Here is a 68,199-nt window from a genome sequence, read left to right as displayed (position 1 = left end):
CCTGCATATACTGGGCTCTGTTCTGTGAGCACCACTTGCCACAATATGTCCAACAACATGTCTATCTAGTGTTATTTTTCTAGAAAAAGGGGTGCCAGAGCTCACTATGAATGCCTCCCATGTTCTCTTATAATGACCATGATGACTACCTGAGAGGTGCTGGAACTGAGTTCCAATGAGTTCTGACTGGAATAAAAAGTCCTGTATCTGTCTTAGCTATCTATAAGTGACTTGGGGCCAAGGATGGAGCAGTTGGGTTTCCATTGCCCACTGCATTGAGTAAACACATTTCTGCTTTTCCACTTCTTGGCTGAAATCTCAGGTGGTTTTTCTTTTCAATTGGATTACCAAGCTCAAACCCTAGAACAGCCACAAATGTTTATTTAGTTGTCTAGTCTGAAGACGCCTCTGTTGTTTATTGCCTCTTGTTGTCCCTCTGGCGCCATGCCAAAGCACTGCCCTTGGCAAGATCCTGTCCCACAATTTTTGCATTTTGGCAGAGTATCCTATCGGGACAGCAGGTCCAAACAGGAAGTAATTATTCTTGGCGACCTTTTGCACCAGCAGTTGGATCTCCTGTCGACTAAATATAGCCTCCCTCTGTTTTATACATAACTTCAGGGCTTGTTCATATTGAAGGCAGATTTTTCTCTTTAAGGCTGTCTGGCCCAATATTCCATGTCCTTCTTTGGATTAAGATCTTCCTACTATCTCTTTGTCTACACACACACCATACATTTAAAACACATTTAAAGTGTGCCTCTCTCCCTTCACCCACAATGAATCCTGGGAAACTGTGGTGTTTAAGGGCACTAGGAATTGTGGTCCCATGACAGGTAAACTTCAGTACCCAAGATTATTATTTTTTGTTTTTTTGAAGGGATGTGCTTTAAATGTATGGTGTGTATTCAGCCTTTGCTTGTCCTTTTAGAATCTCTTGCCTACACAGAAATAAATCTAAGACCACTCTAATCCATTTAGACCTTTAACTTTCCTGGTAACTGATATTATGGAAGCAATATGTGGCAGTGTTCCTTTTTGTTTGTTTGTTTTGGACAGGGATGTGTTTTTTTAATTGACATTTCCTAAGCCAGGAATTTCAGGCATTGCTACTGCTTTGGGGACTAGGGCTCCCAAATTTAGCATGGGCCAAGTTGCTAAATGTTTCCATTCTTGTGGGCAGCAGAAAGATATGTAAGAAAGCCATCTGAAAAGAAGGATGGGGCTCCTGTAATTATTTAGAAGAGGGAACATCAGCAGGTATAATCAGATGAAATTCCCTCTTAGGGCAGTTCCAGATGACTTGTTTATTGAGTATTCATCCTATTTGATTTCAGAGGGTTTGGGTGATGTTGGCTATTTAATGAGCATTCATTCTGATTAGTTGGCAAGGCTAGACAGAACTTAGGTCAAAGCAAGTGTTGTCCCACACTTTTCTACTGCATTCTTTCTATTGATTCCCTTATCAGAACAGCCTGATCTTTTGGGGATTCAGGTTTGTTGCCCAAGGCCTCCCAGTCAACTGCAGTTGTGCAACCTGAACTTGCTGGTGTGTGATTGAATCCTACCTGAAAACAGTGACAGTCTGGAAGTGCTGTTATTATTCAGCTATAAATGGCACAGAAAACCTGTCCTCTTTTGCTTCTGGCTATCTTAAAGACTTGGGGAGGAGTGAGAGAACAAGAAAGGAAATTTGAGAAAGAGAGAGGGGGGAGGGAAGGAAGGAAGGAAGGAAGGAAGGAAGGAAGGAAGGAAGGAAGGAATCAGGGGAGAGAGAGAGAGAGAGAGGGAGAGAGGGAGAGAGGGAGAGAGGGAGAGGTGGCTCTGGCCCTGCCTTCATCCAGCATACCTCCCACTCCAGTACCTACCCATAAGGAAACGAAGCAAAAGGTTCCACAGCTTGTTCTAATTTCTAGGGACAATTGCAGTTTAAGAAGCAAGCAGTTCCTCACAAGGTGAGAGGAGGATGTCAGGGCTGAGAACTGCTGCTCAATCTGACTGAGCAGCTGTAAACACAAACAGGTGGCAAAGACCATCATTTTTATTTGAAGATCTTCGCTGAATTTCTCTGGGACTAGTTTATTATTTATTTATTTATTTATTTGCAAATTGAAGAATACACATAAAAAAACCACATTGTTCTTAATACAAGAAAAAAGAGCCAAAAAAAGAAAAGCCATAACGAAAATAAAAAAGAAAAAAAAGAAAAAAGAAAAGAAAAATACATGAACAATCTTGTCTAGTACATACAGTTATTTAAGGAATACAAACCATCATCGATAATTTTATAAGCACTTACTTCCAGTAAGAACTCATTTTGTCTTCTTATCTTTTTTATCCTCAGTACTCTCACTTCCTTTTCTGTAACTGAATTCTGGTTTGTTGCCTTGATTTATTTGATGACTTCCTTCTAACCCTATGCGGTTCCTAATCTCTCATATCTTAATTTATCTGTATCAATTTTAAATCTGTGGAGAACCATCTTGTTTCGCAAAGCCCTACATCTTCAAAGGAAACTGACCCTACAAGTCTCACCAGCACTCTGGAAAGGGGGTGCACAACAACAGCAAGATCTCTTTCTCTGGAAAACATGTTCAAGGGAGAGCCATAGCTCAGTAGTAAGACACATGCTCAGAAGGCAGAAGTTCCCAGGTTCATTCCCTGAACTCTCTGGGTACAACTTGGTATGACTCCTGTTTAATATGAAGGAGAGCTGCTAGGCATTCATTGTAGCCAGTGCTTTTTTCTAGAAAAATAGGTTCTGGGACTCACCATGAAGTTGTTACAGTAAGTGCCAAAGCTTTTTAACAAAAAGAAAAAGGTTCCAGTGCTGTGTATTCTGGAGTACCCAAATATACTCGGAGTCCTGTAGTGATTTCATGCTCCTTATTGCAGCTTGTAAAACTGATTGAATTGCCTCCCAAACCTCAGGCTAATATATACATTATTTACACAATGAGTCCCATCTGATTGGCTGATTCTGCTTCCCTCCTGGAGCCTGATTGGTTTTTTCCTGCAGGCCAATCAGTTGTCACATTCTACGATCCTTACCAGCCTAGTGTTCTAGGATCCAAGCTTAGTACATAACAAGTACCCCCTGAAAAAAAGCACTGATTGTAGCATGGGGATAGGATGGAGAGGTAGATAAAAATTTGATGGTACTACTACCAGAATGCCCTGTCCCTGTTCTCAGCTTGGAATGTCAGCCTGTTTGGCATTTTCAATATGGCAGCATTTGTCCACCATGCTTGTTTAAACAACTGCTTTCAAATTCACTTCTGCTTTTTTTTTTTTGGCAACCTCTCCGATGCTTCAGCAAAGTATGCCCTGCCTCCTTTCTCCAGCAGATGCTTCATCCATTATAAAAATCCACCTATTCCTTGGGGAATTCCACATTCTTTCCAACCAGAGTCTCTTCCTCTATCACTAGCCATTCCCTTAAAGAATAAATCATAACCGTCTAGTTTTTACTTTTTCCTTGCATTCATACTTTCAGTGAAACTTCATGCTGACCTTGCTGTAAGCTGGCGTCAGTCTTGCTTCAACATGTCATGCCCATTTACTGAATTACTGTAAAGTTTCAAGTGGGTTGTGTGACCAAACAGTGGCATGATTGCAGGAGCAACTGACTACAGTCCACATTGTGAATGATCAGTTGATTTCCAGGCTAGGCTCCTGAGTTGACCTTCTGTGAACAAGAGTGCTCCTTCCATTTGTGGAAGTAATTCGGATCCAATGGAAAGTCCTCTGCCGCCTTCTAAGGCAGTCCTCCCACCACAACCCCCAGGGATATCTTCCACATTGTTTTGAAGGCTCCCCTACAACACTCCTGAGGAGGTTTTTTATGGGCACAACAGGCTTCTGGGGGAAGGAGGAAACTGAGTTTTCAGTGGGGATTTTCTACTAATGGGAATTTTGAATCCAAGCCACTAGCATTTTTTGACACCAGCAGTCACATCCCAGATAAGGAAGGCACACGTCTGATAGTTAACTATAGTCAAGAGAAACACAGCAGCTTCCATGGTGCTCCAGATACACACATGCACACTTAAAGCCTCTAGGCTGCTGTCCACAGGTATAGACCCTTTGAAACAGTTACAGCAGCTGGGAGACCCCACCCCTCTGTTGTCTTATATACACTTCCCACTTCAAGCCCCTCCTGGTTTAGCAGACAGTGGGGCAGGGCAAAGTGGGGAATCTATGAACTCCTCCCCTGGCTGAACTTTCCCTTCATTTTCCATCACGTCCTGCATGCCTTCCTATGCCTCAGACTGCTCTGACTTTTCCTATCCCTCTGGCTCTTGCCTTGCAGGTGTTGTCGCATCCCACAAATCACAGGTCCCATCTCCTGGGTCACTCTTCTGGTCCCCTGCCTCTGTCCCTAAAACTCAAGGACTGTGTCCAGTTCTGGGCACCACAATTTAAGAAGGATATTGATAAGCTGGAAGATGTGCAGAGGAGGGCAACTGTTATGTACTACACTTGGATCCTAGAACAATAGGCAAGTAGGATCCTAGAATGCAACAACTGACTAGCTTGCAGGAAAAGACCAATAAGGCTCCAGGAGGGAAGCAGAATCAGCCAATCAGACAGGACTCTTTGTGTAAATAATGTATATAAAAGCCTGAGGTTTGGGGGGCAATTCAATCACTGTTTTACAAGCTGCAATAAAGAGCATGAAATCACTACAGGACTTCAAGTATATTTCAGCAACCAAGATGATAAAGGAAGCCAAGCCTTATGAGAAGATGTTGAGGGAGTTGAGTATGTTTAGCCTTGAAAAGAGGAGACTGAGAGGAGATATGATAGCCATCTTCAAGTATCTTAAGGGCGGTCACGTGGAAGATGGAGAAAGATTGTTTTCTCCTGTCCTAGAGGGTGGGACCTGAGCCAATGGATTCAAGTTACAAAAAAGGAGATTCCAAATAAACATCAGGAAGAACTTTCTGATGATAAGAGCTGGCCAACAGCGGAATGAACACCCTTAGAAGGTGGTGGGCCGCCCTTCTTGGGAGGTTCTTAAGCAGAAGTTGGACAGTCGTCAGTCATGAATGCTTTAGCTGAGATTGCTGCATTGGAGGGGATTGGATTAGACGACTGTGGAGTTCCTTCCAGCTCTACAACTCTATGATTATATGATTCTAAGACCTTTTGTTGCTTTTGCTGCAACATAATAACATAGCCACCCCTCGGGAAGTTGTCAATATGTACATAACCATCTGCCCGCTCAAAGCTATGGTGCTGCAAAACAGGGATGGGTTCTCCAGAAAGTGCTCAGCTCCAACTCCCATCAACCCTGACCTCTGACCATGCTGTCTGGGGCTGATGGAGGTTGGGAACACAACAAATATCCAGTGCTCCTGCCAGTGAGTTTGCACCACACCAGCCTCTCTATCACCTCGCCCCTCTACCTCTCAGTAAGCAACAGCAGCCCACTTTCCAAGAAACCAGCTAAATTTGATTAATTTATGCTGTAGGTTTGTGTTGTTTAGTCGTTTAATCGTGTCTGACTCTTGTGACCCCATGGACGAGGCACTCCTGTCTTCCACTGCCTCCCACAGTTTGGTCAAACTCATGCTGGTAGCTTCGAGAACACTGTCCAACCATCTCGTCCTCTGTCGTCCCCTTCTTCTTGTGCCCTCAATCTTTCCCAACATCAGGGTCTTTCCCAGGGAGTCTTCTCTTCTCATGAGGTGGCCAAAGTAGGTTAGCTAAGTTGAAATAAAGGACAGGGGCTCCTGCACTATTAAGAGTTGTTAGGCTGTTGTAAAGCCTTTTTCCAAGAAATGACAGACTAGCTGATATTGTTGGTGTTTATTGTAATTTAAATTATGTTTATTACAGGTGATTAATTCATTTTATAAAAAGGGGAAAAAATAAAGTTGTCTAGGTGTGGTAGCTACCTTACAGCAGCCTAACTCCCAAGGACATTGTGGGGATGAAATGAAGAGGGGGAGAATCATGTATGCTGCCTTGAGCTCCTTGGAGGGAAAATATGGACTATAAGTGAAATAAATGAATAAAGAAAGAGTGGACAATGGGGAAAGATGGGGATCTTATAGCCTATCACTCAGGGGGCCTAGCTGTGCCAGCCTCTCAGTAGTTACTGCCATGTTTCTTTGGCCACCATTTCCTTATTGTGATTAGTTCCCAAATAACTCTTTTAAAAAAAATCCTTGTGCACATCTAGCTCAGTTTTCCAAATCTTCTGCATTCCCTCTCCATTAAGAATTCCTTTCTCTAAGCTTTCCTGTTCTGCTTCTTGTCACAATTCCTGGAATTCCCAGGCTGTTTTTATTGCCACCAGGACAGCAAACTTTCTCAACAGCCAGCCAGGCTGATATAATTAGTTTGTGGAAATTCCCTTTTATCCCAGAACCATATCCCCACCCTTCCTGCTGGCTTATTTTGTCTGTCATTTGGGTATATTCTTGTGCTGTTTTCTTTTTTGTTATTATAGTAACTTGAGTAAAGAAAATTCCTGTGATAATGTAACTATTTGAAAGTTGTCAGGCTTGTGCATAAGCATAATCAGGCTAGAATCCCAAAGCCACAAAACCATTGTAAATTGAAGGTTTTAAAAATCATCATCATCATCCTGATTTATAACTTTCCTTTATAACTTTCTTCTTCTTCTTCTTCTTTGGCGATCACTCATAGCCGAGTAAGATTGTGTTCCATAAACAGGGATTTTAACAATGAGTCCGTAAGTGACTGTGGAGGCCAATTCTGGACCCACACGTCCTTCCACAGTGGGGACATTGGTTCCCAGGTGGGAGTTGATCACGGTGTATTTATAACTTTAAAACACAACAGAGGACCATGGGCAATTCTGGTGGGGATGAACTGAGCAGCCTGATTCTGTCATGTTTCAGTTTTGATGGCAATCAGTCATAGGTCAATTCTATCTTGTTTTGTGCAGGGGTTTTTTTTTTTGCTGCATTTTAAATGACATGGATTTTGTGCACATTTTTGTAGGCATTTTTTCTATAAAGTACACTATTTTCAACAAAATATACATTCTGTTCTCATTTATAAAATGTGCAGTTTTATGCACACTTTCTGTATGCCAAAGTCAAAAGATAGCTCAGTCAGTAGAGTAAGAAACTCTTAACCTCAGGCTTGTGAGTTCGAGCCCCATGTTGGGTAAAAGATTCCTGCATTGCAAAAGGCTGGACTAGATGACTCTCATGTTACCTTTCCTCTTTACAATTGTATGATTCTATGATTTTAATCTCAAAGTTCTAAATCACAAAATCTAGAGCATCAGGTGACCTGGTTGTGTTTACATCCCCAAGCGAGTCTGAGAGCGACAGATTGGGACAGTCCGCTGCAGAAAGCAGACTGAATGAATTCCATCTCCATCCCTTGAATCTGGTATTTTTAAAAAAACCCCACAAGACTGAAGGATATCCACTCCTGCTGCTGCAATTCCACTTTGTACAGCAGCCTGTCATATCTATATATAGCAAGACTACCCACATTAGAAATTATTCTGAGTCATTATCACCCTCATTATCCTAGCTGCAACCAAAATACCCAGCCCACTTTCATACCAACAATAGATAATCTTGCCACAGTATATTTCCATGGCCTTCCAAATTGCACAGAATTTCCTGTTTGACTCAAACAATTCCAAACCACTTGTAAAACTCAAACAGTGCATCCAAGATGTCAGAGGAGGGAGAGAACGAGCCAGTGATCTCCATTAGAATCATAGAATTATAGAATTGGAAGGGATCATGAGGGTCTTTTGCCCAACGTGGGTTCAAACCCTCAACTATGACATCATGCTCTACTGACAGACCTCCAGGTGTCCCTATTTTCCAGGGACAGTCCCAGATTTGCAGAAGACATCCCACTTTCTGATTTGATCCTGGAATGTCCTGCATTTCCGTAGGAGATCCCTATTTTCATCGGAGAAATGTTGGAGGTATAGAGTTCTGTGACCCCTGAGATAAGGAGATAAGTAACTATACAACCTTTAGAAGACATCTGAAGGCAGCCCTGTAAAGGGAAGATTCAATGTTTAATGTTTTATTGTTTTTTCATGTAAGTTGGAAGCCGCACAGAGTGGCTGGGGCAACTCAGTCAGATGGAGAAGGTAATGAAAATGATGATGATGATGATGATGACGACGACGATGATGATGATGGAATACGACATCCCAATTTTCATCAGAAAAATGTTGCAGGGTATGTACTGACTGAGCTATCCAGTTTACTTCACTGGTGTTTCAGCAGAATACTCAATAGACCATGATTAGTTTTGTGCTGGTCAAGCATGAGATATACCATGCAAGGTGGTTTTCAGGCACCCCAAACTGAGCAGCAGCTTGGGCTCTGTCTCTCTCTGAGAGGAGCCAATCAGAACAGTACCAGTGGCAAAGTAACTGGTAACCTACCCAAGCCACAGAATCATGATCAAACTTTGAGCCCAAGCCCATCAGTTTGGGGGTTCTTAAACGAGAGACCTGAGAATAAGGGCTTCATGAATTCATGCCCTAAGAGCCTGCACCATCCCAAAAAAACCTGACAAGGGACCCACATCCCTGTGTTGGCCTGGCAACTTGCCTGCAGGGGTTTGTCGGAGAGGAGGAGGAGGACTGCTAGGATTCCAACCAGAGGTTTCACCCTTCAAGGAAAGGGCAGAACCTGGGAGACTTTTCAGTCAAACGATAAATAGCATCATTTGGAGCTGTCCTTACTCTGTGGGTACCTAGTTAAGATTAGGTCAGTGACTGCAATGAATTTCCTCTTCAGTAATTGTGTTACAGTGGTACCTCTGGTTAAGAACTTAATTCGTTCCGGAGGTCCATTCTTAACCTGAAACTGTTCTTAACCTGAAGCACCACTTTAGCTAATGGGGCCTCCTGCTGCCGCCGCGCCGCTGGTGCATGATTTCTGTTCTCATCCTGAAGCAAAGTTCTTAACCCGAGGTAATATTTCTGGGATAGTGGAGTCTGTAACCTGAAGCGTCTGTGACCTGAAGCATCTTTAACCCGAGGTACCACTGTACTTAGCTACTGAGGAAACTGCTTTTCCAAGACCTTTAGCTATCAAAACCATTTCAAATGAATTTCTTACTGTCCCACTTTATGGATCTTTTTGGGATCCTTGTTTAAATACTCATACGATCTTATTTCCATCTTCTTAAGCTCCAGTTTTCTTTCAGCAACTAGATAGCAGACAATGATGGCCATAGCTTTGCAGTACTTCTTAGTTGTCTTTACATTTCAAAGATGTAAAATCAACAACACATGTACTAATTTATGAGGCTTGCATAAGAAGTGAATTATCCGAACGTTGGATTCTATTTTTCTTTGGGGGGGAGGGAGTATACAGTTTCTCAGTCGGACCATGAATGTGTTTCTTTTCATATTGATTGATAGACTGCATTTCTATGCTGCCCAATAACAAAAAAATATGCGATTTGTGTTAACAGTTTCTAAATCTCCGTAACAATATGCAAACTTTATGAAGCTCTCGGTGCTGAGCAACTGACTCACCTCTGCTCTGGTGAGGCTGAGGGAGGCATCCCATCTCAGACAGAGGGGAGGTGAGCTCTTGCAGGGATATTGAGCCAGTTCCCAAACAGACTTTGCAACAATCCAGAGTACAGGCTAATCAACATTTGGATTTCGCATCTGAAAACGCAGTACAGCAATATACATTTCTGCCTGTCCAGCTATCTAAACAAAAGCTACTTCCGCAGCCTCTCCATCTCCACTCACATCCACCCATTTTCCAAGCCCTTTATGAATTCCATGTTTTCTGACCTCAATCTAGACTTCTGCCTCCCCCCCTTCCTCAAGCACATTCCATCCCCCCTCCCCATCCCCCTGCTTTGTATGGTTTTAATCCTCAGCAGAGGAAATGAGAAAACCATTCCAAAGTTTCTGGTGGCAGAACAAGGCTGTTACATTAAAACTTATTTTTCCACAGAATGCATGAAACCCAATCCTCTGGGCTACATTTAGGGGTCAGATGCATTCATTCCGCACACCTTGAAGATGTGTGCAAGTGCTTCTGTGCGGGATGTTCCCATAGCCCTCAGCCAGCACCTTCCTTGCATACAAGCTGTTTTCATGAGATAATGTTTCCGTCTTTATATAGTGTATACAAGCCCCAACCTTCTTGGTGCACAAGCTCTGTCATTCCGAGAAGAATGGCATGTGAGCTGGGTAAGATTACAGAGCCTATGGCAATTCCCTGGATAGCAGCAACTAGAATAACAGAGGCAGCAATCGGTGATCACTTCCCACATTGCATTCTTCCTTCTTGGCATTTACTGAAGGATGGCCAGGACTCTTCATGTAAGCAAAAAGAAAACCCTATGGGGTAAACCAGCCTACACATAATATTTCTTAATGAAGGTGGGGTATAGGATGGGAAGGACCCTGCTTTTAGATTAAAAGGACAGCCCCTGGCCTGTGCTAAGTCTTATTCCGCCATTGCATTCTGTCTGTAGAGATAGATCCTTGAAGGATCTGCACAAGTTCAGGTCATTCAGGTGTCCTGAAACTGGGTCTATGAATAGATCATAGGGGCACGCAGGAAATGTGCAAGAGCACAAGAACAAACCTTGGGTTGTGTCCAACAAAACTGTCCCGTTAGTGCAAAAACTTCCACTTGTACAATGAGACTTCATCTCTGTCTCCTTTTTCTCTGTGTCCCCCACATCTGTTTTGGGGATTTCCCCAACCTTCTGGAGCAGATGGAAGTGGGCACCCAGGCAGAGGAGACAGAAAAAAGTCCCATTGGGCAGATGGAAGCCCTTGCACTAACCATTATATGGCAATTTCATTGTATAGCTATCATATTCTCAATGGGCAAAATTGAGGCTTCTGATTTTGTGTGTGAGTGAGGGAGGCAATATTTATTTTCATTTGAATTTCGAAAAAAAATAAAAATAAACTGAGGTATTGTGCAAGGGAGATGTTTATCTGACTTGTATAAGGTTTGTGCAAGAGTGATGTAAAAAGGTAAAAGTAAAGGACCCATGGATGGTTAAGTCCAGTCAAAGGTGACTATGGGGTTGTGGTGCTCATCTCACTTTCAGGCTGAGAGAGCCAGCGTTTGTCCACAGACAGCTTTCCAGGTCATGTGACCAGCATGACTAAACTGCTTCTGGTGCAACCGTGATGGAAACTAGAGCACATGGAAACGCCGTTGTAATGATTCTAGGGGTTGCTCGTGCGTAAATCGGCGCCCCACCTGGCTGGGTTGCCTGAGTGAACCTTTTCTGTCCGGACAGCCACTCGCCCATGACTGTCTCAATCGCTGGCAGAATCCGTCAGTGGGCGTTTCTTGAACTTCTTCCAGCACAAAAGTTCTTTGACACCTAGTCTCCACCTAGTCTTCCTGCGCGGAAGCCTTCTGCGCAGGGAGGGTGTGGGCAGCGGAGGACCCGTGCTCTCCCCGCTGGTCCCCGGCGAAGAGTCATGGAGCCAGTTTGCCGATTCCCCCATCTCCCCCCCTTCTCCACTGGTGCTACGCTGATTTCCTTCCCCAGAAGATGTGCTGCTTCTCTCCCTCCCGGGACACTCTCCGGAATCCCTCTGGAGACTTCCCTCTCCCCCTGGCTCCGATGGCAGTTCCCTGACATCCACCTCCTCCCCAGGACCCCCTCCACCCCCGGCGCGATTTTCCGATATAACCTCGTCTCTTTCCTCGGCCGACGATGCGGGGAATCCCCTGAAGGAGCTGTCACCATCCTCTGAGGATTCAAAACCAGCCTCCCACCCGCTCAGATCTCTCCCCTCAGGGTGGACCCCCCAGTCTGATTCTTCTCCCTCTGACACCTCTCCTCCCTCCTCTTCGGAGGCAGGAAAACCCACAAAGTCCCCTTTGTCGTCTGTGGTTCCAAATTCTTCCTCCCAGAATCTCGCTAGTGGTTTTGGCTTATCCGGGAACAAACTGTGGAATTCTTCCACCAGATACCCCTCATTGATTGACTCAGCGGGGACCCACGTGTTTTCTGACCTGGGTTCTCCTTCCCAAGCTACCAGGTACTCCACCTGGCGACCTCGCCACTTTGAATCGAGTATTTCCGTGGCTTGGTTGCGGTGTTCCCTCTCCTCTACCTGCGGGTGGGTGGTGACTCCTCCCTCCCGCCCCGGAAATTCCCGCCCCTCCCTGTACGGTGAAAGTAGGGACCTATGGAACACCGGATGCATCTTCATGCTGTCCGGCAACTTGAGTTTGAATGCCACTGGGTTCACCTGCTGTGTTACCTCAAAAGGCCCCGGCCGCCTTGGCTGCAACTTCTTGCACCCTCCCTTTAGGGGTAACCCTTGGGTTGACAACCACACCCGGTCTCCCACCCTTATGGCCTCCCCCTCCCGACGGTGCTTGTCCGCCTGCCTCTTGTAAACTTCCTTGGCCCGCTCCAAGTTCATCTTGAGTTGCTGGTGCAAAGCCTCCATTTCTTCTACAAACTGCTCGGCCGCGGGTACACTCCATGCTTCCTCCTCCCTCCCCGGGAAGGCTCTGGGGTGACACCCATAATTGGCCATAAACGGGCTCATTCCCGTGGACACATGTTCAGCGTTATTGTACGCAAATTCAGCCAAGCCTAGTTTCTCTACCCAATCGTTCTGTCTCTCGCTGACGTAGCAGCGTAGGTATTGCTGGAGTATACTGTTCGCTCTTTCTGCTTGTCCGTTGGTTTCTGGGTGTCTCGCCGTCGAGAAGCTCACCTCGACCTGTAGCAAGCTCATGAGCTTCCTCCAGAACCTGGAAGTAAATTGTTTCCCGCGATCTGAGATTACCCTCGAGGGCGCCCCATGCAGTCTGAAAATGTGATCCACAAACAACCTGGCTGTCTCCTCCGCCGTCACCGCGTGTGAGCAAGCTATGAAATGGCACATTTTTGTCAGTAGATCGACTACTACCATGACTGCTGTCTTCCACCTTGACTTGGGCAAATCTGTCATAAAATCAATGGACACCACCTCCCAGGGCCTTCCCGGTGTGGGTAAGGGTTCCAGTAGTCCTGCAGGGGCAGCCCTCTCTCCCTTTGCCCTCTGGCATTGGTCGCACCCCCGTACATATTCCCGTACGTCTTCCCTCACCTTTGGCCACCAGAACTGCCTGGTGACGAGCAGCATGGTCTTGTGCTGTCCAAAGTGCCCAGCTGTTGGGACTTCCGGGTTGGCGCTTCTGGCAATGGCGGATTTCCTCTGATCGGGAGGAACCCGCTCCGCGATAAACAGGGTCTGAACTGCCACGGCGAGGCGGAGACCCATTAAAAACCACAGGCGGGAGAAGCCTGTGGATGTGGGATTCGGCTGGCACCCTTGCGCCACCCCTACTCGCGGGGAAACCCTGTTTTGGGGATCCAGAGCGATGTGGGGTGAGTGGCGCGGTGCTTTGAATCGACTGCTTTTTTCACGGAGTGAAGCCGCATTGCTGTTGCCGGGGAGCACTGACTTTTTCCTGTGGACAATTGGATTTCAAACAACTACTCGTGAGTAAATTGGAAAATTGGATTTTTAAATACTTTAATTCGGCACTGAATCGGGAGGTCACAAACAGGAAGTCCGCCTTCTGTTTTTGTAAATAGACTGAAGCAAAGACGTTACAAGTAAAGCCTTTGAAAGTTTTTGGCAAAGGATTAAATTTCCACCGGTTTAAAGTTACAAAACCCCCTTGGGAAGCAGGAGAAGAGGGGGAAATTTTGGATCTAGTGAGCCTGCAGGAGAGAGTGAAGAAATCAGACTACCACTGCTCTGAACCTGGGAACGGTCTGCCAGATGATGATTGAAGAGAGTGCTTTTGACAGAACGGATTTGACAGTTAGCTAAACAAGAGTAAGATACTGTTTCCATTGTCCCTTTCTGCGTTTAAAAAAAAAAGAGGAAAAGTAACTGAAATTTTATCTTTAATGTTTGAAATTGTGCTTAAAAGAACTGATACAAGTGCAGACTGTTTCCCTCTAGAGGGAGCTTTTGAAACTGTAACAGGACTGTAACTGGGGAATTTCCAGCTGCAGAAAAGGAGTTTGGGAACCAGAGAGCGACCTTGGGCTATTTAAAAATGTTGATAGGAGAGGCCATTGTGACTGTTTTATGTAAGATAAGCTGTTCGTTGGGACAGCTTCACAAGAAGATGGATGATATGACTCTTAAAGTTGATAATTTGGAACAGAAAGTGACCAACTTGAGTCAAAAAGCGAACACTAACACAGAAATAATTCAGGACTTGGTACAGGAACCCATTTTGGCAGGACAAATGGTGGAGGAGAAGGAGGAGAAGGAGAAGGAGAATGCAGCTGTTGTTCAACATAAAATAATACAAGTGAGATCTGTGGATTTACAGAAGCAAATTGGAGATTATAAGTTGAGGCCTTCTATGATTGAATCCAGGAAAAGTCAGACTCCGAGGAATGGATCCTGGTTTGGATTAAAGAAGGAAAATTGGAAAGAGCCCTCTATGGAGGGATTAACTGACTTTTGGGACATGGACTCGGGCCTGGAGGAGATTGAAGTTTTGGGGGCCTTTGGAATTGGAGGAACTTTGAAATACACCCGGAAATACTTTATGGACTGTAATTTTAACTATGGAAACTCAGTTGATTTGTCCAGAAGGAAGAAAAGGATTGACAGGTTGGAATTTCCCCGAGATTGGCTCTTTAGCATTAAAGAAAATGAAGAAGACCTGCAGAAGGGACTTGGAAAAGAGTTAAGAGCCTCGGACATAAGGTCACCAGGTTGATGGACTTTATGGAATTGACGGAAAGGACTGGCAGAATCCAAAACCTGGGAGAAGAGATGGTGGAAGAAGATTGGAAAATTTAAACTTTTTATATAGACTTATGGTAAAACTAATGAGTGATAGAAAAATGGTGGAATGATTTTTTATTTTTTTATTTTTATTTTTTATGGGCTTAATAGAAATGTTATAAGGAGTTAAGTACATATAAGTAATTTAGTTTTAATGGAAAATAAGGTTAAAATAATACGTTATTTAAAATATCACAGAAAATGGAGAAAGATGGAAAGGATTTGCTGAAACAATTATTAGAAGCGGAACACAAAAAGGGAGGTGTGAGGAGGTCGAGGAAACAAGGGAATGAAAGATAGAGTATGGAAAAGAGAGGATGTATGTTTTTAAATTGTTTTTGTTTTGGGGAGTGGGGTTTGTTTAGTTTAGCTTAATGTGTTTAGTTTTGAGTTTAGGTTGTGTTCTGTATTGTTTATATATTGTATTGTATTGTATGGTGTTTGTTTGCTTGTTTTTCTTTTATTTGTTTTTTTCTCTGTTTTTTCTTCTGTTTTTTCTCTTTTGCTTTTTTTCTCTCTCTTTTTGTAATCTATAAAAGTAATAAATACTATTTTTTTAAAAAACAAAGTGCCCAACTGTTGGGTTGTCATGGAGTTGTTTAAGTACCTTCCCTCTCAAGGTCTCCCCCGGTACATACAGTGCCCCCTTATAATACAGTAGCCCTTCCTTTTCCTCAAACCCTCCATGGTCTTACCTTCCGTCCTGGAGTTCCCTGATTTTTGCTTGAGTGAACGCGTCGTCTCTAGTAAGCCCTGCCAATTCTCGTTTCCCAACCAATGTTCCCCCACACACCCACCGGTCCTCGGGAAACACATGTCGGATCTCTGGTGGTCCTTCTCCCTCCAGGTACTCCAGTTTCTGGGAGAGAGCATCTGCCCTTACGTTTTCCTCTCCCGGCACGTATCTGATCTCGAAGGAAAACTTGGCGAACTCCTGGGCCCATCGAATCTGTCTCTGGTTGAGCACCTGCGCGGTCCACCAGTATTCCAAGTTCTTGTGGTCAGTACAAACCTGGATTCTGTGCCGCGCCCCTATCAACAGTTGTCTCCATTGCCGAAACGCCGCATAGATCGCAAGCAGTTCCCGGTCATACACTGTGTAGTTTTGCTCCGACTTGCTCAGCTTCCTTGAGAAAAAAGCACACGGCCTCCAGTCCTGCTTGGCCCCGGGCTGCAAAAGGACCGCCCCAACAGCTCGGTCGGACGCGTCCGTCTCCAGTCTCATGGGCTTCTCCGGGTCCATGTGCAGGAGCTGCTCTTCCGAAGCGAACGCCTTCTTCAGCTTTTCAAAGGATTGCTGGGCACTTTCTGTCTGCGCGAACTTCTTTTTGCTACTGAGACAATCTGTTATGGGCGCTGTCAAGTGAGTGAAGTTCTTTATGAACTTCCTGTAGAAGTTGCTGAACCCTAAGAACCTCTGCACATCCTTCCGGGTTTTGGGGGCTTTCCATTCCAGCACTGCCTTCACCTTGCCTGGGTCCATAGCTAGGCCCTTGTCTGACAACTTGTACCCCAGAAACTCGACCTCCCTGGCGTGAAATTGGCATTTTTCCAGCTTGACCCACAACTGATGCTTCTGCAGTCTCTGTAGCACTTCCCTGACATCTTTGACGTGTTGCTTCTCATCGTCCGAATAGATTAAGACGTCATCCAAAAAGGCTACACAATTCTTGTACAGCAGGGGCCCTAACACGTGGTGCATGAAAGCTTGAAAGCAGGCGGAGCCCGATTGTAATCCAAATGGCATAACTAAGTACTCGAAGGCCCCCAGGGGGGTGAACATGGTAGTTTTCCATTCGTCCCCCTCCCTTATCCTGATTTAAATTGTATGCCCCCCTGAGGTCCAGCTTGGTAAAAATTTTCCCCTGCCTCACCCGTGTTAAAATGTCGTCAATCCTTGGCATTGGGAAGGTCACGGGTTCTGAAACCAGGTTCAACCTCCTATAATCCACGATCAATCTAGGCTGATTAGTCCCCTTTTTGTCCACAAAGAACACCGGACTGCCCCCTACCGCCTTGGATTCCCTTATGAACCCCCTCTTCAGGTTCTTGTCAATAAACTGCCGCAACTCCTGCATCTCCCGGTCAGACATGGCATACAGCTTACCCACCGGCAACTGAGCCCCTGGGAGTAGGTTGATTTGGCAGTCAAAGGGCCTGTGGGGGGTAGTCTATCTGCCTCCTTCTCGCTGAAGACCTCCTTCAGGTCAGCATATTGTGGTGGCACCTCACCCTTTTGTTCCACAGCCAGCCCAGCCACCCTGGCTACCGTCATTCTTGGGTTCTCCCCTCCCAGACAGTGTCCTAAGCAGTAAGCTGACCCAAAGGTGACTGACCGCTGATGCCATGACACTACGGGATCATGCAGCGCCAACCAGCTCATTCCCAGTATTATTGGGGGTCCTGCCAGTGTGGCCACGTGAAAGGCAATGGTCTCCATGTGCCTGGAAACCCTCATTCGCATTGGCGCGGTCTGGTGTGTCACTTCCCCTCCCAGAAGTTCCCTGCCATCGATGGTTGTCACCTGCAAGGGAAAATCTAGAGGCAACAGGTGGAGTTGGTGCTCTAGAGCGAAGTCTCTGCTGAAGAAATTACACGAGCTGCCCAAATCCAGCAGTCCCTTAATTTTGACAGGGTGCCCATTTGGGAGTTCTAGCACCACTTTTATGGCTATAGCTGCCTTGGGGGGGTCAGGCTGGGGCACTTCTATTGGTTGCTGGCCTGGCTGCTGCCCCTGCTGGTTGGCAGCCAGGCGTTGTCGTTTCCCTGCGCCTGCCCTTCCTCCCCCTTCTCGTCGAGGCCTGCAGCCCCCGCCATCCCTTGCCAGGCCTTTAGTTGAGGGCAGACCTTAGCAAAATGTCCTGGTCGTTGACAGAGGAAACACTTCTTAGTAGTTTTCCTCCCTTTTTAGACCTCCACCGGAGTTTGAAACCTCGCGCGTGCGCCATCAATTTCCATTGGCTCCGCCGCCTGGTAAGGCTCCCTCGGTATCTCTGGAGTGAGGTAGTCATGGAAACGCTTCTCTCTCATTTCCTGCTTCTCCTGTGCCCGCGCTTCTTGGCGTACGCCTATCGCGAGCACAGCCTTTGTGAGCTCGTCCATCGACCATGGCCGGGGTGCTCGGGACAACTCATCTTTCACTCCAGGGGACAGACCCGCCTCAAACAACATTTGTATCAGTTCAGAGTCCAGATCCCACCCGAGCCGGTGGACTAACATCGCAAAACGCGACCAGTAGTTTCTGATGGACTGGCTCCCCTGCTTTCACCCCATCAGTTCCCGCCTTGTCACGCTTTGCTGCACCTCGCTGGAGAACATCGCATCCATTGCCTGAAAGAATTTCTTAAGGTCCTTCAGGGCATCATTTTGCGTCGCCATCAGGGGCCTGATCCATTCACGCGCCCCATCCTGCAGATGCCCCACAATGTAAGCCACCCTTTTCCCATCATCAGCAAAGTCATTTTTCTGCAGCTCCTAAGCGTACTGCACTTCTGTTTGGAATGCATTGTAGTCTTGGGGCTTTTCACCAAACTTGTGTACCAGCCCTAGGACTTGCCGATCAGAAGGTCCGCGGTTCGAATCCCCATGACGGGGTGAGCTCCCGCTGCTCAGTCCCTGCTCCTGCCAACCTAGCAGTTTGAAAGCACGTCGAAGTGCAAGTAGATAAATAGGTACCGCTCCGGTAGGAAGGTAAACGGCATTTCCGTGCACTGCTCTGGTTCGCCAGAAGCAGCTTAATCATGCTGGCCACATGACCCGGAAGCTGTACACTGGCTCCCTCAGCCAATAAAGCGAGATGAGCGCTGCAACCCCAGAGTTGGTCATGACTGGACCTAATGGTCAGGGGTCCCTTTACCTTTTTAAGGATCAATATATGTACCGCAGTTGAAGTCTCTGAGATAATCCCTCCGGTGGACTGTGTGGAGAAAGTTCCTCCATGCCTAGTTGCTGGTGGGTGCATCTGCCACCCACTAAAAATGTCACCATGCACATGGCATACTGCCCACCAAAAACACACATGCAACCTTTCACCAAGTTTTGCACTGGCAGCAACTGTGACTATGTAACAGGTTATTTTTCCGCACTGAGGGGAAACATGGATGAAATGCAAAGAGAAAGTACAGACTGACATTGCGATGCCAATGACGTCTTGTGGAGCCTGTGAAAAACCTGTGTGCATGAACAGGACGGCTTCCCCAGCAAACTCCCATCTACGACATATATGGGCTGGGATTGTGATGCCAATTCCTTTAGGCGGGCACAATGAAAAGCAAAAGAAAAGGGAAACCTCTAGAAAAGTGCATGCATATTCTAGAGAAATTGGTTCTTCCACATGTCTGGGTATGTAAGCATGTCTCTGTTGCCAGTGTAAAATCGGAACAGTCATGCCCCCTAATGCATTCTCACTGCTGAAGGCAGGCAGAATAGCTTTCCTTGTGGCTTGTTCACATGATTAAAAATATCTGGAGGCAGCACAGTATTAAAATCCCTGGAGCTATAATGGAAACCACATGCATAATAAATATGTCCAGGGGCCCCAGTCTGCTTGGATCACTTTGCTTTTCAAGACAGAAAAAGAAGAGAGAAAAACCTTTTGTCTGAGACAGGCTAGCGGGTGGGATGGGATCTCATGTATGCATTTCCTTCTCATTTCCTAATCTATAAGATTGTGCCAAAAGAGTCTTCCTTAGCCCCAGGCTACGCTGAACTTGTGTTTAGGTTTTGCATATTTCTCACTTTAAAAGCTGTGTTTGGCATAAGGGGAAGAAAGGAAGTTCGCCCTGGCCAATTTCTTCTGGATAAAGGACAAGACGTAGCCTCTCTTTGCAGCACACATGCCATATGCGTAGTTCCTCCGTTAGGATCTAAATGTTTCACAATTTGGGACATTCATTATTGGTGTTTTTATTTGAGGAGCAAGTATTCAGAGTTCAAAATGTGGTGCTTCATTGGAACAAAACTGAGGCACTCTTAAACACACTTACCCACTGAATACCATGAGGCCCACCTCTGCATAACTATGCCCAGAAGTACACTGGTAATATATGAGCTAGCAACTCAGTTTATCCAGCTAAAAAATAATCTGTGTTACATTTTGGAGCTTCCTTAACGCAGGAATAACCCTAGAACAAGGCTGAACTCAGGGTTTTAGGCATTAGGCCAAGAACAACATATTTTGGCCCAGAATTTGGCTGTCTTTAAACTGTGCCCCAAATTAGCTGCCTGATGAGGTGAAGATTTCAGACTGCCTCATGATGAGGCCAGCATTGGCTTGGCCATAGAAGTTGCTGCAGCTGTGAGATGTCAGCTCACAGATTAAATAGCTTGTGTACATAGGCTTTTTCTTGCGAATGGAGGGAAGAGGGGGGAAATGGTCAAAGGTAACATGCAAAATGGGATCGAAGGCTATTGTAACGTGGTAAGTGGGGTGCTTTCCCACTGCGACCTGCTGAATCAGCTCCCTCATGGAAGGCCTGAAGTACATGAAGTGGGAGGTAAAGGAAACCAAATGCTGGCAATCCTCAATGTGTGTCAAAGCACATTGTTGCAACACACATCATTTTTAAAGACTGGAAGCAGTTTGTTTTTTTAATTAAAAAAAAGGTTTTTCCACCCTCGTAGGAACATAGGAAATTGTCTTATGCCAAGTTAGACTATTAGTTCATCTAATTCAGGGTTTCCCAAACTTGGGTCTGCAGCTCTCTTTGGACTACAACTCCCATCATCCCTAGCTAGCGGGACCAATGGTCAGGGATGATGGGAACTGTAGTCCAAAAACAACTGGAGACCCAAGTTTGGGAAACCCTGATCTAGTTCAATATTGTTGGTGCTGAGTGGTAGTGGCTCTCCAGGGTTTCAGACAGAGGCGTTCCTACTCCTATGCAGCGATGCCAGGGATTGAACCTGGAACCCCTGAGTTTTGGCTCTTCCCCATCTTCGTAACTATGCCTAGATTCAGTAAGTCAATATTGTCCATTATTTTCCCCAAGCTGCCCCTTTTCAGTCCTTCAGGGAGCTCACCTAACCTTGTCTCCTGTTCCAAGTGTTTTTTCAAGTTCCAAGTTGAAATCATACAGTGATATGGATTCTGACAGGACAGTATACCACTGACACCACCATCTATTTATCCTTAACATCGGGGGGCGGTGGTGGTGGTGGGGTGTCATTTCACCCTCAAGGACTGCATGCCACGGTTGGCAAACCTGGTCTACAGCTTCCATCTCCCGAACCAATGGTCATGCTGGCCAAGGATGGTGAGAAGTGGAGTCCAACAATATCGCCATGTTGGCTACCCCTGGTGTAAGGAGCAGTTCTGTGAACTGACTGAGAATGAATCCAAACAAGACTGAATATATCAGGTGGATCAGTGACTTGGAGGTATAGATAGACACCTGCCATTGGTTCTTCCTGGTCACTGAGTCATGCAGCCTTGAAGTGATCCTAGAGACCCGGATTAAGATGCTGCTCCAAGTCTCTCCACCAAGTAGCCTGAGGCCTCTTCAGAGGCAGGAGGACACACCCAGACCATGGAACAGTCTCTCGCACAGGCTCAGCTGGCGTCTTCTTTATGATCTTTCCTTTACCAGTTAAAGACCTTTTTATTCACCCTTTTCAAAAAATCATGGTATTGTAGAGTTAGAAGGGACCCCATGGAGTCATCTAGTCCAACTCCCTGCGATGCAGGAATCCTGCCCACAGCTGTCCCTGGGTAGGCTTGAACCACCAACCTTCTGGTTAACAGCCAGCCACACTGACCCAATAAATAACTTGTGATCTAGTTATCTAGTCTACCAATGCCTGGTCTATATTATGTTGTATAGCTATACCCTCTTTTTTCATTTGCTAGTTTTAAAATTCACACACACGCGCACACACATACACTACAACAGGCACATCCAATTTCCATGAGACTGCGATCTACTCCCACTATAAAAAAAACTGGCAGTGATCTACCCATCAAAGTTGTTGAGTTTTGGGGGGGAGCATCAGCCGAAGTTGTTGAGTTTTTTTAATGGGGGGCGATTGGGGTCCTGCAATTAACCAGGATCAACCAGGGACACCCCACAATCAGCCAGTAGATCACAATCGATCTGTTGGACACCCCTGTTCTAGAAAATGTATGTCGTTGAGTATCTTATACAAAAGCAACAAACAAATAAATGGCAAATCACACTGCAGAAGTATCATATCAGGATGGGGAAGGGCTGAATTACAGGCCTGGTTTGGGTGTGATTGCTGCACTAGCTCCAAGCTAGGACATTGACTTGCCTCTCTACTGTCTGTCCTGGACAGTGTGAGTGGCAGGGCTGTCAATACAGTGGTAGCCTGGCATTTCACTAAGTCCAATCAGACAGTGCCCGGGGATTGGATTGTGCCCTAGATAGCTATATGGGTGTGTTTGTGTGTGCGCTTATTTTAAACATTTAATATTGATATCCAACCAGGTATTAAATTCTAGTAAGTCTGTGCAATGCCTTCCTCACATGTCTTAATGCTACATACAAAACAATCTCAGCTGATTTCCCCCTACAGCAGCAGCAGCCTGGTATCTTACTGGACGTCCCAGTCAGCGCAGCCAAGGGGGACAGGGTTGTTGGCAGTTGTAGTCTAGCAACAGCTGGAGGGCACCAGGTTGGGGGAGGCTGCCCTACAGCAGTCCCTCTTCCCTCGCTTTCAAGCAGCTGCTCAGGACTCTTAGTTAGAGGCCAATTACTCTGCACAACACTAATGCCAAGAAAGTGGGCATTGTACATAAGGAACAAAGTGCCTACTCAGTCTTCGAAACAAACTTCACTTTATCTGCACATCATTAGAAACTAAGAGTGCTTGAGTTCTTCCCCCTGGAGAGCACATGCCCATGTTTGGAATGCCTTATGGATGGAATACTTGAAGTGAAAGGGTGTGTGTGTGTGTGTGTGTGTGTGTGTGTGTGTAGGGAAAGGAGGAGGAGAGAGGCAGCTTCTTATTCAAATAGATCTCAGATAGTAGTGCTGATAAACTTTTGGGGGAGTTTTTGGATTCATTAATCTTGCATTTTTATGTTGTGAACCGCTCTGAGATCTACGGATGAAGGGCAGTATACGAATTTAATAAATATGAATAGTAGTAATAATAATAATAATAATTCAGATCAGAACCTGCTTCTACCCTGATGAACACATGATTCAAATGCACACCCTAAGAAAACTCTGATTTGTATAATAATTCACTAAAAGCAACACTGAGGTTGCTGGATTTTCCACGGCACTTGGGTGTCTCCTCATTTGTCTCTCTAGCAATTTACTTAAACCAAAGATCCTAACAAATTGTGAACTGAAATGTATGATCAGAGAGGACATAAGAAAATATTACCGAGGACTCCCATTGACCAAAAAAATGGTTAGGTTTCCAAGGTAAGGGGGGGAGGCAAAATCCAAAAACACCTGCTTTCCTAGCGTCACTCATTGCATTGGGGCATACCCCATGAGTATATATCCCTGAGTATATGTCATTCAACTCTGCTGGCGCTTACTTATAAGTAAGTTCAGTGAAACTTACTCCCACCCACACGAGCATGCATAGCACTGCAGTCTTCCAGACTATTGCACAACATCATAAAATTGCTGAGCTGGAACAAATGTGAAGGCCACCATACCATTTGTTCAGCATGATTCTCCATTTCTGGCTTCTCCTACATGATTTGCTGGTACTGTATCATGTTCTGGATGGCAACAAAAAGCATGGGAGTAGCCAAGATTTTTGTTAGGGGTTTTTGTGGTTTTTTGGAAATCCAGTTTTGAGCTTTGTTGAGCTTTTTTTTTTTTTTTTTTTTTTTAGGAAATCAAGGTATCAAGGTTGCTGAGCTTTTCTTAGGAAAACACGGATAAAAAATACCCCATAAATAGGACATTGCACGGGACAGGCTTCTGCAGGGGGTGGGGGGCAACCTCAGATAATTGAGTGCTTTCAATGCTTTTGAATAATATTTGTGGATCCTGCTGCCCTCCCCCCCCCCCCGGCTACACCCATGGGTACAGGAGATGGGGAGGAAAGGGGGAGGAAATGAAGCGACAGGAAGCCTTTCATGTGAACAACTCCAAATCCTTACCTAGTTTGGAGTGAGGCATGACTTATTTTTATTTTTGGACTGCTCTTTTTTGCAAGCATGGTAGATCACAAAAGGTGTATGTGCACATGTAAACAAATACCCATGGATCTCAGGTTTCCTGGGCTTGGAGCAACACCCACACACAGAGCTGATGTTTTGCGCAAATCTGCTAGATTGAGAAACTTGTATTAAAAAAAACAAAGAAAGGTTTGTGCTTACAGGTAAACAGATACCAGTGTGGATGCCCATAATGACCTCAGGGAAGGCCAGCCCACCCATGAAGTGGTGTGAATTAGAAGCCCCCAAGTCAGCACCCTCATAGGCACCTCCTGCCAAGCCCCCACCTCTGCCAGAGAAGCGATGCCAGTATAGGTGCTGATTTCCTGCAAAGTCTTGCAAGATGTCAAGGAGAGCAAATGATCCCATGAGATTTGGGTGAGATATTGAAAGCTCTTTTGCGGAATCGGCACCCATGCCAGCACTGCTTCTCAACAAGCAGCGGAGGTGACTCAGCTAGTGGTACAGCTGCAGTGCCACCGACAGGTGGCGCAGTGGTGGTGAGCGTCCCATGGGTGGTGGTGCAGCAGAACTGGGTGGCACTTCTTGTATTGCCTCAAAATGGGACGTACCTCAGGATTCCAGAACTTACAGCTGTCAGCCCAAGTGGGGCTTGCTAGTTCGGGGAGGAGGTATGTGATTCCTCAGCTAGAGTAGGCTCAGAACAGGTGAGGCTCACATGCCTCATCAAGCTCAGAAGGTATAAAATGAAAGTCGTTCTGGCCAGGCCGGCGATTTGGACTGGAGCCACAATGTGGAAAGAAAGGATGAGTTTGCCCTTATGGGATCTCCAATGTGGTGTGCCCAGCCCCTACTCACAGTAGTCCTATGTTGTGAAATGTGGTGTTTGGGGATGGGGTTGATTGGGATACTGCCTGTTTGTTGGTGATGGTTTTTTTAAATATATATACCTGTGGTCAGTGCTATTTTTCTAGAGAAAGATGTGCCGGAAATCAACACAAACATCTTCCTTGTTCTCTTAGAATGGCATTGGTGCCCACCTGAGAGGTGCCGGAACTGCAGTTCTGTGAGTTCCAGCTGAAAAAAAGCCTTGCCCATGGTGATATTTTGCTTGATGCTGTCTCCCTCCATGCCCTCTACTTCCATTTTGTTTGCATCCATCCGCCCAAAGTAAAGGCTGCAATCTGCCTTTTCCCACAACCAGGTGCTGAAGGGACAATTTATGGTATTTCTATTTTTACAATTAACACAGCTCTTTTAGACAGAAATGCATTTGCGCAAAAGAGTAGTATTAAAAATAAAAAGTTCCCTTTGCCTACAAGCTGGACAGAAAACACATTTAGCAAAACAAACCTCCCTTGTAAAAGATGTGTGTAAAAGATGCAGGTAGGGACAGATGAACCAAACCAGATTTCATCTTCTGAAGTTAAGTGAACAAGCTAGCTATCTAAAAGGACTTTTCAGTGTCAGACCTTAAATTGGTCACGAATGGACTGAACAGTGGGCTGGGACCCGGGTTCAGATCCTAGCTTTGGAAGCGTTGGCTATCTTCTGTCCATCTTCCTCAGCAGCGAAGAAATAAGCCTCCTTCAATAAGTTGTTCCTAGGATAAATAAACGTGATGCAGTCAGCAGAGTGGAATTAACAAATTCCGAATTAACACCCTCCAAACTTGATGGCTTTTAAACAGAATCTGGAAGTTCCATTATCAAATCCAGAGGATACATGATGTTCCATGGCAGGGATAGATCTGTGATTTTCACGTGGCGGTAGGCATGGCCTGCATTTTGATGGTTCTTTGGAGGAGGGGGAGAATGAGGATCACTGTAAATGTGACTTTCCCGTCTTCTCTCCTGTTTGACTGAAGGCATCTCCTGTAACTAAACTTACAGGTGTTAAGGATGAGTACCCAAGGAACACACATCTGCCCCACCTCCACCAAAGACATAATCAGCCAGTCTTCGGGGATGATGGCACTTTGGATTGGAGGAGAAACCCTTGTGCGATCGAAATGCAAAGCGGGGAAAGTCCCTAAAGGCTAATCATCTCCCATTCTTACAACCAGGTGAGCTAAACTGATGTTGCAAATCTATTCAGTGAAGCCATTTATTGTATGGCACGGAAAAATCAGAGCCCGTGGTTCCATCACCTTTAGCACTGAGTCCCAGGACACCTTGTCCGCTCTCCTTTTGCTTCGGTCTTTGAACGACAGCTGTCAACGGAATGATTGACATCGTTCCGGACTTTTCACCCAGCCTTCCGACCACGGAGATGTCAAGCCGGCCACGCCCTCGCGGCGGACTAATCCTTTGCTCACCCTAAATAGGCCCTGCGTGCTGGCGATGTTCCCTGCCAGAGGATAAAGATAGAGAGGCGCTGCCCCTTTAAATAGTAAAGGGTGTTCTCTCTCAGGCCACCATGACATATCTGGGCGTTGGAACGGGGGCTGAATAAACGGGGCGAGCACGAGACCTGCGGATGCAGTAAAGGGTTTGCAACCAGCGAGGGCTCACTCGGCGCGCACAGGAGTTTAGAGGCAGATCTGCTTCTGTCCGAGATCCAGCAACTGGAGTTTAATCCCACCTGGCTCTCGCTTTCTAGGGAATACTGCTTGGGAAAAAGAGCAAGCTCTTTGGCCTTGGTAAGTAGTTTATTATTTTTATTATTTATTTATTAATTAATAAACGCTCAGATCTAGCAGACATTAGTATTGGGACAGCCTTTCCTCTTACAGGCTTCGGGGTGCCAAAGATTCACGAGGAGCACAACTTCGAGAAACGCGGTGGCTGTTCTCTTAATTCGGATTGCCACCGATACAACACTCTAGAACTGATGATAGATTTCCACTGCTTCGGTTACTATGGGCGGGAGGTGGTGGTGGTGGTGGTAGGAAGACAGGTGGCAGAGGTCTGTCAGGTGTAAAATCCTAGCAATGCAATCAATTTAAAGAGTGAGGTATGCTACCCCCACTGTCGGATTCCTCTCTGGGTGTCAGGTGAGCAGTACACAAATGCAGAGAAATGAAATCGAGAGAGGAACGGATGTGATCGGCTTGAGAGAGAGCGCGCAACATAGGCAACAACAGGTTTTGGGGTGAGGGTGGCCGGGACAAACCTGACCCTTCTGGCCCAGGAGCGATCGGATGCAGCTTGCTCTTGCACGCATCAGCTGGGGGGGGGGGGGCACAGAGCGGTTAAAAAACCCACCGGGAACACGCCAGAAATCGAATCAAGAGCAGCTATAAGGAGAGTGTAGGGTAGCGGTCTCTTCTCGGGGTTACCGATGGAACGCATTGCGCGTGTGTTGTGTGCCACGCACCGCATCCTACCCCAGTGAGACGAGCCCAGTGTGGAAAAGGAGGCGCTTAATGGACTTTGGCGTGGATGGACTGTGTTGAATCCGTTGTGTCTAGCTGAGCTCCCTAGGCACGTCAGACCGTCGGCCTCTTCTTCCTCTGGATCCCCGGAGCCCACCAGCGGCTCCATCGTAGCTGCGCCTACCTGGCCATCGCGCCCCCGTCCTGCGCCCCTCTCTTCGAGGGATTTGCATCCGCAGCCATCCGAGGACGACCGGACGCGAAGATCTCCGCCGCCTCTTGACCCGCCTTGCGTTTCAGCAAGGAACATCGCTTTCCCAGGACCGGAGAGGGGAGAGTGCTTGTACCGCGGGACCACGATCTTTCCCATGCCCTCCGCCATAGCAGCCAACTCGTAGGGGCTGAAGTCCCTTTGCTCCCCCCCCCTCCATAAAATATTTGAGTTGGTGGGCATTGCTATTCCGATGGTGTCGGTGCCCCTCATTTTGTAATCAATTATCTGGGGCGGGGCTTACCTGGGCCCCCCAATATTTTATTCAAGTTGGCACACCTGCCTTCCGCTTTTCCACTGGGGATGAGAAAGAAAGAAGGAAGGAAGGAAGGAAAGAAAAGCCCAGAAGAGGAACCGTAGCTATCCGGGCTTGGATTTCTGGGGCCCACGATCCAAGGCGGCCGCTCCGTTCGCAAAGCGATAGTCCGCGCGCTCTCCCTTTTCCTTTCCCGTCGGGGAAAGTATTTATAGACACCCGCCCGTTTCCCCTGCCCGTCGGTTTACGCCGGCGCCCTGGACCCGCCCTACTTGGCGCCCGGCCACCATTGGGCGTTGTTCTTGGGGTCCCGCCCATTCTTGGGCTCACTCGATCTTCGGACGGGGAGGCACGCGGGCGCCCGCACTCGGCGCGCAGTCTTCGTCGGAGAGAGCGAGTGGCCAGGTCGCCTGCCAGAGGGAGCGCGAGCTTTTATTTTAATTTTTTGAAGACCAGTAAGTAACCCGCCTGTCTTCCCAGCGCATTCTTTTACAGATAGATATTTGGGGTGGAGGGGAGCAAGAGATTTTTCCACTGAAACGCCCCCTGGGACCTCTCTTCGCAACCGGCCCCATGGCCCCTCTACGGTCCGTGCGCGCACTCTAGATTTGGATTATAACGTCAGCAGCAGCCCCACCCAGCCTTCGACCCCTGGATGCGGGAACCTACTTGACCCAGCTCCCCAGAAAGTTTATCGGGGGGCTCGCTGCGTGTTGATGCCTGTTGCATTGAACCCCACTTTGTAGGACTATTGTGTCTAGCGGTGAGAGCGGGGTGGAGAGCTCTCCCCAAGGCTTCGCGCCGCTGAGAAAGTCCGCTACTCCAGGCTGGGGCTGATATAATTAGAAACGGGTTGAAACATTTTAGCACGTAGATCTTTCCCCCTCCTCTCCTCCCCCCGCCGGCCCTGGAAGAATTCCGCTCCTCATAACAGTCGCTTGGCAGATTTTGAAGTGTGCGTAAAGGGGAACGCGAGAGAGTGCATGGCGCTCTTCTGTGAAAGAAAACTTGCCTAGAGAGATTTCTCCTGTATTTGATTATAAAGATCCCCCCCAAAAACTTTTTACAACAGTATTTCGAATAATTGATCGCCTGGTCCCTCCGAATCCGCAGGACTTCATCGTTGTGCCTGCTCCCCAAATTCCATCTCTCCCACAATCGGCCGCCTAGGAATCTCGCCCCCCCACCCCAAAAAAGAGGGAAACCCATGTTTTTTTGTGTGAATTTCATGCAATATCTGTATTTTTGTACAGTTTCCACATTCTATTTGGAAGCTGTGGGGGAGATAGCTGGCGGGCTGAGTTTGTGGGGCTTGTGGTTTAATGGGCTCCAAATGTTGATTATTCAAGGGAGAATGGTGGCTTTGTGGCATAACGGTTTCCATTTCCCGCCTCCTGAGCCAGTGGAGGTCTAGTCCAAGCGGAGTGGCTGTTTTCCTGCTTTATTTTAGACTCTTTTCTTTTCTGCTTTGGAGCTCTTTCTCAAGCACTCATTTAGAAAACAGATACTTGTTATATGAATATATCACCTCATCATCTGCTGGCTGTTTGGGAGCAGAGTGCACACACCCCCCCTGCAATAAAATGGAAACTTTGAGGAATGTGATGTCGTTTGAGTTTTTCCATATGCCAATAGTCGCCATAAGTTTTCCAAATCTTGGGGGTGGGGGCAGGGAGGGGAAGGAATCCAGCCCTGAAAAGGGAAATAATCTAAAAGATGTGATATTTTAGGGAGAGGTTGGAGGGGAGTTTCAGATCATTTATTCTGACCCCTTCAGCTCTGTTTGCCTTTTGATGGGTATGTTCACTGCACCAGGCTCTGGGGCTGGTTTATTTCAAATCTCACCCTTTACTTTCCAAACCTGCCAAATTGGTTGGATTTCTTCAGACATGCAAGATTAATTACTCCCTGCCCTGCCACTATTGGCTAGATCTCCTAGTCAAGAAGTTTGAAAACTTCCCATCTGCCTCCACCTTCAGTGCACATTCTCTGCCCCCTCTTACATACACACACACACACACACACATATATATATACATACACACACACACACATACATATATATGATGTATATTATTTTTTCATGCATTTATTTAGCTTCGTCAAACCATATGGTGTATATTTTCTGTCTCAGAGGCACCCTCTGCTGTTCGTGTCTCAAAATTAGACTTGCCTCATCATCCCAGTATTATGTAGAAGGCTGTTCACTGGTAACCTTTCTCCCTTTACTTAAATGTGTGTGTGTGTTTTATATTTCCCTTCCAGATCTATCCAACACTTTTGCCAAAATGCTCCTTTTGTTGTTGGGAATCATTGTGCTCCATGTTTCAGTGCTTGTCCTTCTCTTCGTCTCAACAATTGTCAGTGTAAGTACAAACACTCCTCATTTGTTTTCCAATTCCCTTCCAAGCTGCTAAAGGGCAGGAGGGTGAACCAGAGCTTTTGAACTCTGGTCCTAACGTGCTCTGCCTGTAGATGCGATTCCATTGGAATCTGTAGAAGTTTACTTTGCATTTAAAACTGCACTTTCTCCATTGAACTCAGTGAAAGGCCTGAGCAAACATGTTAGGCTTAGGCTGTTTTTGTTTGCAACCCCAATGCTTCTTTATGGAACTGATCACGATGGAGATCCAATAGCTTCTCATGAAAAAGGAAGCTGTTGCAGCCAAAATGGCTCCCAAATGACTTCATTGTTTGCGTCGCAAGAATAGCTGAAGAACCGTTTGTTTTTTTGGAGATCAGGTTTCTGGAGCGTGTGAGCATCTTGAAGCAAATGAAACCTTTATAAATAATGTTAGTCTTTGCTAGTTAAAAAGAAAAGCCAAACTAGGAGAGTCACAAAGCTTTCTTAAATCTGAGCCAGGACTCTGTCCCAGAACTGGTTTTAAGTTCTAGAGAAGAGAGAGAGCCTGAAAATCTACAGAGCACATTTCCCTCTCCACTAGGTGACTTGCCTATACAGTCAGCCACTACATATTCAGCATTCAGGAGAAAGAATTACTATGCTGCTGGATGCATTCACATTTCCATATCTATCTGTTAGCTAATCTGTTACCTTAGGTGGAGGTGTGTCAATGAATTCCTGATTGTAATCAATTGTGTGAGCAGCTTGTTTCATTTGCATGCTTTTCAGTAAGGTCTTACAAAAAAAGAAAAAGAAAAAAGAAAAAACAGCCAATGGATGTGTTGGGAGTGGGAGGTGAGGCTTGGGGAACTGGATTTCCCTTTCCCTGTCAATTTGGCAAAAGCTTAAAGAGAGAGGTATTTTCTTTTTCGTTGAACTCTCTCTCTCCTTTTGCAATGGATGCAAGGAATGAAAGTACAAAGCACTTTTTCTTTATTTCAGTCAATTTAAATAGGATTGTGTTTGTTTTTGTGTGTGCCCCCCCCCAGAAATAAGCTTTTAGTTATGCACAAAAGTTTGTTTTTCTTTTCTTTTCTTTTTTTAAGAAAGCTTAAAGTGCCTCTTTACTGCTCAGGGATTCAGTTCAGTCCTTAAGCAAGAACAGACATGTAGATGAACTTGCACCAGGAAATGGATCACTTTTAGTACATGGTTTCTCTCAGTGCTTAGTTTGTATGTGGCCCTGCTCCTTTTAAACTTCCCCTCCTCTCACTGTGTTCTGTCCTTCTCTTTCAGCAATGGCTCATTTGGGATGGGCACACATCAGCCCTTTGGCAGAACTGCACCCTCCAGGGGTCCCTGAGTTCGTTTCAGTGCGCCAAAACGTCTGCAGATGGTAAGGATTCTGTCACCTTTTCTTCACTTTGCCTCCTATGATACCTTTTTAGAAATAGATTGGACAATGAGCTAGTCCTCAGGGCCTGCTCTGAGTGCAGTTTGGGTGAAATCCTGCACCCCAGTCCCATCTCTCTCTCTCTCTCTCTCTCTCTCTCTCTCTCTCTCTCTCTGTGTGTGTGTGTGTGTGTGTGTTGCAATGTTCTCCTCCATGTTGCTCAAGGGATGGCCATCTGCCATGGATGCTTTTGCTGAGATGGATGACCCATGGGATCTCTTCCAGCTCTATGATTCTAAGGACCTACATCTTCTGACTTCTTGCCAAACCTTTCAGAAAACCTAGAGTCCGATCTGTAACGTTCTTTTAAAAGAGAAAGAAAGAATTGGCCCACCATTCTTAAGATCATGTGAACTTACAGGAATGTGTGAAACTGCCTTATACTGAGTCTGTCCATTGGTCCACCTGGCTTGGTATTGTCTACCCTTGGAGCACATCTTCAGGGCTTCATGGATTCTGCTCTACCTGGAGATGCCAGGGATTGAACCTGAGATCTTTTAAATGCAAATTATGTGGTCAACCACTGAGCTATGGCTCTTCCCCTTCTGTTGCCTGGCTTTCTGATAGAGAAGAAAATATTATTAGCCATGAATAGTTAATACAGAGATGGCTGCTTAAAGCATAATCTTGTGTATGATGTACTCTGGCTACCTACCCACCCACTTCTGCCTACTCACCCGCTCACTACTTGACATAAGCTTATGTCAACATATAAAATCTAGCCTCACTTGCTGTGTTTTGAGTCTTGGTTGTGAATAAAACCTGTATAGGTGTCACACTCTTAGTGGCATAATGGACAGCTCTGTGGGTTGGAATATTCTACAGGCTGGATCACAGTTGTGTTTTAAAGATAAGCTAGAAAGAACCAAATATATTTGGCACATTAAGGCTGCAGTCCTGTGCACACTTACCTTTGAGGAAGCCCTATTGTACACAGTAGGTCTTAACTGGTCAGTGAACATGCATAGATTAAGCTGTAGAAGCTGTTAATAGCAGGTAAAACGAGGATTCATGTTCAAGAAAGTCCCAGTGGAAATGTAAGTCGGCAACTTTCCTAACTTGCCACAGAGTTGCTGCTGGTTTTTGTTTCATCTCTAAGTATCCAAACATTTCTGCTTACTTTTTTGCTTGCAGTTGATTTGTATTTGTTACTATCACTGCATACAGCTTGTACACACATCTCACGTTGGCTTGTAGCAAAATACTTCCATGGCTTAATGGCTAGAGGTATCTTGTTTCCACAACTCAAGAGTTGGATAATTCAGAAGTTGGTGAATCATAAATCTTCTGCACTCAAGACAATTTACACCACTGACATTATTATTAACCAGTTAGATGTGAATGCTATGGAGAAAGGCTTATTGTAAGGCAACCATGATTCTTTTGCAGCATTTTATTCTTCCTACAAAAAGGAATCCTTTGCTAAGAGGCCAGTAACTAGTTAAGGCAGGAGTCTGGGAACATGCATAAATATCAAGTTTTCTCAATGGACAGATGGGTGCAACAGATATATTGACACCATAGCTATTATACTTGTTTCATGAATTGTCTGGAACTAGAGGCAAACAAGGAAGTAGTCAGGACCACTGATGATCTTCTCAAATTTATAACAGCAAAATACCATGCAGGTAGCAAAGACTCTTTTGAATCCAATTGACAGGATGAAAAGATGGCAGCTTAGATTTTGGAGCAAGTTTGTATCACTGTTTTCTTCACTCTATATAATTTTTTTTTATTTTTAAGTAAATTATGGAGCTAGAGAGGGTACAACAAAAACCTCCACAATTAAAATGATGAGGGGATAGACTATCTTTTCATCTGAATAAATGTTTAAGAATTTGAGGGTGGGGCATGGCGTCCAAAAGATGGTCACCAACTTGGATGGCTTTAAAAAAGGATTGGACCAGTTAATGGAGGATAAAACTAATAATGGCTGCAGTCAATTGTTTTGAATACGAGTGTGAATATTCCTCTGAATACCAGTTGCCGGGGCTCATGAGCAGGAAAGTTCTGTTTTGCTCCTGCCCTACTTGTGAACTTCCCTACTTGTGAGTAGTCAGGCCCACTGATGATCTACAGAATTCTCAACAGTGGAGGCTGGTCTATCAAGTGAGGTGTTACCCCATCAACTTTCACCTCCCTTCAGCCAGCTCCCTCCTCTTTGCCTTCTTTCTTACATCCAGCCCAGAGGATGGTATTGGCTGTCAGTTTCCGCTTCCTTAGTTTCAATGTTGCCATTGTAGAACACAGTGGGGAGGAGGATGGGGGCAGAACTAGTCGGCGCTGCCTCTCATTGGCTCTGGCTCCACCTACTGTAGGACTCCCTGACTTCCGCCCCACCAGTCCCAATGGGCACCAGCCACCACAGATGCTGGACTAGGAATCCTTTAGTCCCATGGTGGCTAAACTTGGCCCTCCAGCTGTTTTGGGACTACAACTCCCATCATCCCTAGCTAACAGGACCAGTGGAAATGTAGTCCCAAAACAGCTGAAGGGCCACCACTGCTTTAGTCTAATCCAACAGGGCTCTTCTCCCTTAAGGAAGGCGTGGAGGGAGTGTAACTTGCTTTCTATTAAATGAATTAATTGACTATTGAACTTTGATTCACAACCTTCTGAATATCTGGGGAGTCCTCTGAGTATGTAGAAGCCACTTCCTTACATTTGTTGCACCCCCTAAGCGTTAGGCAGTGGCCCACAACCACCTGCATTTGCTATTATGTTAGACATGGTAGCTAAAAATGGAACCTCTGAGTTCACTGGAGGAATATTAAGTGCTTGGAACAATCGGTGGGGGAGAGCTCTCCCATTGGGATCATAATCATGCCTTGCTTATAAGGCCTCTAAATCTTTTGTTGGCCACTGGAGTAGATGAATGTTTGGTATGATACAGCAAGACTATCCTTGCGTACTTGTAGATTTGCAGCTGCACTGTGTTGGGAGCAAAGCATCTCCTCCCATTCTCCAGAGTTAAAATCTTAAACCTAGATGATGTAAGCAGAAGCTGAATTTTGTCCATGGAAGAAGGTGGAGAGGGAGAAACCGTTTTGGAGTTATGACCCAAACTGAGCCCCTTTCCATTTCAGTTTGTAAATAATCACTCTCCTAAGATTGTTCTTCTACCCAGCTCAAGTCCTGGAATTTCTTAGCAGCTGTGGGAGCTGCTGTAGGCTGCAGTCCTATACACCCTAATCTGAGAACTAATCTGAGTAGACATGTATAGGATTGGGCTGTTTGACACTGGGCCTTAGTTGCTGATAGTGTTTCAAAATTGCAGTGACCTCTCCAGTTTGTTCTTAGGGTGTGGCAAAGACTGCGTTTCCTAAGATATTGTGCATCTGCTATCAACCACCATTCTACTTGTGGTTTGCTTCTGTTCTGTGGATGCCCTAAGGAAATGGCACCAAGTGGCAAATCCATATCATAGTTGTTGTTGCCTCCTACATCACATTGTCTCCTAAGGTCATGTGGCTTTGAGGGCACTTAGTGATTACAGATGTTCCTTATTCCATCATAGTTACTGAAGAGCAGATTTCCTCCAGTCATAACTTGGCCACTTTGAGTATCTTCTCAATGAGACACTAGGAGTTGAATCCCAAAGCATTTCTTTAGGCATAGTCATGCGATGTGAATTGCTCCACTTCTGTATCCCCTCCAGGCACATTTTTTCAAAAGTTGAATAGAGTTGAATGGTCTCAAATCAGTGCCTTGAAATTGGGCATTTATTTATGTAATAGTTAAGAGTTAATATTAAAATTGTGGTTGTGAAGTGGGCCATCATTTTTGTTCTTAGTTTAGAACAGCTCACTCCGGTAGGATGATAGTTGGTGTTTCCATGGGAGCTGGAAATCTCATGGGTTGAAAGAGAGCTTTGTGACCATCGGTGGGACTGGCCAGTCAACATTAATGGTGAAGCAAATCTAGGAATTGATGCCTGATAGGAACTGGAGTGCAGTCACTCCACACATCACCCAGGTAGGCGTTCAGGGAATTAAATAATAATTGTGATTGTGGCAGTATTGTGGAAGGTCACACTTCTTGTATTCATTTAGAAGTTCCTTAACTTGGTCCAGGATACCTTGAAGACTGCTCAGTACCTTATATCCAGTGTGATTGTTGAGGTTTTCAGGGGAGTCAGTGTTAGTGATTCTCCATGGTTCAGATGCATAGCTCACTTCCACCAGGAGTGTTCAGTATTGTGGGTTCAATTCTTCAATTCTGTGGAACTCCCTGCCAGTTGAACAGGAAAGGTGCCTGTTTGATGTCAACTTCTGGCACTTATTGAAGACTTCATTTTAAGTGAGATCCCCCCCCCCCGATTTTTAATTGCTTTTATGTTGTAGCCTTCATGTATCCCTCTTGTATACTGCTTGGAAATGACAGTATTAACTGGTATATAAAATATGAAGAATAAGGGGGAAAGGATAGAAGCAGAATTTAAAAACTGGTTGGTATTTCCATACAACTTATGGACCTCCAGGTGTAGTTGAACTCTGACTCCTGTCATCCCTGACCATTTGACATGTTCACTGGGCCTGATGGGAGCTGGGGTCCCGCAATGTCTGGAGGGCATCAGAGTTTCCCATTCCTAACATACAGTACAAGATGAGTTGGAGACCTGAGGCTTGGGAAGTTTAGACATGGTTTCCTACTTGCATAGTTTGGACCAGTGACTGGTTGCTTGTTTTTCGTTTTTGTTTTTAAATTTGGACCTTTATTCTTTCATTCGTGTGGCATGTCCATATGAACATACTTCTGGCAGCATTTCCTCAGCATTTCCTCTCTAGAATCCTTGACTCCAGTGAATGGGAGCATGTGTGTTGCAAACAATGAGCTGCTTTTGCTCTGTGGAAAGTTTATGAAGGAACTGGTGTGACCATCTAAATCGCTGCAGCATATTTCATGCTGGAGCTCTGTGATACCCTGGGTTTAAAAGATCCCTAGGTGCCCAGTAGCTGTTGTGGGAGCTCAGCGTGGAGGCTTCTGCTGGAATGTTAAACTATGCCGAAAGCTTCAAGGCCCATGGCTGCTCTTTCCCCCAGAAGAGAAAACTCTGCAAAATGGGTGTGTGTGGATGGTGCTGTTTTGTGCCTCTCTGCTGGCCCCTAGTGGTGCCAGCTCCATATGCAAGCCCCTGGGTACATCTGTGTAACAATGTGGCAGATTTACACGGCTGCAGTGATATCCTTAATCAGCATTCGGTGGCATTAGTTTCAGCATAGCTATATGTGCAGGGTAGGCAAGCCGTTTCAGAGTCGCTCATGCATGGCGGAATTTGGCTGTGTTTGTGTTTCCAATAAAAGATGTCCTTCTTAATTATGTCCTGCAAATTGGGGGTGCCTGTTAGCACAGCAGGGAAAGGCTAAACTATTATTAGCCGTGTAAATTTATAGTGGTGGGTGTTCCAGATTTTACTAACTTACGGGAAAGAAGTACAGTGGTACCTCGGGTTACATACGCTTCAGGTTTCATACGCTTCAGGTTACAGACTCCGCTAACCCAGAAATAGTACTTCGGGTTAAGAACTTTGCTTCAGGATGAGAACAGAAATTGTGCTCTAGTGGCGCGGCGGCAGTGGGAGGCCCCATTAGCTAAAATGGTGCTTCAGGTTAAGAACAGTTTCAGGTTAAGTACGGACCTCTGGAATGAATTAACTACTTAACCCAAGGTAATTTCTTATCCCAAAGGATAACCACAATTAAATAATAAAGAATTATAGAGTTGGGCCATGAGGGTCAACTAGTTCACTGCAATGCAGGAATCTTTTGCCCAACATGGGGCTTGAACCCACAACTCTGAGCTTAAGAGTCTCATGCCCTACTGACTGAGCTATCACTTGGCTTTTGCTTTGGATAAGTAAATTGTGAGAACAGGAGGATGGCCCATAACAAAACTTGGATTCCTTTTCTCTGCCTCCTTATTTCTGTTACTTCGTCAGCTTCACTTTGACACTGTTACGCTCTCAGCTGCAACAATGAGGCTCACGATCTTGTACTGATGCTAAGGTTGCAATTGTATTGAAGGCTAGAATGTCACAAGTCCGTCAGAATGCTGCGTGTTTTCTGCTCCGCCCTGTGATAAACCCAAACCCCACCTGCACCCTGAGAGCTGGTTGCTGCCGAGACATATAGCATCTCCTTCCCAACGCATGCGGGACACATGGCAGTGCACCCAGGCATTTTGTGTGTGTGTGTGTACATATTGCACGGACCACAGAGGGAGGTGATCACCCCTACTTCACTTAATGGGTATCAGTGACCAGTCAGTCCTCACATCCTGGGATGTGGTTCCATGCTTACCAAGCATTGCCTCTCATTTGGAGGCTTGGAGAAGAGCAGGCCTCTAGATGCTTATAGGTGTGGTGCAGAAAGGCCTCGAGGAATGGTTAGGTGTGTTTTAGTATGCTCAGTTCATGGCCAACACTAAGGGGGGTAGGATTGCAGTTCATTCTGTGAGAAGTACCTGTACCATTTGCCAGCTCATATGTGGTGTAAGCTGATATAGATCTGGTATTGACGACACCACAGCCCATTCCCCAATGCAAAGCTGGCAGAATTCCCAGGGGCAATTGTGGGATCCATATACGTTCTGGTAAGCTCCTGAGGGAATCAAGAGCACCCCTTTTCAAGAAGCTGCTGTGAACCTGGAACTGTTTCAAGTGATTTGTCTGCAGATATGCCTTCTTGGTTTCCCTTGTCAACCACAAATGTGCCATGAGTAGTTTGTGAGTGTGCATTAATAATAATATCGCCTTCTTGTCTCTGGTTCTGTGGCCTGTAGGATTTTTAGCTATTGAGCCCTATAGGTAATGGGTTTTACCAGTTGTGCTTTTCATTCACACACCTTTTCTTTCTTTCTTTCTTTTTTTTGAAACCACCCTTCCCCACAAAACATCACCAGTGGCAGCATTGTACTTATTCTATAAGAGGGGGAAACTGAGGCAGTTGCCAACATCCAGCAGGACCGCTGTAGCAATGCAAGTAGCAAGTTGCTGACCATGGTCTTTCAAAAGCCTACACCTGCCTTCCCTCATCTAACACAATTGGTATCCTTGCTTCTGGCAGAACATTGCCAGACGACTGAATTCTACACTGGGAGGGGGAGTTACAGAATTAAGCAGAATGCCCTCCTCCCTTAGCCTTTCATGTCTGGGACAAGTTTGTTTGATCTGAGCACATTTCCCCCAGTAAGGATAACTCCTCAATTAGCTGATCAGTATGCGGTCATTGCATGTTCAAATGTTCTGGTCATAGTTTAGTTTGTTCTGCCAGACATTCCTCGTGCGGACTTATCTAAGGAATTCAAGACTAAATCCCACTCGTACCAAAATGAATATCTGTCAGATTCTCTGTTGAAGTGATGCCGCTGCAGTTGGTGAAGTATAGCCTCTCGATCAAGCCCATATAGCATTTTTCAAATTACATTTCTAGGGACACAGACACCCACCCACCCACCCTTCTCTTCTCAATGTTCTTACTTTCCCAGCATGGTTGCAGAATCCAGAGTCTTGGGATTGTTGAGGTCTTTAAAGCCTTGACAAGACCATGGAGCTAGGTGTGCTACCTCTTCTCATTAACCCTGTTTCTGCACTTTGAGCACAGGACTGAATGAAGCTTTTTGCCATATTTCCCCCCTGATAAACATGCTATGCCTTTAATAGTTTGCATAACAAGCGGAAATCTATCAGGTGCAATTTCATTGCAGGTCATTGCATCTATTTGAATTTCTTCATGACAGTCTGCTGCTGTGAATACAGAACCTGTTTAGAATGGAATTTGTTGTGATGATGGTACATAGCCCTATATAGAAATATCTCAGCTCCCAAATCTGCTTTAGTTTGTACTCTGGATGCAAACAGGACAGGATTAGGCTAGCTTCTACTGGTGCATAGGATGATCATATTTTTCCTGACAGGGTTCTTGTGCCCCCCCCCCCCCAAATGTGGGGATGGTGAAACAGCACCTGTTGAATCTCTGTTTGTTCTGTAGCTGTTTAAAGGCAGAGGAGCACTGCCACAAATTTGGCAAGCATACGGCCCTGGTAATCTAGCCACTCTGCTGCTGTGCAGAACTGGAGTCCTACACATCACGGAATTGAGAGTGGAATATAAGGAAACAGCTGACTGCTTCAGTGCTTAATACAAACAGGCAGATGGAGACACCTCTTTACACGATGTATGATGAATTTATGGAGTTTGATACCACAAGATTGGGTGCCAATCACTAGCTTAGATGACTTTCAAGGAAGACCAGGCAAATGCATGGAGGAGAAGTCTTGTCAATGGCTATTAGTTGCAGGAGGGATGTATTCAGCATCTCAGACCTGGTTATTGCCTTCATGCCCTGTTTGCGGTTTCCCCAGAAGCATTGGTTGGCTGCTGTGGGAAGCAGGATTTTTCTGCTTGACCTATCAGTGCCCTGTGTAAAGGAAACCTGATGGGTTCCTCTTATGTTGCCTAGTTCCCTGGAGCTCTTGAACCAGAGTTGAGGAAGCTTTGGCCCACCAGGTGTTGCTGAACTACAACTTGCACAATTCCTGGCCATTGGCTGTGCTTTCTGGGACGGATGGGAGTTGTGGTTTAGAAATATCTGGAGGGCCACAGGTTTCTCACACACATGACCTCAAGAAATGGGGTTTTAGCAGCCCTACTTTGTTTGCAGATTCTCCCATCACAATATCCCTGTTTCAGGCAAAGCATTGGCTGCATGTCCGGCCCGGTAAGGAAAAGTCAGTGGCAGCACTATAAATTAGGGTGTGGTGATATTTAGGGTGGGATGCTTTCTCAGCCAAGGATTATTGTGTCTCCTAGGAGTACCATGAAATATTCTGCAAATGCCCTGAAGCATTGCAACGGAGCCCAAGGGGCATTAGAATTAGGCAGGAGAAAAATGTAAGGCATGCCAAACATCTCCTTGGGATGTTCTCCTCTTTGGGAATGCTTACCTTGCTTGCTGGAGAGGCCACCAGGCAGGAAGCACGTAAGTGAGTCATATAGACATGCAGGCGAAGGCACCTCTCCCCCCAAAAAAAATTCAAAAAGCTTTGCAATCAACTAGAAATCTTGTGTATTTGCAGATGCAAGCAGCCTCTGCATGAAGAGGGCCCAAGTGCATTCTTGTCATTCTTTCGTTAGAAGAATCTCAATTTATGGCTTCTCTGCCCCCTCCTCACTCGTAAAGAATTCTAGTCTGTTAATTTCAGTTCTCAGTGAAATCTGCTTGAGAGCCTGGTACTGCAAGATAGCAAACAGAACAAAAAGATAGCGCCCTTATTTTTCTTTCTTTTTAAATGGCATGGTTGCCCTTTTGGCTTGGACCTCATGACCGTAATATATAAATACATCTAGGAAAAATAAAACGCTGCTAAAATTACAGATCAAAACAGGCAACTGAAAGGCCTCCCACATCTAATTCTCTCCGCCTGCTTAGATAGCAAAAGTCTTACATCATTCTTGGAATATACCTAGATGGGAGTCTGAGCTAGAGACCAGCCTCTTGCTGATGGTATTTAGGGGCATGAAGGCATCGTTGGGAGACTGCAGTTGATACAGTGGTGCATTGTGAGGGCATGATATGATCCTGGTAATGTAGTGCTGTAAGTTAAAGCTCCCACCATGGGTCATCCTCCTCAGCATGCTGACACTCTTTAGGTGGGATTTATGCTGGTGGAGGCATTCAGATATTCAGGTGTTGCTGAATTACAATTCTCATCAGTTCTAGCAAGCATGGCCAATGGCCAGGAATGATGGGAATTGTATCGTGTGTTCCTTTAAATTCTGTTGGAAGCTGCCCAGAGTGGCTGGGGCAACCCAGATGAGCAGGGTACAAGTAATAAATCATTGTTGTTGTTCAGCAACATCTGGGGAGCCAAAGCTTTCCCACCCCTGAAATATGTGATGCCCTACCTGCTGTCAAAATGGCGCAGTCCAGGAAAAATTCAGTGACTCGGTCCCTCCATGGCAAAAGACCTCCCAGCTGTTATTGTTGCAGCCTCCTCTCAATTCATCTCACCCCCATCCAGCCGCCCAACTATAGTCAGATGCTGCCCTGTACAAGATTAGCTCAGTGGCACCATTGTGAGATTGGGTTACACAAATCCACAAGGTTAGACCACACCAGTTAGTTATGACTGATTCCTGCAACTTGCCATTTTGTTTTGCAAGTGCAAGAGAGCCAGGTTTTGTCAAGAGGGCTTATAATGCAGGGGAGACAAGCGAGGGAAGTGGAGCACTAATGTGCTGCTTTGGAAAACAACCTGCCTTGGTCTAAACTGCTTCCCTAGTGTTTTGTGGACAGTTGGTCTAAAAAGAGCAGACAGGAGAGAGGGCGCCCCTAAATAAGAAAGCTGCCAAATTGTCGACAAATTGGCCCACTGGTTTTTGTGCTCCATCTTTAAAATTGATTTGAGGAAAACTAAGATGGATTTGGTTTCCTCCCCCAAAATACTGGGATTGGAGGGTCTGGGTAAAATTGTTTCCTTGGATTACATGCTTGACAACAGACTCTCTCTCTCTCTCTCCTCCCTCTTCTCTCCCTGCCATTTCTTTAATTTGGCTAGCTCTATTTTTTTGGATGATGGTGGTGCCCAAATTACTGGCTCATCACAAGGTGCTTTAGGGGTGGGGTTCCCACTTCAACTTGGAGCACCTTATCTTTACGTTTGCCAAGCCCAGAACTCCACCAAAGACTTTGGGTTTGGCTTGGGATTCATTTGAAGCTGCTACACCCCCCTAGAAAACAGGAAAATATTATTTCAGTTAACACATGTACTTAGCGTCATTACAGTACATGTTACATTGTGAATATGGGCTGTGTGTGTGATCTTTTTGTTTGGCAATCTTGAAAGTGCTAATCTCAGAACTGGATTGCTGGGGGGCAAATAACACGTATGAGCCCACTCATCAAACGGTGCATTTTCATTTGCTTCCGCAAGGCTGCAAGTTCAGTCAAGAACATGCAAGGCTGCCAAACCAATGCTCCCTCTATCCCAGTTATGGTTGATGCTGCCTGGTAGCTGCTCTCCAAGGTTTTCTGGCCAGTCTTAATTGGAGATGCTGGGGAGTGAACCTGGTACCTTGTATGCAAAACATGCTGCTGAGCTGCGGCCCTTCTCTCAATGTTCCACGAATGGGGGAAAGGTGTACAGGACTAGCAACCTTAACAATGTGTGGTTAAAACAGTGGTGAAAAAGCAGTCCTCTTAATGCAAAGGCTAGGTTTGGTGAGGAAAATCTTCACTGCAAGCTTTCTGTCTATCGGTCTGTCTTTCTTTTCTTTTTAAATATACAGTGGTACCTTGGGTTACATACGCTTCAGGTTACAGACTCCGCTAACCCAGAAATAGTGCTTCAGGTTAAGAACTTTGCTTCAGGATGAGAACAGAAATCGTGCAGTGGCGGCGTGGTGGCAGCAGGAGGCCCCATTAGCTAAAGTGGTGCTTCAGGTTAAGAACAGTTTCAGGTTAAGAACGGACCTCTGGAACAAATTAAGTACTTAACCCGAGGTACCACTGTATTCATTATGTTTTCAAAAACAACATACAAACACTAAAGAAACAAAGACCAATGATGGTGTGCAGAACAATATTGCAGTTAGAATAAAACAAATCAAATGTTCGGTATAGTTTTGCAGGCATAATAATAAAATGGATTCCACAAAGTGACATTTTGGAAGTTAGAGCTACATATCAATAAGGTAACCACACCGCACAGAGACACGTGTTGTTGGGGGCCTGTGCAGTGCACAATTTCTATTTATAAAGCATATAAATGGAGACCATACAACATCAAAATGGTCTCCTTTCATAACTCCTCTTGAAGCCCTCTTGTGATGGCTTAGATGCTCAGGCAGGGTAATGTCCAAAACCCTCTCACATCATCCATCCCTGGAGAGAATTCACTGCATCCTTACTTATCTCATTCTGAATAGTTTAGCTGCGGAATTGTGTTTTCTTCTTTTCTGAATATTGTCACATTTGTGTTAATATTATTACCCCCCCCCCCAAGAAAGCCTGTTTGGGGTACCAAATGTAGTTTATCCCCATTTTTACTATGTATTTTCCATTCATATGTAACATTCTCTCCATTGTTAGTGGGCTGCTCTGACATCCCCATCAGTCCAAGCATGCCACATTCTTTCCACCTACCGTTGCCTCACTGCTGTACTGTGTTTATCTTATCAACATGCCTCTTATATCTTCCGAGGCCAGTTCTTTTGCTCTGACAATCTTATTATTCTGCCCCTCGAAGATTTAGAGGAGTTTTTCTTTCACTGTCATGTGCTGCAGTCAGCTGGCACACTGGTGTACATCAACTGAAGCTGCTCGCTCTGCGGGTCACGCTCTGAATTAGCTGCCCTTTACTGTTTCAGTATTGTTGACTTTAGTTAGCTAAGGCTTTCTGAGATCTCTGGCAGAGGTTTCCCCCCAGACCTACTCCCACTTCAGGTCTTGCTTGGATCAGATTTGCTAGGGAATGAAATCAAGACCATTATACTTCATTTATTTGACTTACATTCTGCCCTTCCTCCAAAAGGGAGCCCAGGGTAGCAAGCAACAAGCGATAAAACCAGAAAAAAAAACATCTTTTAGAACAGGGGTCAGCAAACTTTTTCAGCAGGGAGCCAGTCCACTGTCCCCCAGACCTTGTGGGGGGCTGGACTATATATTTTTTTGGAGGGGGAAATGAACGAATTCCTATGCCCCACAAATAACCCAGAGATGCATTTTAAATAAAAGGACACATTCTACCCATGTAAAAACATGCTGATTCCTGGACCATCCGCCGGCTGGATTTAGAAGGCGATTGGGCTGGATCTGGCCCCTGGGCCTTAGTTTGCCTACCCATATTTTAGAAAAATAATTCCATGCAGAGCCAGACTGGGGAATATCTCGATTTAAGAGGCTTCTTGGAAGAGGAAGGTCTTCAGCAGGGGCTGTGAAAAGGCAACACAGTCGCCTACTGTTCAAAGGATGGGGGGAGAATTACATAGGGTAGGTGTGGCCATGCTAAAGGCCAGATTCCTACAGTGATGAATCAGGAATGGGCCTCCTGATAAGATGGTGCCTGCAGGAGCAAACCCCCCCCCCCCCCACACACTTGCAGAGTTCAGTGATCAATTGGGTACATAAGGGATGAGTCTATCTTTCATGTGCATTCATGCTTTCAAAGCATTTAGTTCAGTTCTTGCATTTACACCCCACCTTTTTGTCCAAGGAGCTCAAGGTGGCATACACATTTCTCCCCCTCTCCAGTTATTCCTCACAGTAACCCTGCAAAGGAGGTTAGGCTGAGAGGCAGTGACTGGACCAAGGTCACACTCTAACCCAGGGGTAGGCAACCTAAGGCCCAGGGGCCGATTGCGGCCCAATCGCCTTCTCAATCTGGCCCATGGATGGTCCTGGAATCAGCGTGTTTTTATATGAGTAGAATGTGTCCTTTTATTTAAAATGCATCTCTGGGTTATTTGTGGGGCCTGCCTGGTGTTTTTACATGAGTAGAATGTATGCTTTTATTTAAAATGCATCTCTGGGTTATTTGTGGGGCATAGGAATTAGTTCATTCTCTCCCCCCCCCCAAAAAAAAAGTCCGGCCCACCACATGGTCTGAGGGACGGTGGACTGGCCCATGGCTGTAAAAGGTTGCTGACCCCTGCTCTAACCACTACACCACACTGGCTCCCACTAGGCTATTGCTGCTGCTCTGCTCTGTGTTTGACCCTTGGTGCCTGGGGGGAAATAATCACACCGTGTCAGTAAATGAACTGGGCCACTTGTAAAGTCCTCCAACTGCAGCTCTCTTCCTCTGAGAGCCTGCATTCTGGAGACGGCTGCTTTTATTTATTAGTTGCTTACACTAGTGACACTTGTAATAGCTCTTATCTGCCTGGGGCTACATTCTTGAAAGCAGCTACAGTGATAAAGGGCTTGAAAGAACCTGCACAGTGCATATCATTCTTATTCCTCCTCCTTTTTCTTTCTTTTTAATCTAAAAGAAATAAAGTAATAAGCATTCGAAACCCTTCATGTGGGTTTCTCATTAGACCACCTAAATGATCTCCAAAATGTTATCTTCCTCTCGGATAGTTTTATTCAAAGGATGTGTGTGTGTGTGTCTGTGTGTGAAGAGTAAAAGCTCTCCCCGTGACTGCTGTGGGGTTCAGTTGCAACTTGTGGGTGGGGCAGATAATGTAGGACTTTCTCATAAAATGGGTACCCCGCCTTCAGGCATCAAAGTTGTAGGAAAGCTCCACACAATCCACTCCACCCATCCTGTTGCATCATTCTCTCACAGTCCCCCTGCCCCATCACATCATGGCAAAGTGGCTTCTACGCTGGTGTGCATGAAGCGAGTCACAATCCCTTCTGGAAACTTCTCTTTCACCAGCAGAGGCACCCACCCGCCAGCATTTGGCTGTGCAATAGCAGCAGAGTGACTGCTCCTGTTCAATAAATAGGGAGCACGTGGGAAGACTTGGGATTCCATCAGAGGTAGCGTTGTGCCACATCTTTTGGGAGAAGGGATGCAGCTCAGTGGTAGATCACATGCCTTGCATGCTGAAGGTCCCAGGTTCAGTCCTTGGAAGCCACTGACACTAAGTCTAGACAAAGCTGAGCTTAATGGACCAATGTGCTTGCTCAGTATGAAACTACTTCATATATTTCTATCCTCTATTTTATGGTGAAATAGCTTCAAGAGAAGCCTCAGATATACTATCATATGTGAAAAAACTCATAGGAAATATCCCTGTGGTTTGTACACATTTTTTGAAAAGGGGGTATTGTTGGAAGAGCGAATTATATTTGTCCTCGGGTAGTGTTTGAATTGGCTTCCATTAATTTTGGTGTGGGCCGTTCTCCTGTGATAGACAGTCTGCTTGGATGAATGACTCCAGACAAAGTTCTAAGGGAGCAGGATGTACGTGTGGGAGTTGAGATTTATTTGGGATACTGGAATGACAGCTGGCCCTTGCGTCTGTAAAATATCTAAAATGATTGGGGCAAAATCCTAAGCACACTTAGGTTGGAAATAAGACTCATTGAAACCGAATAAGTGCATAGGATGGGAACGTTAGTGACTCACCAAGAACAGTGAATGCCCAATACTCACCATTTTTATCTGGACTTACCTAGTAGTACAAGCCCTACTTTTCCCACTGCTACCTAACTGAAGTCTGTCTTCTGAGCTGTCGGCTAACTTCTTTCCACAGCAGTATCTCTAGTGGTGAAATGGAAATATTTATGGATTTATTTCATAAAATGTATACACTGCTTGATTGTAAAAAAACAAAAACCCTCAAAGCAGTTCCCAAATAATAAAACAGTAAAATCAAGAAAAAATTACAAGCTTTCTTGAAAACATACAAAAGTTTCAATGCTGAAACACTGGAATTTGCCTCCAAGTAAATGCTCTTGGGATTATGGCCTAAATATACTGAGTAAATATTACTGTGTTCCTTCTTACTAAACAATGCATTTATTGAAAAGAATTTAAAAAACCTGAGCTTTGGGGATATTCAGGACTTCTGTTTGCAGAAGCTTATGTTGTAGCTGAAATGGGGGCTGGAAGAGAGAGATGATTACAGTAAATTAAAACTAAAGGTAATATTGTGTTTGCATGGGAATAATCAGGATATCGTAAATTTCTGCTTAAGAAATCAAGTGCTATGGCCAAAACCTCTTTTAAAAGCTGTAATTTCAAAAGAACTATGGCAATATTAGATAAAATATGTACCCAGATTCCCAATGCCCAAATCTTTCATGTTTTCCTAAGGAAGATGGGATACATTGTGGGTCAAGATGGAACTCTTCTAAGGCAGAGAGGACCTGGGTACCATAAACAGAAACAGCAGATGGTACAGACTTGACAACACACAAGCCTCTCATCTAAAGGATGCTCCATTGAAGCCCCTCTTGCTTCCAAAATATGCAAAGCTAGGGCTCTGATGAAATTCTCAGAGCCTGTCTTAGAATAGCCAGACCACCAGTTTGCAGGTTTCTATGCCTCCTAGACATAACAGCAATAGTAAGAGCCCTAGTCATTGAAAGGCCGTCTGTTGCATGTGCAAGTTGAGCAATCTTTTTGCTTGGTCTGCTAACTTTCTGGGGGCTATAAATAGGTGGAGCTGTTCCACTTGGTTAAGCCAACCCTGCCGTCTCCCTTTTATGCCTGCAGGAGTAAACTGTGTTATAGAGAAACTTAAAGGTTCCTGGGGTGAAGCAGTGCGCTGTTGTGGTATTAGGAGTGCTCATTGTAGTGTTTGTTTTGCAAGGACACTTACCCACCCACAAGGCATGCAAATAGTTCAGCTCTGACTCAGACATCAAGGATGGCCTTTTGACTGAGCTCATGTTGTAAGTCTCCTGACTTTTGACAGCTGGGCTGCAAGTGCCTCGCCTAAGGTTCCAAATGGGGACAGGACTGTCACTTAACGATGCTTGGTTATTTCAGACTTTTGCAGCTTTCTTAGCACCCCGGTCCAGTGGCGTAGCGTGGGGGGTGCAGGGGGGGCCGGCCGCACCGGGCGCAACATCTGGGGGTTAGGGGGCGCAAATCCACGGGTTAGGGGGCGCAAATTACTTGCCTTGCCCCGGGTGCTGACAACCCACGCTACGCCACTGCCCCGGTCGAAGCAGCAGCCATGTCTAAATAGCTGCTGTTTTATCCCCTCTGGAGATTGCACAGCTGCTTCTCTAAACCCTCTTGCCAGTGTATTGCTGCAAGCACTGCTGCCATGGAGAAATTGCAAGTGTTCAGTTCCTCAAGCCACTGATAAGATCAGTGGTTTGGAAACTGCAATTCTTCTCCCAGCAACTGCAAGTCATTCAGATGAAGTGCTGTGATTAGCAATCTGGGTCATGGGCATAAAGGTAAAGGTAAAGGGACCCCTGACCATTAGGTCCAGTCGTGACCGACTCTGGGGTTGCGGCGCTCATCTCGCTTTATTGGCCGAGGGAGCCGGCGTACAGCTTCCGGGTCATGTGGCCAGCATGACTAAGCCGCGTCTGGCAAACTAAAGCAGCGCACGGAAACGTCGCTTACCTTCCCACCAGGGTGATACCCATTTATCTACTTGCACTTTGACGTGCTTTCGAACTACTAGGTTGGCAGGAGCAGGGACCGAGCAACGGGAGCTCACCCCGTCGTGGGGATTCGAACCGCCGACCTTCTGATCAGCAAGTCCTAGGCTCTGTGGTTTAACCCACAGCGACACCTGCGTCGGTCATGGGCATAGTGCCTAGCAAATGACTGTGGAATGTAACAAAATTGAGGTGGGGAACCTCCGGACTGCAGGCTGAATCTGGTCCTCTAGCTCTCTCTAGCTGGCCCTGCTTTGCATCCCAAAAGGGCAATCGTGTCAAGTAGTTCTGTTTGACTCAGCCAGGAACCTCGTCAAATAGGTAAAATATCAAGAGCTGCAGGCAAGCTAGCTCTGGAAATGATAGAAAGGGGGCTATGAACAGCTGCTTCATTATTAGGTTTTGGGAGATTTGTGAGCCAGTGAGTAAGTTGTGGTCTCCTTGTCGTACTTTCTGTGTTTACCCTCTGGAAATTGGATAAAAAGCACTGAAGATTTGGTTGGAGATGGCACAAATGGCCAGAAAAATTGCTCAGTTCCTGCTCACCCCAGAAGCAGCACTTATAAAACACCCTTGAATTTTCTCCTTGTATGCTTGAATGAGATTTGCAAGAGACTCTATTGGTGCCTTAATTCTGGAACTGCTTGGTTACCTTCCCAGGAAGAAACATGTGCCCCAACAGCTGAGTCTGAAAGTGCTTGACTTCTATTAACACATAGCAGGGGTAACTATCCTGATGCCCTCTAAATGTTTTTTGGACTCCCATTATCCCTATCCAACATGGCCAATGGTGAGGGATTTGAGGAGCTGTAGTCCAACAGTCTCTGGAGGCACCATGTTGGCTACGATTGATATATATGTTTATGATAGTCAATAGATTTGTACTGTAGCTTTCATACAAAGAGAATCACTGGATCTTTTTTTTTTTTACTGCTTTGCTATCTCATATTCAGCAGCCAGAGAAGGGAATTTTCTGCCCTTGCACAGATAAATTTGTATAACCTCTACCTCTGGTCTGTATTGCTCTAATGGTTTTTTGTGTGTGTCTTCATTTTTTTTACAGAATGGCTGCAGGGTGTCCAAGCTCTGATGATCCTTTCCATCATCTTCAGCGTATTGTCTTTGTTCCTGTTCTTCTGCCAGCTCTTCACTCTCACTAAGGGCGGACGGTTCTACCTTACTGGCATTTTCCAGATCCTTGCTGGTAAGTAAAGGGGAGTGGAATTGCATATCCTGGAACATTGCCACGGGAAATTGTCCAAGATGGAGCATTGGTTGATGATGGAAAGCAAGGGAGACTCCAGAATAGCAAAGTTAAGATGCAGAACATGATTTTTTCTAACCTGTCATGTGCTCTGCATGTATGTAGGATTATTCTTAAATTTCTTACACAACATTCTAAAGAAAGAAAGGGCAAGACAACTTAAAAGAATATAGGATATTTAATATTTTTTAAAAATCATTTAGATGACAGCACAGCACATTTAGCAATTAAATTTTAATAATTTAAATTATTAATAATTTAATAATTATGGTTCCAGTTACAGATAGGTAGCCGTGTTGGTCTGCCATAGTCAAAATAAAAAAAATCCTTCCAGTAGCACCTTTAAGACCAACTAAGTTAGTTCTTGGTATGAGCTTTCGTGTGCAAGCACACTTCTTAAAGGTGCTACTGGAAGGATTAATAATTATGCTTACTATTGAAAAAGGCCGGTTACTATTGTAAGCAACAAGAATTCTCTGGTTGTATTGAACAACATTATGCATGGTGTGAGGAAGGTGCTGTAACTGTCTGCATGTTGGTGCACCTGCTCCCTGCCAGAGAGAATGCAGACCTTGCTGAGAAAGGGAACATTGTCTGGAAAAAACAATCTCAGAAAATTAGAATATTGTGAAAAGGTGCAGTAGCTATTCAATCCATAACACCTGCAATGGGTTCCCGAGCCTTTAAATGGTCTCTCAGTCTGGTTCAGTAGGAAGCACAATCATGGGGAAGGCTGCTGACCTGACAGTTGTGCAGAAAGCCATCATTGAGACCCTCCATAAGGAGGGAAAAGCCTCAAAAGGTAATTACAGAAGAAGTTGGATGTTCCCAAAGTGCTGTATTGAAGCACATTAATGGAAAGTTATGCGGAAGGGGAAAGTGTGGAACACAAAGGTGCACAAGCAGCCAGGATGACCACAGCCTGGAGAGGATTGTCAGGAAATGACCATTCAAACATGTTGGGGACTTTCACAAGGAGTGGACTGAGGCTGGAGTTAGTGCATCAAGAGCCACCACACACAGACGGATCCTGGAGATGGGCTTCAAATGTCGTATTCCTCTTGTCAAGCCACTCCTGAACAAGAAACAAGGTCAGAAGTGTCTTACCTGGGCTAAAGAAAAAAAGAACTGGTCTGTTGTGTAGTGGTCCCAAGCCTCTTTTCTGATGAGAGCAACTTTTGCATCTCATTTGGAAACCAAGGATCCAGAGTCTGGAGGAAGAATGGGAAGGCACAAAATGCCAGATGCTTGAAGTCCAGTGTGAAGTTTCCACAGTCTATGTTGATTTGGGGAGCCATGTCATCAGCTGGTGTTGGTCCACTGTGCTTCATTAAGTCCAGGGTCAATGCAGCTGTCTACCAAGAGATTTTGGAGCACTTCATCCTTCCTTCCGCAGACAAGCTTTATGGGGAGGCTGGCTTCATTTTCCAGCAGGACTTGGCACCTGCCCACACTGCCAAAAGTACCAAAACCTGGTTCAATCCCATGGGATTACTGTGCTTGATTGGCCAGCAAACTCACCTGACCTGAACCCCATAGAGAATCTATGGGGCATTGCCAAGAGAAAGATGAGAGACATGAGACTGAGCAATGCAGAAGAGCTGAAGACCGCTATTGAAGCATCTTGGTCTTCCATAATATCTCAGCGGTGCCATAGGCTGATAGCATCCATGCCACGCCGCACTGAAGCAGTAATTGATGCAAAGGGGCCCCAAACCAAGTACTGAGTACGTATGCATGCTTCTACTTCTCAGAGGTCCAATATTGCTCTATTTGCAATCCTTGTTTTGCTGATTTCATTTAATATTCTAATTTTCTGAGATTGTTAATTTGGGGTTTTCATCAGCTATATATGCCATAATATCACAATTATAACAAATAAATGCTTGACATATCTCACTTTGCATGTCACGAGTCTATCTCACATATTAGTTTCACCTTTTAAGCTGAATTACTGAAATAAATGAACTTTTTCACGATATTCTAATTTTTGAGTTTCACCTGTAAACCAGAGCTTCTCCATCTTGAGCCAAGTTATCAATAAACTTTGTGAAGATCAGACTGGAGCCTACATTTGTTGGGAACCATTCTGCAAAGAAACAGTAAAGATGTTTGTACCTTTAAGAACTGTTTCTGTGAGCTCTGGGCAGATTGAGTACAGCTGGTCATGACTACAAAAGGAGGAAAAGTTGCACTTTGAACTTTGCCTGCAGGGAGAAAACACCCACAAGCTTTGTTGTTTGTTGTTTTTGTAATAAAACCTTTACTTGATTTGTTTTACACCTGTCTCGTGGTGTCGTAGTTTCTGTCATCTGCCACCAGAGGGGAAAAAAACCTCTAACAACATTAACTACAGAGACAGTACGTTGACATGGATTCTCCATAAATCACTTGGTAGAAATCGGCACAGTCACTCTGACATCCGTCGAAGAAACTCTTAGAACCCTCCAGTTTGCGAGTACAGCAAAAAATATGAAAAATCACCCCCTAATAAATGAAGTTATGAATGAGGGTGCCCTTCTGAAGAGGTATCATTTAGAGATTGAAAACCTGAAGCAACACATAGATGATGTTTCATCACAATCCCAGCCGGCACAGATCCTTGAAGAGAAGAATGCTCTTCAATAGTCCCCAAACAGCTGGAGGGCCAAGTCTGGCCATCACTGTCCTAAGATAATCAGGACTGCCTTATGTACTGCCTTCTGCAATGGCACCATCTCTTGGACTTGTTTTGTGGCACACTTGCCAGCCACTTTCCCAGGGCCGAAGTACCATCAACCGCCATTCACCCACTCAGTCCACAGTTCTGACTGCTGTAGCGCCAGGCTTGAAAGGGAGCTGCTGTGTGCTTCTGAATAGTTCTTGTGTCGGCAGCTTCTTCTCCTGTCCCTCATCTCACTGCACTTCAGCCTAGCATTGGGTGAGCATTCCACACCCTGGCTCCTAAAGAGAGAGAGAGAGAGAGAGAGAGAGAGAGAGAGAGAGAGTCTGTTTAAGAGCCTCCAGAGTGGGAGCTGTTTTGGCTTGTGCTCAGATTAATTTGCATTCCTCCAAAAAGGTTTGCTTTTTCAAAGTCAGGGTTGCATTTCCTCATAACATTCCTGGGGCTTTATGGACATTAATCCATACCTTGTATATACCGTTGCTGGTAGCTGTGAAGATTTAGGAGCCTCAGCAGCCAGCATAAAGATAGCTCCTGTTCGTGTTTTTTCTGGTTTTCTCCAGCCAATTCAGTGTGAGCAATTGGAACCTCTGTTTCTGTTGGGTGGAGCATTTGGAAGCTGGCCCTGCTCTCCAGTCCATGAGAAAGCATTTTCCAAGCCGTCAATCACTTTCTTTGCAGATGATCTTGCCCCCAAGGCAACCTTCCTTCCTGTGACTCAGCCCTGTGCTGCTTATAAACTGCAGTTTAAATATGCCTGGTTTTAATGTGTAACTTTCCAGCATCTTTGGAAGGAGCAGGGTGCTGATCACAGGGAACTGTCTGGGGTAATATTAGGTGTACTTCTGTTCTTTGTGTGGGTCTTTCAGCGAGAGGGACCCTGAGGTTCATCTAGCCCACCCGCCTGCAATGCAGGAAAATGCAGCTGATCAAACTTGCAACCTTGGCATTATAAACACCATGCTCTAACCAAGTGAACTATCCAGGAAATGCAATTAAAACTGAACTCAGTCTCAGAGTACATGATGGTTACACAGTATTGTAACTAGAAAACAAAATCTGAGTTTTGAGCATATGCTTTCATAATAGGTTTATCATGTCAAATTCAGCAACTTTCATGCAGATTTTTTTTTTTACTTTTATAATGACCGATTGATGCCATCAGCATTTGAATACAGCATGTTATGAATCTATCAAATCTGAAGGGTTTTTTTTCTTTCTGCAGAGACATGCAGAAGCAGATCAGATTACAAGATCAATTTGTGCGCATGCAGATACTGACTTTCAAAATAACACTAGTGTTTGGGTTCCCAGTTCTAGACTTTGAATGCAAACGTTCCATAGCACCAGGTTTCAGCCATACAAAACTTATCCTGGTGTTTCCAGTGGCTCAAATATGTTGCTTTGAAGTTTCTTCCAATGCTCAAAGTTGGAAGGCGGGGGAATTATTTGGGATGGCTAAATTTTATGTTAGGCCCAAATCAATTGACTGGTGCCATCTTCCTCTCCTATCCTATAGGATAGTGCTTCCAATTTCTTCTGTGTGTGCCCTCCTTTTGCTAGAGATGCAAATGAGCACTGGAATTTCAACTCTATTCTGGTTCAGAGATGAACCCGGTGGCCTTTGCTCCACCGGTGGGTGTTCTCCCATGGAGATTGCATCAGATACTGTCTCTAGGAACGGACTTTCCATTTTCTTTTGCAAGATGGGAACAGAAGACATTTGTATTAATTCCCTAGCCCTTTAAGTGCCTTCTCTCTCCACCCACCCTCCACACTTGTTGGAGGTCCAGTGAAAAAATTTGGTTACTTCAAGCAGAAACAAAATCACCACCATCTCCTCCTCCTCCTCCTCCTCCTTCCCAGCTCTTCCCATGCACAATCCACACTGTCTTGTCTAGTGCCAGTAGGTGATTTGTGGCATGACTGCTCTGCTCTTTTTTTCCACCCCATCCCACCCAAAGTGAGAGACAATTGCTTACGCTCCCAGTCCATGGGCTGGTGGCTGTGGCTGTGGGTGTCCTCTCGATGGCCCAGAGAATGGGAGCTACATCAGCAGCTTCTGAATTCAACACATTCCCACTCCTGCACTTTTGTGCAAACAAAGGGGGCAGTGTGGAGGGAAAGAACAGCTCAAATATCACTGTGGTTAGGTGTAGGTGGTCCTGAGGTCACAGGGCTTTGGAACAGAGACTACTCTGGTGGCACATTGAGCAGGTTGTGGAATTGCTGGGATCAATGAAAAGGCCTTGTTCTGGGCACTGAATAGAAGAGCCATTGTGTAATCCTGGCAGTCGCTGGTGCTGAGCTTTTCAGGAGGAGGGAGGAAATAGTTCTAGAGCTGGTATTGCTGAGGTGGCAATACAAAGATGCTGAACTTAGAGGCATTAGGGCAGGAAGGGGGCCTGGTTTGACCTGCTCACGCTTTGATCACAGGGGCTTAGGGCATTGGAGGCAGCAGAGTGGAAAAAAAGAAGACAAACTTCTGCTTTAATCATTAGCAGCAAGGCAGGATTAATCATTCCCTAGTACATTATAGAGTAGGGCCTCAGCCAGACCAGCGTACCTGTTGAAATGCAATGGAGCAGTCCTTCGTAGGAAGAGAGGGCTGATCCAGTTTCCTTGACTGGGCATTGCAGACTCCTCCCAGCTCAAAAAAGAGGATTGGTGGCCATTTTTTTTTCAGTTAAGAGGAACTTTTAAGGTGGCAGTTACTAGCTCAGTGTAATAGGAAAACTTAAGTACTGTATGCCACAGTAAATTCAAGATGTCTTGTTTCTGGAGATAGAAGGATAGGCTGATCCTGCATGAATTTAATTCTCTTCTCAAAGCTGATTAAAAACAAACAAAACTAAGGTCCTTATACTGAAGAATACAAAATTGCAAAAGATAGTGATGCCTTGGAGTTTTCAGAACCTTTGAAAGTGAGGCTCTTCTTGGCAGATACCTGTGTGATCCTGCTTTCAAAGTTTCTTTCCCTATTGGGTTTCTCTTCCTCAACAGGGAAATACGTTGAAAGCCAGAAGAGCATGTGTACTCATGCGCACATGCTCAAGCACTCGCCCAGTTGCCCTTGGGGGCAAAACGGCTGCTCACACCTGCTTGCAGCCTGAAATTTCTTGACATAAGAGGAACCTTGCCGGATTGGGCCAAAGGCCTGCCTAGTCTGGTATCCTATTCTCACAGTAACATCTTGAGGTGCTCCTAAGCAGGGTATGAGCACAACAGCTCTTTCCCCAGCCACTGGCATTCGGAGGCGTATCTTGTCAAGGTCTGTGGCAAGCAGACATTGAGAGCCTTGTCCTCCATGAATTTGTTTAAAGGCCCCCAAGCTGATGGCTCTTGTTAAATATTGTGGTAGGGAAGTCCAGAAGGAGTTAGGTGGGGAAGGAGAGATGTTCATTATAACAGACACATCAAAGCTTGATCTTCCATGTTGGACCTGGATTGGCTTGCTTACACTCTTTGCTGACTTCTCTTTCGCAGGTCTATGCGTGATGTCTGGGGCCACCATCTTCACAGCGAGACATACAGATTGGCATCCCCCTGTAGACAGCATCTCCTTTGGCTTCTCATACATCCTGGCCTGGGTGGCCTTCCCGCTGGCCGTCATTAGTGGGGTGATCTACGTCATCCTGAGGAAGCGCGAATGATGTGTCGAGGGCGGCCGCTGAGACTACAGCACTCAGGACAAGGGGGCCTTGATGAGTTAGGAAATGGAAACAAACAAATAAAAAGGAAGTTAACCAAAACAATATCAACAAGGAAAAAAACAAAACCAAACTGAAAGAAGGGTTACTGTGTTCATTAAAGATGTATATAGTATCTATGGTTTTAAAAAAACCTATTTATAACACTTTTTACATATATGTACATAGTACTGTTTGCTTTTGTTTGTTTGACCTGCCGCCATGTTTAAAGCCTAAAGAAAGTGCCTAAGGACTCTTTAACTCCTAACAGCATAATCAGAGTGCCGTTCCCCCTCCCCTCTTGCTGTGGAAGCAAATGGATCCCTCCTCCATGGCTCTCCACTTCCAATCCCCAAGCCACATGACAAGTCGAGGGCCATCAACTTGGCCCTCAGATAGGTGTGATATGCCGCCCACTGCACTGATGTTTGCTTATGCCCCTCATATGCTCACATTAACTAAAAGATGGGTTGCAATGGCCACGTAGAGGGCAGGGAGGGGAGGGGAATGTCAATGATGAGGAAGGCATGGCTGGGTGAGCCCAGCTTTGGAACCCCTTAAGATGCTAGTCATGATGTGGTGTCGTATGTGAAGTATAGTCCCACCAATGCAACCAGAAGCTGCATAATATCACCACCTTCCCCATCTTCATATGACAACTGGAGCTCCTGGGAGCACAGAAATGTCGCCAGTCCTTCATAAATCCCTCTTGGAAAAGGAGGTCTCTAGAGCTAGTGCTCCTTTCCATATGTTAAATCAGGTCCATTTCTCCATACTTTGAGATGGCCAAGATGAGCACCGATGCTAAGAAGAAGAAACATTGGAGGGAGACATGGGACGAAAAAGAAGTCCGTCATGTTGGTTTGTAACTAGCCACAGGTGTGTCGCCCCCAACCTTGCCCGTTGTGGGACACTAGGCAAAAAGAATAAGCTAAAGTAGGGGAAAGCAAGGAACCCTTCTAAGTCCCAGACCCCCACTCCACCCCTCTCCATAACCCCTTTTACAAAATTGAATACCAAATCTGTGAAATGGTGCTATCTATTTACCATTCCTTATATCGCTAAGCCATTTAACCTTACTCACTGGAAAGTCAGATAACGATTTTGAGATAAACCAAGGAATAGGAATGATAAATAATTCTTGTGTAATATATACAGCCTGTAACTGCTTTTGGACTTAGGAAAGTTGCTATCATTATTATTACTATTATTATTTTTTAATAAAGCATTTATAACCAAGGTATTTCTCTCCCCCACTCCTTTTACTTCATGGTCGGGAGGGAAGTAAGTGAACCTTCTAGCCCCTTGAGGATCCCTCCCTCCTTCCACCTCCTCTGTAACCCTTTTCTGTGTCGTACCCCCCCCCAAAGTGTGTCTGGCAATGAACTGTATTGGCAGCCGTGTGTAGATGTGTAAGCGGTGCCTTTTGATGCTAAGACTCCAGACATTATTATATGATTATTTTGCTTTGCTTTTCTGATTTTATACCAACTTGTGTGGACTAAGAAGCAACAAAATAAAAGTCAGAATAACTCACATGCTTTGGCCTTTGGTTGTATATCTTTGGGGAGGACGCAAGTATATGTGGTTAGAACAATAAGATGATGTATTTATTTAAGACAGGGGTAGCCGATGTGGCACCCTCCAAACGATGGCCTAGAAATCCCAAGGTCAATCATCAGGAATGATGAAAATGGGCATCTAGCAAAATCTGAAGGCACCTGTTGGTTACCACCATTTAGGGCTACCATATCTACTAGCTGCCTGCAATGAATCCTTCCATAGGAAAATCTCTCTCTCTCTCTCTCTCTCTCTAACCCATTTCATTCCCCAACACTGAAGACAAGCAATAAACAAGCCAGGTAGAAGAGACACAGAAGGTAGACATTTCAGGGCTGCTTATAGTATGACCTCTTTTCCTTCCCTATGGGATGATTCTCTTGTCCATGGGTAGCCAGACTAAGGCCTGGAGGCCAGATCCAGCCCAGTTGCCTTCTAAATCCAGCCTGCGGATGGTCCGGGAATCAGCGTGTTTTTACATGAGTAGAATGTGCATATCTGGGTTATTTGTGGGGCATAGGAATTCGTTCATTTTTATTTTTATTTTCAAAATATAGTCCAGCCCTCCACAAGGTCTGAGGGACAGTGAACCAACCCCCTGCTGAAAAAGTTTGCTGGCCCCTGCTCTAGCCCTTTGTATTCTGAGTCATAGCCTTCATCAGAGGCCTAAAGACGACTGTAGTCTTTTTGCTTTGTGATGCTGGATCTTAATTGGAAATTGATATGGCCGCTGAAGCAGGCTACCTCTCTGGGTGGTGTTGGGGGCCAAGAGGTCATGACTTAAATCCCACATGGGGTTGGTTGGGCTCCTCCTACACCTTTGTGAACCAGGCTGCCTGGGTGGAGTTTGGTCAATAAAACTGGTGATGCTCCACTCACTGTTTTTGTCCTTAAATTGGGGCAGCTGACTAAAGAGGCCAAAATGGAAAGAACATTGCTCCACCAAAATGCCAGCACTTTCCCCACTCAGGCTCTCTTACAATCTGCTGTGGTACAGGTGGCATGGAACACTTTAAGATGGATTTTTTTTGGGGGGGTGCTAGACGAACAGTCGCCATTTGGCCTTTGGCCTTTCTGTTGCCCTCACAGTGGTTGACACTAATGGATTTGATAAGCCTTGCTGAAACCTAGTTCCCTCCAGATATGTTGGACTACAATACCCACCAGCCTTTAACATTGGCATTACTGGTTGGGGCTGATGGGAGCTCAACATATCTGGAGTTAATTGGTTGGGGAAAGCTGGATTTCAACTTTGATGTTCCAAGTGGCTGGTTGGCATTACAATATTATAAAGCAGTCAGAAAAAGTAAGTGTGTACTCAACATCACATGGGCAGAAATAAGGTTAACAGGTTGTATGAGGAACATTTGGCCTTCCAGATATTATGAACTATAACTCCTGTCAGCCCCTGGCAAGTTATGAGTCAAATACTGGAGATTCAATATGTCATTGGGTTTTGAAACATCTGATAATGGATTGGGCAAAGAATGATTTTCCCACAATGCACTCAAATTGCTCTTTAAATCTTGGCTGAACTTGGAATTCCTGAAACTATCTTTCTTCCTCATAATCTCTGCCCTACGTGCACAGTCCTGGAAATTATAGAGCCTCATGCATTTGAGGGAAGCTTTTCAAATGTTCCCTTTTCATTCAGAAATGTTTGATCTGTGAATTTCCACAGAGGAAAAGCTTGGCTGATATTCAATACACCTTTTGCAGGCACTAGACTGGATTACAGACATTGCTACACTGAAGAAAATTGTGTGTAGTGTCTCAGAGAAAAAGCATGTTTATGCGTGAGCAAAAAGCAAACAAACCCCTTTATGCTTGGCCATAGCAGTTTAGCAACTCTTAAGTCTTTATTTATCAATGGGAAAGATGGTGAAACTTTGCCACCTCGTGGTGAAAGGTGGCACTACCAGCAATTGCTCTTCCAGATGTACCGTATTTTTTGCACCATAACACTCACTTTTTTCCTCCTAGAAAGTAAGGGGAAATGTCTGTGCGTGTTGTGGAGGGAATGCCTATGGGTGGCGGGGGGGATCTGCTGCAGTCGTGAGCAGAGGATCCATGGTTCCCCTTCCTTCCCTCCGTGGCTCGCTTTGAAACAGCAAAGCGGGAGAAGAGCCGCTGAGTGGGGAGGAGAGAGGGACAGAGCCTGCTTCTTTAAAGGAGCAAAGTGGGAGAGGAGAGGAGCCGCTTACACGAGTGTAAGCTGCTCCTGTCTGGTTGATTCCTTTAAAGCAAGCAGGCTCTCTGTCCCTCTCTCCTCCCCACTCAGCTTGCTACATAGCAGCAAAGTTTTTCAGCTCGCTAAGCCGGGGATGAGCGGGGAGGAGGAAGAAAAGCAGAGCCTGCTTGCTTTAAAGGAGCAAAGAGGGAGAGGAGAGGAGCCTTCTCCCCTTATACCCCTCTTCTGCATTATTAGCAGCACCTTCTCCACCCACCCCACACATGCTTCTTCTCCCCTTAAACCCTTCTTCATTATTAGCAGCATCCTTCTCCACCCACCCCACGCGTGCTCCTTGTCCCTTGAGTGCTTTTCCTTCCCTCCCCACTTAAAACGTGGTTACAAAGCATGGATCCACATGGATCATCAGGATTTTTGCACTGGGTCACTCCAAATTCACCATCAGATCACATAGCATGTCCATGGCTACATCTTGCACCAAAAAAATCACGCACCCACTGTTGCCTGCGGCCGCAGTGGTGCAAAAATGTGGTTACAAAGCATGGATCCACATGGATCCTCAGGATTTTTGCATTGGGCTACTCCAAACTCACTGTCAGATCACATGTTTGTGGCCACAGCATGAACCACAAAAATCATACATCCACTGTTTCGTTTAGAATATTTTTTTTCTTGTTTTCCTCCTCTAAAAACTATGTGCGTGTTATGGTCGGGTGAGTGTTATAGAGCGAAAAATACGGTAATTTGAAATGGGAAGAAAAGTTATGGTTTTTGCTTTTGCGCTTTTAAACGTTACAATAGTTTTGTTTTTAATGCATATTTTGGGGGGAGCTATAAGACCACAGGGAAATGGCCTAAGCTTTCTGGAAATAGGAATCCACTCCTTTACAGACTTTGGTCTTTCAAATTTCAGCAGTGCCCTGCACAACACCAATATCCAGGGCCCCTGCCTCTCACCTTATGTTCTGCTCAGTTCACTATGTGTCATAGTTGTGATGCCCTGCAGTGCTCCCTAGGCTTGGCACCCAGTGTGGCACAACCAGTTGCACTGCCCTAAATCTGCTTCTGCCAACAGATGCCCATGGGAAGCTCACATGCTATTTAAATAAGAGAAGCAGGGCAAGAGCAGTCCTACGAAGTCCAAGAAAACAGCAGCATGATTAATGAGCAGAGTCAAGGAAGCTATTAGAGGCAAGTAAGCTTCATTCAGAAAATGGAGCTCTTGCCCAAATGGGAACAACAAGGAACACAATGCTGGCACAGGAAAAGCAAGCGGATGCTGAGGGATGTGAAAATAATATGAGCAGCGTATCTCCGAAAACATTTAGACCAACCATAGAAATATATTTAAACATATGAGAAAGGAAACCAGCTGGGAAGGTGATTGGACAAGAGAGTTAAAGGTGTGCTATAGAAGGATAAGAAGATCATTGAGAAGTTTTATGACTACAACTTTAACAACCTTAACTTAACATATACATTGATTTGTATCTCTCATGTCATCATCTGCTGGGCAGCAGAGTGGGGTTAAACCCTGTGTTGGCTGTGTGCACCTGTTCCCAGCAAGGAACAGGGATGCACCATCAAACTGAGCAGGATTCAAACTCTGATCTGCTCTGGAGCTGGGAAGACACACAGAGAGGCCCAACTCGCTCTTTGCACTGCAAGCAAAGCTATGGCTTTGCAAGAGGGAGGGAGGGCTGGAAACCAAATAGGGGAGCAAGATCTGTTGGAGCAATAAAACTGCAGACACTTCTGTCTTATGCTCAGCCTGTGTAAATAAAACTATATATCCAAAAGTCACCACAGTCTCTGATGGGCTTCATTCTGAGGAAGCCAAATCCAAGGTATGTGCTCACACCCCTTAAATCTCTCGCCCCTTGGAGATTGGGGTTCATGGGATGCTGTCTGCATTATCATCATGCATGCACATCTATCCTGCTCCCCTCTTTAATCACCTTTTCTCCAAACTGAAAAGCCCCATTAGGGCTGGTACATACCTGTCCACTTAAGTGTACAGTGGTACCTTGGGTCACATACGCTTCAAGTTACATACGCTTCAGGTTACAGACTCTGCTAACCCAGAAATAGTACCTCGGGTTAAGAACTTTGCTTCAGGATGAGAACAGATGAGAACGGCGGCGCAGCAGCAGGAGGCCCCATTAGCTAAAGTGGTGCTTCAGGTTAAGACCAGTTTCAGGTTAAGAACAGACCTCTGGAACGAATTAAGTACGTAACCAGAGGTGCCACTGTACTCAGTCTTTATGGCCACATTTCCACACACATCCCATATTCACCTCACTACTTTAAAGAAAGTGTGCCACTCCTATTTTTGGCTGGGGGAAAAAAGATTGCTACGAAGTGGAGTGTCTATGAAACGCCAACAGTGAGAATGTGGTTGGTTAAAATGTGGAATAACGTAGAAAGGTTGCAGAGTAATTCAGTTGCAGGGAAAACCCTCAGATTTTATGATAATTGGGTATTGTTTATAAACCTTATGGGAAACAGATATGGATTAGATATCAACTGCAATAATACATTCCAACTAACTTGGAATGGTATTGAGTTATGATTATGATTAATAATTGTATTTAGAAACTTGGCCTACATTACACTTTATTATATTTACGCTATCATTTTAATGTACTTGATTGTATTTGGTGCTATTGATTGGTACTAACCTAGAATTAATCTGAATAAGGAAATATGAATATGGAATAATATTGGGTAAGCAAGAAGGGTGGCCAGGTTTCTGAATATTGAGTTGATTGTGGAGATACTAACAGCTGCTCTGTACATACCAGGTGCAGATTACCGGTAATTGAACTCTCCCTTTTTGACTACAGTTCTGGACTGAAAATAAGGGTAATTATATGTATACATGCACACATACCTTCACATACATTGCACTGTCCCTGCAATTTCTTCCCCTAATTTCCTGGTGAGGCCACCAGACACTTGAACAGATCTTGCCATATGTAGGCAGATCTGAGGAAACTACGTTTGGAACCCAAGGAACCTCTAGAATCTCAATGCACTCCCATGATGGCTAAATTATAGCAAAACTGCCTAGGAAAGCAGCTGGGTAGGAAAACAGCATCAACATGCTGAGAAACAATCCACAGAGGAAGAAAGAGCACCTATTGGGGAAAAATATTTAATGCATGCTGCGTCCTAAAAGTAATTAGTTTAACAACTCCTTCCTGCACTCGACAATAAGCCCTTTTGCAAAACGTTTGGAGCAAATACCTTTGTCTTTCACTTAACCACCTTGTGAATGCCAACATATAATTGTAATGCTTTCTCTGTGTTTAATTTCATTTTTGTTGCATGTGTACCTCAAACAATACTTCCTTGTTTGGCCACATGGTGGCAAGATTTAGCTGGGTGTAGACACATATTGAAGGCACTGTAATTGAATTACTACTTCTTTGACTCTGAAGACTTCCCAGTGGATGTGAAAGGAGTGACAGCAGCAAATGCTTTGTAGTGTGTGTGTTGTTTTTTCGCTGTCTGTGCTGCCAAATACAGCAGTTCTTTCCAAGGAAGAAGAGGAGGAGTTTGGATGATATTCCGCTTTATCACTCTCCTTAAGGAGTCTCAAAGTGGCTAACATTCTCCTTTCCCTTCCTCCCCCACAACAAACACTTTGTGAGGTGAGTGGGGCTGAGAGACTTCAGAGAAGTGTGACTAGCCCAAGGTCACCCAGCACCTGCATGTGGAGGAGTGGAGACGCGAACCCGGTTCCCCAGATTACGAGACTACCGCTCTTAACTACTACACCACACTGGCTATCACTGGATATCAGGACAAAAGGAATGAGGAGGTGAAGGGGAACCAAAACAGTTTTATTAACAAACAACAGGCATACAAAGCATAAAATAAAACATACCCGACAGGGGCTACCCAATCTCCCCTTCAGCTGCCCTGAGCCCCAGGTAGAGCAGCAGACGAAAGACCCCAAACGTCGGTCTCCCAGCAACAGGTCCTTTGATCTGGGCAGAAGCTCCCTGGGCCCCTCCCACCTTTGGCTTTTATAGCCTGCCTTGATGTAATCAAGTGCACCTGGCATTACTCATGATTAATACAGAGTGACTGAGAGTCTCCCACTACCTGCAACCGGTATCCAGCCAGCACTTGCAACACAGAAGAACCCAATAAACCCCTGGCAGGTGTGTGTGAAACACAAGAATCCAGCAGACCTCAAACTGGGGATGTTAAAGGGAAAGGGACATGCCACCTAACTCCTCAAAATACAATTGTCTTCCGCATTTCCACTACACTGTCACAAAGAAATAAGGTGAGCAAAAGCCTGAATGAGGCAACAGAAGTCCTTTTTCTGTCAGCAGTGTATCCAGAAGCGAATGTGTTTAGGAATAGTTCTCAGATTATAAGATGTTCCCCACTATCAGGCTTTGTTCTTCTTATGTTCTTAACATGGGTAAAGCCTTACCTAGAGTGGAACCATTGGTCAATCTAACTCAGTGGGTATGTTTAGCCTGGAAAAGAGGAGACTGAGAGGAGATATGATGGCCATTTTCAAATATCTCAAGGGCTGTCACGTGGAAGAGGGAACAAGCTTGTTTTTTCCTGCTCTGGAGGGTAGGACCCGAACCAACAGCTTCAGGTTACAAGAAAGGAGATTCTGACAAAATATCAGGGGGAACTTTCTTACAGTAGGAGCTGTTTGACAGTGGAACACACTCCTTCTGGAGGTTGTGGACTCTCCTTCATTGGATGTTTTCAAGCAGAGATTGAGTGGCATCTGTCATGGGTACTTTAGTTGAGATTTCTGCATTGTTGGTGTGTGTGTGTGTGTGTGTGTGTGTGTGTGTGTGTGTGTGTGTGAATCGGAGTAGATGACTCTTTTAGGTCCCTTCCAACTCCATGATTCCAACTATGTTTCTCGTGACTAATTCCCTGCTCCACTACAAGTGTAAACAGGAGCAGTGGGCTCCTGCTGTGGAACTGCCATGCCGACAATAACATTGCTTATGAGGATGGTGGGAGAGCAGAGCAGGGTAGTCAGGAGGCTGGGGTTACACAGGCACCCTAACAGGAAACCTGTACAGTGGTACCTCGGGTTACAGATGCTTCAGGTCACAGATGCTTCAGGTTACAGACTCCACTAACCCAGAAATAGTACCTCAGGTTAAGAACTTTGCTTCAGGATGAGAACAGAAATCACGTGGCAGCAACGGGAGGCCCCATTAGCTAAAGTGGTACCTCAGGTTAAGAACAGTTTCAGGTTAAGAACGGACCTCCAGAATGAATTAGGTTCTTAACCCGAGGTATCACTGTATTGGCTCTGCCAATGCACCCTCTCTGGTAGGAGGGCAGTGCCAGATTTAGGGTGGTGCAGCAGGAGGTTCCCTGCACAGGGCACCCAGCAGAAGGAGCACAAAATTGAGAAGATCCATTTGGGGGTGCCAAATGTTGGCTTCACTCATATTACCAAAGATGACCCAAGTCTGCCCCTACTCCATTGCACCATGCTGGCTGCTCCCAGGTACTAATACAATCATCTCAGAAATGATCACTGATCCACTATTGTAAGATACTAACATGTGGCTTGTTTAATTTAATTGCAGCCAGTGATTATTAGAGCTGAATGTTATTTTTTTTGCCTCACTGCCATTCAACTCCCACCATACTATTTTCTCCACTATGCGCTTGCCAACTACAATTTCCCTTCACGCATCTGGTGTCATGGGTTTGAGTCCATGGATGTTTTATGCCACAATACATTTCACAGAAACCTAGAATTGCACAGTTGGAAGGAGCCCCAAGGGTTATCTAGACCAGGGGTCAGCAAACTTTTTCAGCACTGTCCGATCCGCTGTCCCTCAGACCTTGTGGAGGGCCGGACTATATTTTGAAAAAAATAAAATAAAAATGAACAAATTCCTATGCCCCGCAAATAACCCAAAGATGCATTTTAAATAAAAGCAAACATTCTACTCATGTAAAAACACCAGGCAGGCCCCACAAATAACCCTGAGATGCATTTTACTCATGTAAAAACATGCTAATTCCCAGACCATCTGGCCATCCAACATCTGTTTAAAAACCTCCAAGGAAGGAGAGTCCACTTTCTGATTTCTTAGTCTTTAAGGAGCCACAAGTCCCGTGAGTTGCCTTAGAAGTCTTGGTAATGAATATCATTAGATGTGTAAACCCATTTACATAAAATAGAATTGTAAAATAAAAACTCACAATTGCTTGTACCTTATGTGTTTGAAGATCTCTCAGAACCCATTTTGTGTAACAGTATTCCAGGGGTAGGTAACCTGTTCTTTAACTTCCTTCTATGCAGTCCGATTTGCCACCTCCTCCCAACATCCACCTTGGGTAAGAAAAGACTGTGTGGTGCTAGAAAACAAAAAAAGCACATGAGGAGAAGTGAAACCTCAAATTTGTGCTCAAAAGCAGTAATTTATTGTTGCATGTTAATTGTCCAAAGCATTCAGTAACCGTCTTCCTATGGGACAGTATAAATGAACAACACATGTGAAATATACATATATGACACGACACACCACATTTGCATTTGTCTTCCTTTTGAAGTTGGACATTCATTGATTTGCTTTAAGATGTTGCTTTCATTTTAATGTCTATTTCATATACGTTATTCATTTGCACTGTCCCCAAGGAAGGTGGCTGAACATCAGCTGTATAATTTATTGCCTTTGTATCCCTGTCTTCTTTCAGGACAGGTTACATGACTCTGTCTCTCACACAGACCCTTTTATCCTCATACGTTGTGAAGTAAGTTAGGAGGAGATACAGTGACAGGTCCAAGGTCACCCAATGAGTTTCATGGCTGAAGAGGGATATGAACTCTGGTCTGAGTCTGTCTCTCTAACAACTGGTGTACACCACATTATTTCCAAAATGTATCAGGTGACTTATATGGACAACTTTTCAGCAGTACACTGAAGCTCCAGCGTTCCCCTTGGGTTATTCTTGTGTGGCCCCACCACCTTTCTTTTGTCCATCATTTCATTGGATAGGAACATAGGAAGCTGCCTTGTACTGAATCAAATGATTGGTTCATCCAGTTCATCACTGGCTACCTTGACTGGCAGTGGCTTTCTAGAATTCCAGACAGCAGCTGTTTCCAGCCTTACCTGGAGATGCCAGGGATCAGAGGCACCAGCCTGAGAGGGTGCTGGGGAGGGGGGGACTGTTAGTTTAAAGCAGAGTCTCGTGCCCAGCGGAAGGATGAGGAGTACGTGCTGCATACTCTATATTGCTTTATTTACAGTTCAAAGCTGGTATATTACAGAAAGACATCTTGCCTCTGCCGGAGCAGAAATGCATCCTCTCTCCCTGACAGCTCGGAGAGAATCACACAGTGAAACTGCAAAGTACAGTGAAAAACAGGAAACCAGTGTACGTCACATCCAGTCTCCCTTTCCCGTGAGAAACTCCAACAGTACAGACTGTGGAATGTAAACACCTGTCTCGTGACAAGCCCTTTCGCTGCACAGTGAAGGAAAGCAGAAACCAACATCCTCCCCCTTTCTGTGAACATCACTGGGCAGCGTGTTTGTACAATATCAGTACAAACCCAACTTCTGCACATAGGTACAGTGTTGATCCCTTGATACAATCTTGGACAATACATCAGCAGGAATTTCATTACCTGGCATATAGGACACCGTTACGAGTCCCTTCTGAATACATTCCCTAGCATGCTGCAACTTTAATTGCAAGTGCTTTGTGCTTTGCTTACAACCTTCAGACTTCAGCAAAGCCAAACATGCTTTGTTGTCCTGGTAAACCTGGATTGGACATTTGACAGGAATTTTCATATCTTTGCACAATTGTATTAACCATTCACAATCCTTAAGTGAATAAGACAGTGCATTCAGTTCGGCTTCACAAGTACTTAAGCTAACTGTTGTTTGCTTCTTGCATGACCAATCAAACAGACTCTGATTGTACATGTAGCAAACTCCAGACGTACTTTTCCTGTCTGTAGTGTCACTTCCAAAACTTGCATCTGCAAATATCTCAAGACCACCAGACTTCTGATTGTTAAATCTCAGTCTGTAATGCATAGTGCCTTTCAAATACCGCGCTATGCGTTTCAGAGCTTTCCAATCCTTGACACTAGGATTGTTGACTTGTCTGCTTAGCAAATTACAGCTAACAGCAATGTCTGGTCTTGAACATCTGGCAATGAAGTTTAGCTTGCCTAGCACACTTCTGTACAGTGTAG

The 68,199-nt window shown here is 45.2% G+C and overlaps 1 protein-coding gene across 2 annotated transcripts; it reads left to right on the top strand.

Moving 5' to 3' along the window:
• The first annotated feature begins 26,378 nt into the window (after nt 1–26,378).
• On the top strand, nt 26,379–57,759 carry PMP22 (peripheral myelin protein 22). 2 transcript variants are annotated; one of them, XM_080994122.1, is made up of 5 exons: nt 26,379–26,532; nt 30,000–30,100; nt 31,375–31,474; nt 49,670–49,810; nt 56,019–57,759. In XM_080994122.1, exons 2-5 carry the CDS (start codon nt 30,023–30,025, stop codon nt 56,183–56,185), a joined length of 486 nt encoding a protein of 161 aa, XP_080850248.1. In that variant the 5' UTR covers nt 26,379–26,532; nt 30,000–30,022; the 3' UTR covers nt 56,186–57,759. The 2 variants fall into 2 exon arrangements, with proteins under 2 accessions (XP_080850248.1, XP_080850249.1); XM_080994123.1 differs by lacking the exon at nt 26,379–26,532 and adding an exon at nt 28,046–28,189.
• Nucleotides 57,760–68,199: the final 10,440 nt, after the last annotated feature.

The sequence above is a fragment of the Podarcis pityusensis genome (genome assembly GCF_964106645.2).
Source record: "Podarcis pityusensis genome assembly, chromosome: 2".
Taxonomy (NCBI): Eukaryota; Metazoa; Chordata; class Lepidosauria; order Squamata; family Lacertidae; genus Podarcis; species Podarcis pityusensis.
Note: the sequence above shows the minus strand (reverse complement) of the source record. Positions and strands in the feature narration are given on the sequence as shown.

Excerpts from the sequence above, each read along its gene's own strand:
- PMP22 (XM_080994122.1), top strand. The coding sequence starts at position 30,023 with ATGCTCCTTTTGTTGTTGGGAATCATTGTGCTCCATGTTTCAGTGCTT. Across the intron at positions 31,475-49,669 it reads CGCCAAAACGTCTGCAGATG|AATGGCTGCAGGGTGTCCAA; the intron begins GTAAGGATTCTG and ends TTTTTTTTACAG. Across the intron at positions 49,811-56,018 it reads CATTTTCCAGATCCTTGCTG|GTCTATGCGTGATGTCTGGG; the intron begins GTAAGTAAAGGG and ends TCTCTTTCGCAG.